At 43.4% G+C, this 72,089-nt stretch overlaps 3 protein-coding genes and 2 long non-coding RNA genes across 5 annotated transcripts; all 5 read right to left on the reverse strand.

Annotated features, from left to right (window-relative positions):
• Positions 1–25,448: 25,448 nt before the first annotated feature.
• Positions 25,449–26,315, reverse strand: LOC123407189. The gene is made up of 3 exons (XR_006612562.1): positions 26,224–26,315; positions 25,811–25,936; positions 25,449–25,687 (listed from the first exon to the last, which is right to left on the reverse strand). It is a non-coding gene; the product is annotated as an uncharacterized LOC123407189 (long non-coding RNA).
• A 1,054-nt stretch (positions 26,316–27,369) lies between these two features.
• Positions 27,370–27,746, reverse strand: LOC123412062. Its single transcript, XR_006613393.1, has 2 exons — positions 27,532–27,746; positions 27,370–27,435 (listed from the first exon to the last, which is right to left on the reverse strand). It is a non-coding gene; the product is annotated as an uncharacterized LOC123412062 (long non-coding RNA).
• A 15,232-nt stretch (positions 27,747–42,978) lies between these two features.
• Positions 42,979–43,477, reverse strand: LOC123407567. The gene has a single exon (XM_045100730.1). The coding sequence runs from the start codon at positions 43,475–43,477 to the stop codon at positions 43,166–43,168; it is 312 nt and encodes a 103-aa protein (XP_044956665.1). The 3' UTR covers positions 42,979–43,165.
• A 4,800-nt stretch (positions 43,478–48,277) lies between these two features.
• Positions 48,278–49,605, reverse strand: LOC123407820 (B3 domain-containing protein Os06g0112300-like). The gene is made up of 3 exons (XM_045101047.1): positions 49,223–49,605; positions 48,972–49,082; positions 48,278–48,882 (listed from the first exon to the last, which is right to left on the reverse strand). Exons 1-3 carry the CDS (start codon positions 49,223–49,225, stop codon positions 48,556–48,558), a joined length of 441 nt encoding a protein of 146 aa, XP_044956982.1. The 5' UTR covers positions 49,226–49,605; the 3' UTR covers positions 48,278–48,555.
• Positions 49,606–50,047: 442 nt separating this feature from the next.
• LOC123407818 (5'-methylthioadenosine/S-adenosylhomocysteine nucleosidase-like) lies at positions 50,048–54,162 on the reverse strand. Its single transcript, XM_045101046.1, has 8 exons — positions 53,968–54,162; positions 53,810–53,879; positions 53,173–53,264; positions 52,898–53,004; positions 52,746–52,820; positions 52,361–52,435; positions 52,054–52,146; positions 50,048–50,633 (listed from the first exon to the last, which is right to left on the reverse strand). Exons 1-8 carry the CDS (start codon positions 54,053–54,055, stop codon positions 50,436–50,438), a joined length of 798 nt encoding a protein of 265 aa, XP_044956981.1. The 5' UTR covers positions 54,056–54,162; the 3' UTR covers positions 50,048–50,435.
• Positions 54,163–72,089: the final 17,927 nt, after the last annotated feature.

A 72,089-nucleotide genomic window follows, 5' to 3' on the forward strand; every position in this document is an offset into this window, starting at 1 on the left:
CAAGTGTTTCCGTGCCAACATCTTATGTTCTAACGGGTAACAAATCTGCTAAGACATATATTCGAGTTAAGCACTAGCTTGCACATCCCCTAACTCAACTATACTAAAAAAATGTTAACCCCACTCCTTAAAACCAACCCCAGATGACTATATTCGGTCCAGCCGTGGCATGTAGAACGAAAGTAGGAAGGTGGCTGCACCACCTTGCGTCACACCGTTGCCACTGGAGCCCGTGCTGCAGGACATCCGCTGCCTCGATGTCCCTTGCCGTCCAGAATGACGATGGCTTCTCGCACGCGTCCACACGTCCTTCCCGTCCAAACATGGCTCTTAAACTATGGCGACATTGACGAGCAAGCCCCATGAGCGTCTTCCCCTTCCTTGCTGAGCACGGTCCAATATACAGAGGCTGGCACTCTTGGAGCTGACCTGCTCTTACACGGTCCCTGACAAAAAGTATCTGCATTTTGGACACCATCTTCTTCATCTGGTTCGAGCTCAAAGATGCAAGCGTCATTGACCCGAAACGGAAAAACCACTTGTTGACACAAAAGATTATCTACGTGGAATCATGTCCAATTGTGCACTTGATCGGCTTAGATACATTTAATTTCTGATGTCTCATATTCTCAAGCTAATCATCGTTCCCCTTTCCTTTTCCTTGTTGCTTTTGCTAACAAATAGTATGTGAGAGCATCAGAGCAAGGTGTTTAGCTTGAAGCATGGAGAGAACACTCAATTAGCAGTCTTTTATAAAATTGTTATTTTCTTGCAATGTTTTTGCGGACAATTACGGTATGGGAGATAGAGGAAGGTGGTTAAATAATAATCGACGGGGCATGGAGAGAACACACTGGACTGGTGGTTGTATATAAATTGCTCTTTTTTGCTATGTTGGGTGCCTTTCTTTGATGAAAATATATATCTACAGTGAATTTCACTAGATATTTCTGCGCAGAAAGACCGTCATAGGTAATGACGTGCCCACATGCCATCGGCAGAAATGAGGAAAGAGAACGGAAGTGGTGAAGAATAACCTCTATAACACTAAACCCCCTTCTTTTAAAGAGTCCACATTCAATTGAGGACTCCAGTTGAAATTAGGTAATCGCTATTTAGACCAGGTCAACAATTTCTCAAAGCTCACTCATTCGATACTTCTATACTCCCTCCGTCCAAGTGTATAGGGCATGCGCGTAGTTCTAGGTTGTTAATTTAACTATTTAAATATATATTATATGTAACAAATAATATATCATTAGATTCATGTAAAGATGTAGTTTCTGAATATATAATTTTTATCACATATAATACATATTTAGCTAGTTAAACTGATAACCTAGAACTACGTGCATGCCTTATACACTTGGACGGAGGTAGTACTATACATTACGCTTTCTAATTTTTAAGGCATCACAATTAATTGGGTCCAATTAGGATTCGGCCACCTAATTTTGACCCGATCAATAATTTCTTAAGAAGCTCTCCCATTTAATTCTTTTAATTTTGTATTTTCTCTAATTATGATGCCATTTCATCCTGTTGAGTAATCTTTGTCCGCATCACCCGTGCGGGCGACCTCGTAGACCCTGTGACCTTGGTGGCGATGCAATCCGGCGTCGAGCACTTCCTTGTCATGGCGTGCAGTCGTGTAGGGGGGACACTACTTGGATGGTACCCTCATCCTGAGGCATGCCCCGGGCATGTCATACGCCTGTACCTTGCGCGGAGTCTTGCATCACGTAGTCAAGGGGTAGCGCGGGTACCCTTCTTCAAGAATGATGTGCATACAAACAAGCCCTAAAACTATTTAATACACCACATACTTTTGCCAAAATATGATTAACCTTTTAATAAGTAAATAATTCATTGTTAATACATGATGAACATTTCTTAAAAACATGGTGATCTTTTTAATACTGGACAAACATTTCTTTTAGTTGTTCATTATTTTTTGGGCTGTCGGCACAGTTTGTGCCCCTAGTTCTTGCTAGGGAGGAGATATAGTGATATAGCATTTGTGTCAGAGGCAGGTATGTTGAAAATTCGGATTTGAGGACAAGCACCTTGGTGTTCGGTCACACAAACTTCGCACTCCAGTCTGGCTGGTGTTTTTTAGCAGACCACATGGCCGAACGGGATTTCACAAGCCCAGGAGGGGGGGGTCCTCCGATGCGCCTCGCCTACTGGCCTAGTGATGGGTGCCGGAGGTGCTGAAACGTCGCTCAAAATCGCATACGCCTCATATTGACGTGCTGCATGTGCTGGAGCCTATCCTAGCCCCTTCTTTGTCACATGATGCAACTAGGTACTCAGGCAAATCATCTCAAGAAATGACAACCAGGGCCATGTGCCGCGCGGTGCAAACTGGGCATGGGGTGGCCATGTCGTCTTGTGCTATGTAAAGCCTACATAGGAATTCATTGTCGCAAAAGCGGTGGTCATGCCTAACAGGTTGGAGCGCGTTGTCTTGGTACTCACACATCCATAATTGCCTGAGGCACGGTGTGGTAGCACGTTGAGGAATCACAGCGTGTGGTACCTAGCCCGTTCTTGGTCCTAACTGTTCTTTTCCCGATGTCATCTATTCACAATAGATATACAGCAGAAATATGTTGAACCTCTGTGGCTAGAACATGAATACAATGCACTCACCCCGCGGCTAACTTATTTATTTGCATTATTTGGGTTGACAATTAATGTAGGAGGTGAATGTGGCGAATAACTTCAATCATCCAGGGATTGGACTGAATTGGTTGCAATATATAATTTGGTAGTTCTGGGGCTGTGGTTACCGAGAAAATTTTCAAAGTATTAACAAAACATTTTGACCACCACAAAAGGAAGCATACAATTCTATCGAACATACCTTATGATTGAGCTCCTAAATCGATGACACACGGTATGGTGTCTTAAGAACGCGATGCAACAAAAACGCGATGCACCTCGTCTACAAACTGAACATTATCCGGCGAAATGCCACGGTTCAGACCGAAACCACCCCCGCCTACATACAACTCAACTGGAACAAATTCTCAAATTTGACCACTTTCTTAGTAGGTTTGCTATTTCCGATGAATTAACTCATCTTCCGGTCACTAAAATGGGCGAAACGCTCATTGTTTCAATAAAGCATGTAAACAAGCTCCGAAATGGTCAAAAAAATAATAGACATACATGGTGTGGTTACTCAAAATGTTTATTTCAACATTATGTCCAGAAAATATTTCCAGTGAAAGTTAATTATTTAGAAGAGATAGATAGATAGAGAGAGAGAGACGTTGGTGCACCTCTGGTTAATTTTGATATGGTTCTACCATCTATCCAGGAAGAATAAAAAATACTCATAAATACTAGATGTCTGATTCATTCATCGTGTTATGAGTACCATTTATTATTTGTCTACATTCAGTCTGACGCTGCGTGAGTATCCTTGCAAACTTATTACAGATACGACCTGTTAGCTGCGTGATGAAACATATCTTAGCTTGCATGTTCTTGACTTTTGTACGCAATTTATTTCCGACGTCTCCTATTCTCAAACTAACATCCCATCTCTTTTCAAATTTCCTTGTTGCTTTTGCTAACAATTGGTGTAGCAAATTGTTGACCTTGAAGCAGGGAGAGAACACACTCAATTAGTAGTTGTATTCAAATTGATTCTTTCTTAAGTTGTTTCGACCAAATATTTATGTACGTGAGAAAGAGGTAGGTTGTTAAATAACTATTGAGCATGGCGAGAACAGATTTTATCAGTCGTCATATATAGTGCAGTGTGGCGTGTCTGGTTGCTGAAAATATGTATATGGAATCAGTTTTACCAGCTATTTTTTGACTTCTGGACCTTGATAAATAATGGCGCGCACATGCCATCAGAAAAACGAAGAAAATACGACCTTTTCATGGAACAATCAGTCTAAGCCTTATTAAGATGACATTTTGATTGAGTGACAGGTGTGATATTTGTTAATAGCAAAATGCTTGTGATGAGTCTGAAATTTTCAAGCTTAGGCCGAGTGAGTTAATCGGATTGTCTAATTGATAATATTTCTTGATTATTTTATTATAATTATTTACAGTTTCATTTGTCTCTCTTTCTGTCATTGATCTAAAGAACGAGATGCAAGTTTATAATACGGTGGTCGATGACTTACAAGACACGCGTACACTGGCTAGGCAATAAAAGTGTAAGCCACGGCCAGACCGGCTCGGGCGGGCGTGCGTGCGCGCGCCGGTATGAGTCTGGTGCGACCGTGGTGGGGTCGTTGTGTGTGTGTGCGCGCGTGCGTGCATGTGTTGCTGCGTGTATGGGAGGTGTCCGTGCGGCTGCGTAGCGTGTGTGTGTGGGAATAGCCTAGGCGGTTGGCGAGTCCGATCTGTAGGGCACGAGCTCAACTGGCGCGGCTTCATCTCGAGAAGAGTAAGTGGACATTGTATTAGCCCATCTTTAATGGCTATCAAGCCATGAGGCCGCACGGCATCACATATCATCACCAGTTCTAGATTTAAAGGTTTCTGGTTTGGATTAAAGTCCTTCTCTTTCCTAGCCTATTCCTCGTCCCGATATCTCACGAGCTTGTTGTGGGAGGAGTTGTCGGTGAACTTCTCTAGATGATCCAGGTCAGACACAGATAACGCCTTGACCTTCTTGTAGGAGGCAGTTTGGGCCATGCCATAGAGGTCGTACAACTCTGGCACTTGCGTCTTATTATGATGCGCCTAAAAGAGATGAAGAAAATATTAGTAATGAATTGCATGAATCATGAAGCAAACCACATACCCTGTTCCGTTCCAACGGAATTAAGTTGGCGCTGCCTTGATGGTGTGGCACACTGACACGTCTCAAACGTATCTATAATTTTTGATGGTTTCATGCTGTTATATTGTCATCTTTGGATGTTTTATGTACCTTCTATATCTTTTTTGGGACTAACTTATTAATTCAGTGCCAAGTGTCAGTTCCTGTTTTTTCTATGTTTTTGGCTCTTTTCAGATCTGATTTTGGAACGGAGTCCAAACGGAATAAAATCTCCGAAATAAATTTTTCCCGAACGGAAGAAGATCAGGGGGCTTGAGGGCCAAGCCAGGAGGGCTACAGGGGGCCCACAAGCCCCCCATCCGCCACCAGGGGGGCAGCGGATGGTAGGCTTGTGGCCTCCCTGGCGTCCCCTGACCTAGATCCTTCGCCTATATATTCCCTAAAATACAGGAAAAAAAATCAAAGGATCCACGAAAATACTTTTCCGCCGCCGCAAGCTTCCGTTTCCGCGAGATCTCATCTGGAGACCCTTCCCGGTGCCCTGCCGGAGTGATTTTGCAGTTGGAGGGCTTCTACATCAACACCATCGCCCTCCAATGACTCGTGAGTAGTTCACTTCAGCTCTACGGGTCCGTAGTTAGTAGCTAGTTGGCTTCTTCTCTCTCTTGGATCTTCAATACAAAGTTATTCATGATCTTCATGGAGATCTATCCGATGTAATCCTCTTTGGCGGTATGTTTGTCGAGATCCGATGAATTGTGGATTTGTGATCAGATTATCTATGATACATATTTGAGTCTTTGCTGATTTCTTATATGCATGATTTGATATCCTTGCAAGTCTCTTCGAGTCTTGGGTTTTGTTTGGCCAACTAGATCTATGATTCTTGCAATGGGAGAATTGCTTGGTTTTGGGTCCTTACCGTGTGGTGACCTTTCCCAGTGACAGTAGGGGCAGCAAGGCACAAATCGTATAGTTGCCATCAAGGGTAACAAGGTGGGCTTTGTCGTAGATATGAGATTGTCCATCTACATCATGTCATCTTGCTTAAGGCATTACTCTGTTCTTTCGGACTTAATACACTAGATGCATGCTGGATAGTGGTCGACGTGTGGAGTAATAGTAGTAGATGCAGAAAGTATCGGTCTACTTGTTTTGGACGTGATGCCTATAGATATAATCATTGCCATAGATGACGTCACGACTTTGCGCGGCTCTATCAATTGCTCGACAGTAATTTGTTCACCCACCGTCTACTTGCTTTCATGAGAGAAGCAACTAGTAAACACTACGGCCCCCGGGTCTATTCACACCTATCGTTTCCACTTTCGCTTTTACTTTGCTTTGTTACTTTGTTGCTTTCAGTTCTCACTTGGCGAAAAATCTATAAGGGATTGACAACCCCTTCATAGCGTTGGGAGCAAGCCTTTTGTGTTTGTGCAGGCACTTGTGATACTCCTTCACTAGGTCGATACCTTGGTTCTCAAACTGAGGGAAATACTTACCACCGTTGCGCTACATCACCCTTTTCGCTTCGAGGGAACACCAACGCAAGGCTCCAAGGCCACGGGGGAAATCCTTTGCATATTTGCCTGGGAAGTCCCTTAAGGCGTAGCCGTAGCAGAAGGATTCCTGGTGCCGTTGCTGAGGAGTATCAAGACAAGAACAGTCTCCCGTCAACACGCCTATTTTTGGCACCGTTGGAAGGTCTTTTGTTGCAGTAGCAGAAGTATTTCTTGCGCCGTTGCCGGGGAAGGAGAGGTCTATCCAAGTAGGTCTCACAAACTCATCTCTTGCATTTACTTTTTTTTTGCCAGTTGCCTCTCGTTTTCCTCTCCCCCACTTCACATTTTCCGTTTTCATTTGCCTTTCTCCTTTGCCGTTTTCTTTTGCCTTTCTCCTTTGCCATTTTCTTTTGCCCGTTGCACTCTCTCTTCCTGCTCGTTTGTGTGTGAGATAGTCCATCAATGGCTAGACCCACCACTCCAAACGATACACCTGAGAATGAAGTTCTCAATTTCAGGCAGAATGAGGAAGAAAATTTAAAGGACGCTTGGTACAGGATTTGCAATGCTCAAAGTAGATCTACTCGTAAGCAATCCACTACCGTCCTCCTTCGCAGTTTCTATGTTGGGATTTCTCCTTGGAATAGGTACATCCTTGATACAATTGTAGGCGGGAATTTTTTGGGGAGCCATACTGTTGACTCCTATGGAGCTATCATGAATTTGGTAGCCTCACCCCCGCTCATGGTTAATGGAACTACCTTGACCTTGAAACACGTGATGCAAAGGCTTGACGCTATTGAAAAGAAAATTGCCACATTTGAACTTATTGAGGGTTTGGATAGAAAGATCCACAATCAAATTACTCAGTACGGATCCAAAGTGGGAAATTTTTTGAAAATTTTAAGGGAGAAGGAACTTACAGTTAATGATTCTTCTAGAATTGGCAAACTAGAAGATGTCATAACCAACTTGGGTTCCGCTTTTGCCGCTGTGCAGAATACTCCAAATCTCACTCTCAAAAAGACCGTCAAGTCTGTTTTTGTTCCTAAAGCTAGTGGTGAGTCATCCAATAAAGATGAAGATCTTAAGATGATAAATGATCACACTACTTATGGTTTGAGCACCAAAGATGACTATACGTGATTCCATCACCTTTTGCCTAGCTAAGGGCGTTAAACAATAGCGCCTGTTGGGAGGCAACCCAACGAATCTATCATTTTTCTTTCTGTTTTGTGTTTTCCACACTTTCATAATTCTGTTATGATTGTGTTTTTTTGTGTTTCGTTTTGCGTTTGTGCCAAGCAAAACCGTTATCATTAGTCTTGGGGATGATCGTTTGGTCATGCTGGAAAAGACAGAAACTTTCTGCTCACGAAAAGAATTTTAATTGCTTTTCTGTAAGATCTTTTGAGTTGATTCTTTTTGCTTCTGATTTCTACGCAAATTCTTGAGACTCCGTAATTCTTCAGAATTTTTGATGTACCAGAAGTATACGAAATATACATATTGCTACAGACTGGTCTGCTGTTAACAGATTCTGTTTTTCTTGTGTTGGTTGCTTATTTTGATGAAACTATGGATAGTATCGGGGGGTATTAGGCATGGAAGATTGAAAATACAGTAACCCAACATCAGCATAAGTAGAATTTAAGTTTTCTACAGTACCTAAGGAAGTGGTGGTTTGCTTTCTCATACTAATGTTATCACGAGTTTCTGTTTAAGTTTCGTGTTGTGAAGTTTTCATGTTTTGGGTGAAGTTCTTATGGACAAAGAGATAAATAGTGGCAAGAGCTCAAGCTTGGGGATTCCCAAGGCACCCCAAGAGAGTCAAGGATGCCATAAAAGCCTAAGCTTGGGGATGCCCCGGGAAGGCATCCCCTCTCTCGTCTTCAATCCATCGGTAACGTTACTTGGCGCTATATTTTTATTCACCACATGTTATGTGTTTTGCTTGGAGTGTCTTGTATCGTAGGAGTCTTTTATTTTATTTTTGTCACAATCATCCTTCCTGCACACCTAGAGAGAGACATGCACTCACCGTGATTTTGTCGAGCTTCACTTATATCCTTTGGTAGACAATTTAGCTCACATGTGCTTCATTTATATCTTTTGAGCTAGATACTTTTGCTCTATGTGCTTCACTTATATCTTTTAGAGCACAGCGATGCGTTGCTTGGTAGTTGATCTATGCTTTGAAAGTAGTCTCAAAAGGGGTAGTTATCCAAAGGGACACGAAAACTTCCACCTTCATGTGCATTGAATAGTTAGAGAAGATTGATTCATCTCAATTAGTTTTGAGTTGTGGTTTTGGTAATATTGAAGTCATGCTAGTAAGGTGTTGTGGATCTAGAAATACTTGTGTTGAAGTTAGTGATTCCCGTAGCATGCACGTATGGTGAACCGCTATGTGATGAAGTCTGAGCATGATTAGTCTATTGATTGTCATCCTTTGCGTGGCGGTCGGGATCGCGCGATGGTTTATACCTACCAACCCTTCCCCTAGGAGTATGCATTGAATGCTTTGTTTCGATTATTAATAAAACTTTTGCAACAAGTATATGAGTTCTTCATGACTAATGTTGAGTCCATGGTTTAGATGCACTTTCACCTTCTGCCATAACTATCTTCTTAGTTTCGTGCAACTTTCGCCGGTGCACAAAACCCACCATTAGCCTTCCTCAAAACAGCTACCATACCTACCTACTATGGCTTTTTCAAAGTCATTCCGAGATATATTGCCATGCAACTACCACCATGACATGTGCCACCACGTATACATTGCCATTGCATGATCGTAAGATAGCTAGCATGATGTTTCCATTAATGCCTATGCCATGCTAGATCGTTGTCACGGTACACTACCGAAGGCATTCCATATAGAGTCATCGTTGCTCTAAGTTTTGAGTTGAAAGTGTGATGATCATCATTGATGTAGCATTTTCCCATGTGAGAAAATAAAAGAGGCCAAATATGCCCACCAAAATAAAAAAATATATATAAAAACGAGAGGCCAAAGAGCCCACCAAAATAAAAAAAATGAGAGAAAAAGAGAGAAGGGACAATGCTACCACTTTTCCACACTTGTGCATATTAAGCACCATGATCTTCATGATTGAGAGTCTCTCGTTTTGTCACCACCATATAGCTAGTGGGAAATTTTCATTATATCACTTGGCTTGTATATTCCAATGATAGGCTTCCTCAAAATTGCCTTAGGTCTTTGTGAGCAAGCAAGTTGGATGTACACCCACTAGTTTTCTTTAAGAGCTTTCACATGCTCTTAGCTCTAGTGCATCATTTGTATGGCAATCCATACTCATTCACATTGATATTTATTGATGAGCATCTCCGCAACTCATTGATATGCCTAGTTAATGTGATCATCTTCTTCTTATTTTGTCTTGCAACCTCCACCACACTCCACACCACTTATAGTGCTAAAACCATGGCTCACGCTCATGTATTGCGTGAGAGTTGAAAATGTTTGAGAAAATGAAGGTGTGAAACAATTACTTGGCCAATACCGGGGTTGTGCATAATTTAAATTCGTTGTGCAATGATGATAGAGCATAGCCAGACTATATGCTTTTGTAGGGATAACTTTCTTTTGGCCTTGTTATTTTGAAAGTTCATGATTACTTTGCTAGTTTTCTTGAATTAGTATTGTTTCCACGTCAATAGAAAACTATTGTTTTGAATCTAATGGATCTGAACATTCACGTCACATAAGAGGAGTTACAAAGGACATCTATGCTAGGTAGCATGAAAGCATCAAAAAAATCATTCTTTATCACTTCCCTACTCGAGGACGAGCAGGAGTTCAGCTTGGGGATGCTTGATATGTCTCAAACGTATCTATAATTTTTGATGGGTTCATGCTGTTATCTTGTCATCTTTGGATGTTTTATGTACCTTTTATATCTTTTTGGACTAACTTATTAATTCAGTGCCAAGTGCCAGTTACTATTTTTTCTATGTTTTGGCTCTTTTCAGATATGATTTTGGAATAGAGTCCAAACGGAATAAAATCCCCAAAACAATATTTTCCTGAACGGAAGAAGATCAGGAGGCTTGAGGGCCAAGCCAGGAGGTCTACAGGGTGCCCACAAGCCCCCCATCCGCCACAGGGGGGCGGCGGATGGCAGGCTTGTGGCCTCCCTAGCACCCCCTGACCTAGATCCTTCGCCTATATATTCCCTAAAATACAGAAAAAAATCAAGGGATCCACGAAAATAATTTTCCGCCGCCGCAAGCTTCCGTTTTCGCGAGATCTCATCTGGAGACCCTTCCCGGTGCCCTGCTGGAGGGGACTATGGAGTTGGAGGGCTTCTACATCAACATCATCGCCCCTCCAATGACTCGTGAGTAGTTCACTTCAGACCTACGGGTCCGTAGTTAGTAGCTAGATGGCTTCTTCTCTCTCTTGGATCTTCAATACAAAGTTCTCCATGATCTTCATGGAGATCTATCCGATGTAATCCTCTTTGGCGGTGTGTTTGTCGAGATCCGATGAATTGTGGATTTGTGATCAGATTATCTATGATATATATTTGAGTCTTTGCTGATTTCTTATATGCATGATTTGATAGCCTTGTAAGTCTCTCCGAGTCTTGGGTTTTGTTTGGCCAACTAGATCTATGATTCTTGCAATGGGAGAAGTGCTTGGTTTTGGGTTCTTACCATGTGGCGACCTTTCCCAGTGACAATACGGGCAGGAAGGCACACATCATGTAGTTGCCATCAAGGGTAACAAGGTGGGCTTTGTCGTAGATATGAGATTGTCCATCTACATCATGTCATCTTGCTTAAGGCGTTACTCTGTTCTTTCAGACTTAATACACTAGATGCATGCTAGATAACGGTCGACGTGTGGAGTAATAGTAGTAGATGCAGAAAGTATCAGTCTAATTGTTTTGGATGTGATGCCTATAGATATAATCATTGCCATAGATGACGTCACGACTTTGCGCGGTTCTATCAATTGCTCGACAGTAATTTGTTCACCCACCGTATACTTGCTTTCATGAGAGAAGCCACTAGTAAACACTACGGCCCCCGGGTCTATTCACACCTATCGTTTCCACTTTCGTTTTTTACTTTGCTTTGTTACTTTGTTGCTTTCAGTTCTCACTTGGCGAACAATCTATAAGGGATTGACAACCCCTTCATAGCGTTGGGAGCAAGCTTTTTGTGTTTGTGTAGGCACTTGTGATACTCCTTCACTAGATCGATACCTTGGTTCTCAAACTGAGGGAAATACTTACCATCGCTGCGCTACATCACCCTTTCCGCTTCGAGAGAACACCAACGTAAGGCTCCAAGGACACGGGGGAAATCGTTTGCATATTTGCCTAAGAAGTCCCTTAAGGCGTAGCCGTAGCAGAAGGATTCCTGGTACCGTTGCTGAGGAGTATCAAGACAAGAACAGTCTCCCGTCAACACGCCTATTTCTGGCACCGTTGGAAGGTCTTTTGTTGCAGTAGCACACACCAACCATTTGGGCACGCCGGTCCTTCACATTGTCGTCGACGGCTCGCCAGTTGCATGTGCACCACTCATCCACCAACGCCTTCCAACAATCCATCTTATCTGCACACCATGTCGGGGGCACCTATAAGTTAGTAAAGATTATCTTGAGCGCTACGCCTACGAATCAAATCAAGAAATCTACGTACAAGGCCTTAAGAATAGATAATTACCTTCATGTAGTGCTCCTTCTTCAGATACTTTGTGCGGCAGTCCTACTTCTCCTTCTTAATACCACGCATGCCATAGTTGTCTCGAATAGCCCGTAGCCAAGCCTCGTGGTGTAAGTTCTGTAATAGCCGCCTGCACTCGGCCTCGATAACCTTGGCGGCAGCCTTGTCATATCCTTCCTCACACATGTAGAAGGTCTGTAATCAAACGAGATAACACCGGTTAGTACAATAACTAGATATATTGTTAATTTTAGATTGAGTAAAAGAAGAATTTATCCAAAAGCTGTTGATCACCATGTTGACCCTCGTGTGGCACAAGACACCATCTATAATATCCTTCGGCGGGGCCTGGGCAGTCTGGTAGTGCTCTCAGGTAAATCCTAGTGTAGGAACCTGACCATCACCGGGCAACGTGACAAACACCCGGAAATTTGTACGGAAAAGCACACCAAGGACGGTGTTCGGCTTGCGGATTTCAACAGGGTGATTCCAACCCCTGCAGTATGACAAGGTCAACACATTAGATATTTGAAGAAATTTAAAGTTAAAAGGTAAAAAAAAGAGTAAATGCACTTACCTCTCTCCTTCAGGGCTAATTACCGGCCTCTGCTCACGATTCGCCGGCACGACCGGGAGATGTGTACGACCACGCTTATACACGGTGACCTCGTCCACCACCTCGCCCTCACTATCCTGACAGTCATCCCAGCCACCATCAGAATGGCCACTCGGCCCCTCGGTCCGATCCGGCCAGACACCCAACCCAGACGTCTCCGCGTTGGTCGAAGCCTCTGGGGTGGGAGTCTCCTAGGACGTAGCCTCAGGAACCGTAGTCTCATGGGCCGAATGCCCGTCGGCCCGAGGCTCCTGAACCGGAGTCCCCATAGCCTGCACCACAAACGCGTCCACCATAGTAGTCCTATGATCGGGTGAATCAGCTGGTGGTGGCGGTGAGGATGACTTAGCAGTCCGCCTACCTATCTAGCGGCCACGTCATGTACCCTTCCCCTTCTTCCCTGCCCGACCTCCTCTCCCGGTAGGAAACGCCGACGCCAAAGAAGCAGTCGCCGGTGGTGTCACCATACTGTTCGCCAAGGCTCTACAGAGAGATAGGGGTGGAACGGAAGTACCACCCCTCGCGCGGGCCGCCGACGAAGAAGTACCCACCGAGCGATCTAGACCCGCGCTCACCATCTTTCAACACTTTCCATGATAAAGAGAAAAAGAAATTAGTAGAACATAAAAATATTAAATACATGGCATAAATAACAATATGTACATACAAACTAATAATAGTCTGGATCAATAAATGCTACATCATCGGGTCGGGCGTGCGTGCAAACAAACTAATAATAGTCTGGATCAATAAATGCATCATCATCATCGGCTCAGGCGGGCGTGCGTGCGCGTGCCAATATGAGTCTGGTGCGACCGTCATGGACGCATTGTGTGCGTGCGTGCGTGTATTGCTGCATGCAGAGGAGGTGCCCGTGGGGCCGCATAGCGTGTGCGTGGGAGTAGCCTAGGCGGTTGACGAGTCACGCGGTAATCTGCAGGGCCCGACATGGACCCAGCGTGTAATGGGCACGCGCGGTGTGGGCGGATCGCAGGGGAGCGAGTGGAGGCGTGGGTTCATGCCCAGCGCCGGCTCCGGTGTAAAGCCGGCACGGCTGTCGTTGTGATCGTGTGGGTTGAGTTCGAGCTCAAATAAAATAAAATAATTCACCGTTCGTGCGGCGGGGTGTTTGTGCTCCGGCAACCATCGTGTCCTAGAGAATTACCCACCCGTCCTGAGAGAGTTACCCACCCGTCTGTGAGAGAGTTACCCACCCGAGTCTCGTGTCTCTTCTTCCTTTCGTCAAAGGGAGAGCAAGCGCGGGCGAGGCGGCGGCGCCAACACACTGAATCTATGCACACCATCAACAAGTGAATCCTAGCTCCCACTCTCGTCTCGATCGCCAGCATCCACGGACACCAGCGCGAAGCCTTGAACAAGCACGCATCTCCGACCTGCTGCCGCTCGTCGACGGTGAAGTCCGCCCATCCCAGGTCGAGTCTCTTCAGCTTGGTGTCGCTGCAGCAGCTCAGGATCAACGATCTCCCGCGACACTACCGCAGCCGGAACTGGAAGTGAGCCGGGATAATCTGCACGGTTGGGCGCAAGAAATGGGCCATTAGCTCCCATGCGACGTCGTTGAGTTGAATTATCTCTCATGCGACGTCGTTGGTTGTAATGGCTCTCATGCAACATCTCCCAGCGCAGAAATAGCTCAAGCAACACAACCCATTTATGGGGCTGGCTGGCTGTTAGTTAGGCTGAGATTTGGTTAGGAATGTGCTTTGACTGGTGGAGTCCACCTAGGGCCACATCGTCAAGAGTCGATCGTCCACTACTCGATCGGTGACTGTGTGACCATACTCGACTCGACCGTGCACGACTGGGCGAGCAGCGCCGCCATGTGCATCTTCTCCGGCAGAGGCAGCAGTTTCCTCTCCGCGGTGGTGGAGCGCCTTTCTCGGCAGCGGCAGAGCTATTGCGAATGAGTATTTTCGAAACCCTAGTCCCATTCCCTAGAATTTTGAATAGATCTGTGGCCTCATGCTCTGTTTCTTGGCGATTTAGAATCTCGATTGGATAGGAGCGCGGGGGCTGAATTAGATGGAGCGAGGAGACAGTGCTTCAAATCGGTAATGCCGCCCCTCCCTCTTTTCTCTTTTAGCTGTTATGAAACTCGATTTGATAGTGACCGTAGCTTACACTGCCTTTGCCCGCCATTGACAAAACAGGGGAGGTTCTGGTTCTGCCATTCACATTTATAGTGAATTTTTTCCCTGTAAAGCCAAGCTCAGTGATGGCAGTGTCCAAGACATTTATAGAGATACCTCCGTGAGGTTGGATGTCGAACTTGCAGATGTTGATCCCGAGGAATTAGAGAGCATGAAGGAGAAGGCCGTGGGAAATTTGGTGGAGAGAATTGGGGAGAGTATTGTTTGGGGTCCAAAACAAGAGGTATCTCTGCAACGTTTCGACAATTATTATGGTGAATATGTTTGAATTGAAGATGGATAATCCATGGTTGCTGAAATTGATCAGCAAGAAGGGTGGGCATGCAAACAAGTAACATTTTATGCAAAGCTAATTGATCTGTAAACTAATTCCAGAGTTGGTTATGTGCCATCAAAGATGGCTGCACAACTGGAAGATGATGTGTGGGTTTCACAAAAGAATAGTATGTTGGCATTGTTGACTGAACCGACTGTACTAGATGATGATACAGGGATTGATGCAAATGGAGAGGAGGGAACCCATGGTGCTAGGAAGATTGTTGTTGACTGGAATGTAGTAGAGTTGAATGAAAAAACAGATTTGGTCATTGCATCAATATCTGACATTGATATGGCCGAAATGTTTGGCATTCAAGTTGATGACAAAGATAAGGAGAAGGATGACAGTTCTTTGCCTGCTGATGGTAACACAGGCCCTAGAAATGCAAATGAGGATGAAGAAGAGCTGATGAGAATGGCTGCAGATGATGTGGATGATACAAATGATAATGAGCTGGTTTGTTTGTATGACAAAGAGAACCCAGGTATTGAGGTGCGAAAGTTGTGGCCAAGCATGGTTGAGTTTAGGATGTCTTTCAGGACCTATGCAGTGAAAAAGGAGGTCGAGGCCAAGACTATGTGGACTGATCGAAAGAAATTTTATGCTCGGTGCAAATGTTATGATGGTGGTGGCAATGCTTGCAAATGGTACATATCTGCCAGACTACGACCTGATGGAAATACAGTAAGGGTAAATCAAATTCCACACCAGCATACATGTATGACCACTTCACAGAGAGTTTCAAAGATGACATCAAAGCTTTGGATTACAAAGAAGATTACTCCTATTTTAGCCAAGACTCCAAAAAGTACTGCAAAGAGGCTTAAACTTGACTTGGAGAAGCTGTACCCCATCCAACTGCAATATACCACAGTGTGGAAAGCAAAACAAAGGGCCATGAAATCATTGTATGGTGACTGGGCAAATACATTTAGGATGTTGTATAGTTTTAAAGCAGAGGTGGAGAAGAGGTCACCTGGAAGTGTGGTGGAGATAGATACAGAGGCAACAGAGGATGGCAAGGTTTTTTTCAGCAATTTTTTTATGTGTTTGAAGCCTTGCGTAGATGGATTCAAAGCAGGTTGTCGTCCATATTTGAGCATAGACTCATCTTTTTTTACTGGAAAGTGGAATGGTCAGTTGGCTGCATGCAATGCTCTAGATGGACACAACTGGATGTTCTGAGTTGCAATAGGAATGTTTCAATCAGAGACAGAGGCATCATGGATATGGTTCATGATGCAACTGAAACGATGCATAGGGCCAGTTTCTCCTTTGGCCATCCACACAGATGCATGTAAAGGGTTGGAAAATGCAGTAAAAAAAGTTTTCCCCCATGCTGAGCAGAGGGAGTGCTTTGGACATATGTGGATGAATCTGATAAAAAAATTCAGAGGAGATGAATTTGGGCGCATGTGGCCGGCAGCAAGATCGTACACCAGACAGACACATTCCTATCACCTTGGTAAGATATTGACATCATGTAGTGATAATGAATTTGCTTCATGGTTGAACAGCCACCATTCTCTATTGTGGTGCAGATCAGGTTTTAATACTGTCATAAAATATGATCATATCAATAACAACTTGGCAGAAAGTTTTAACAAAAAGTGAAGGAATTGAAAGACTTGCCATTGCATGACATGATGGACCAAATAAGGATCATGATCATGCGTTTGTGGGAGTTGAGATGAAAAAATTGCTAATATTTTGGAAGGGGACAAGCTTCCAGCAGTGGTACAACAGGTGGTCAACAGGAGTAGAAATCTTTCACATCTATTTGTTGAGAAATCTTCCTTGTGGGGTGCTGAAGTTAGAGATACAAAGAGTGGCAAGAGGCATGTGGTAAATACTGAGTTGCATGAGTGCACTTGCCAAGAGTGGCAACACACTAGAAAACCATGTGAACGTGCAATACTTTTTTTGTCATCTAAACCCAGGTTAAATATGCACCCATATTTGCATGAGTATTATTAAGTACAAAAATTCAAAGCTGCATATGCAAGTCCAATTCCTGCACTGATTGACCAATCTCAGTGGGCTGAAGTGGAAATAGAATTTACCTTCTGTCCCCCTGTCACTAGAAGAAAGGTTGGGAGGCCAAAACAGAGAAGATTCAAAGCTTGGTTTGAGAAAGATGGTTGTAGTAGGAAGGGGAAAAGGAAAAGGAAAAGGAAAAGAATGAAAAGCCCAAAAGGGCTCAACAAGGTAACAAAAATAGGTGCAAGTTGTGTGAGGTACTTGGGCACATAATTGGTTCATCCAAATGCATCTACACTCCTCAGAGTCCAAAGTATGTTTATGTTACTGTTTTTGCCAGTTTTTGGTTTTGCTACTTGTTCTAGTATCTAACCAAGTGAAACGCTTTATGTTTTAGAAGGAAGCGTGCAGAAAAAGGCCCACCTCTTGTTGTTGAACAATGTTGGTCAGTGAAAAAAGCAAGACTCAATGGCTTTAGAAGGAAGAGAACTATTACTGCCGAAACTGTTACTGCTGAACATGAGCTAACTGAAACTGTTACTTTTGAACATGAGCAAACTGAAACTATTACTGCTGAACATGCTAACTGAAACTGTTACTGAATCTTTTTTGCAGGCGCTAGGACAATCTGAAATTGTTGCAGATGAAGCAGTTGTTGTGCTGCCATGCCTGGATGTTGTGCCATGTTTGGAGGTTGTGCTGCCAAGTGTTGAGTTGCAAACTGAAATTGTTATTGAATCTGCTTTGACAGCTGTGTTGCCATGTTTGGAGGTTGTGCTGCCAAGTGTTGACTTGCAAACTGAAGAAGTTGAACAATGTGTGCCATCTACTCAATCTGCAGAAGTGCAAACTCAAGAAGTGGGACATGGTCAGGTGCAAAAGTTGAGGGGCCTAGTGGAGTTGTTGGCAAGAATAGCAAGAGCATCAGCAACAACAAACTGTGCGCCGTGGAACCAAACAGTGAAAAAAAGAAGAAGAAATCGAGTGGTAGAAAGAAGCAAAAGAAATAGAGTCGAAGTCATTCAAATGTGATGTGATTTGATTTGAAAACTTAAATTTGTTGTCATTTGATGTGAAAACTTATGTTCTTTGATGTAAAACTTATGTGCTGTGATGTTGATTTGACTTGAAAATAAAATTCAAATTTGAACCGACATTCAAATTTGAACCTATCTCCAATATTTTTGGAGTTCATTTGTTTGTTCTGTGATGTTGCACTGTTTTATATACTACTAAGCACTTTAGTTCATAAATCCAGCCCTTTTTGCGAAGTCCAACTCATAGTCACTGAAAATGTTGTCCAAACAGGCTCCAAAGTAAGGGAAAACTACCCCATTTCTAAGCAAGTTTTTTTTCTACCTTCTCAAAATCACCCAAAAATATTTTCTTAGCTTTCCATAATCTAATTTTAGCCGGGGTAGAGTACATTATCAGTTTTTAATAATCTCTCCATCTAGTTTTTATAATCTACACCATAATCTATCCTGTTTGGAGACAAAATAGATTATAAAAACTGAATTATATAATCTGAGTGGTTCCAAACAGGGCCTTAGTCACTCCAAAATGAAGCTAAAAGGTGAGGGTTTCTGATTTTTTGAATTTTCAAAACCTGAACCCTCTTCTCACTCTTTTGAACTCTATGCAACCTTAGTCGAGATAGTCCAATTTGTGAAGGTTTTTTCATGCAAAGATCATTACATCAAGTTTATCATTTTATATCATATTTATGTAACATAACAAGACTATATGCGCTGGTTTTTCATTTTTTAGATTTTTTTTGAATTAGTTACACATATTTGAATGTTCGGCCAAACCTTTCAAAACCCCGTTGACTGCCTCCAAACCCCATCTAACCCTAACGCCAAACGTCCACCGTCGATCTAACCCTAACACCAAACTGCAGCCGTCGGATAGGCCGCGGGTGTGGGGGAGTATCGCAGTGACCGTTGGGCCGAGCGGATGACGTTGAGCGGGGGAGCATCTCAGTGACCGTTGGGCCGAGCGGATCGGCCCGGCAGAGCCTGGCGTGCGTCACAACGAGATGGGCCACCCTGCATGCCATGCAACGGCATCGCAGCCTAGCTATTCTGCCAAATGAACACAGCCTAGCCGCCATGCAGCGACGCATTAAAACGGGCGGCAGGGGCGCAGCGGTACGTCGCATCGAAGCTATTTTTAACAATTGCATGCACGAACCTCAGAACACGGGACGGACGCGTCGGTGACACAGTTTCTCACGCCGATTAAAAACGAAGCATCTCGCCTGTGCCACCCGTGCCTCTTTGGATGCTCTGCCGTTTTTTTGCACGCCCATTAATTATGCCACCACGCGGAGGAGAGAAAATGATCAATCGTGTACATTGACTACGGCTGCAACGGGGCTATAAAAGGGCATCATATCCTCATCCCTCTCGCACTCATCTCTCAAGCCTCCTCCTCTTCTTCTTCTTTCCGAGCGAAATCCAACCCCCACTCGAGCCGCGATGCAGTTCAACGGCCGACCTACCGTCGCCCTCGCACCGTGCCGGAGAGGCAGTACCCGCCCGGCCAAGTCGTCGAGAATAGCCTGAGGATCTGGGCCATCTCAAGGTGGAGGGGCCCTAGAGAGTTGGCTAGCTTCTTCCTCCACGCCGGCTTCCGCCACCTCCCTCCGGGCACTCCGCCCATGTTCCACCTGCACGAGGAGGTCAATGGATAACCCAACGGCTTCGTCATCAGCCTCTTCGTCACCTTCACCAACCGCTACGACGCGCACCACCTCCCTGGCCAGGTGTTTTCGTGTGGATGTGAGTTCATCGCGTTCACCACCTACAACATCTTCACAAACTTCCACCACATCTTCCCCGAGCCCAATGGCATGCACGCCCTCCCCTACCAGATGCCGCCCCCGGAGAGCCCCGAGTGAGGGGCGCCGGCGAAGGAGGGGCCAAGGAGACTTCTGCTAGCCGAGGAGTATTCTGCTACCCGAGGAGTTTTTTATATTTTTATCTAGTAGTTGGCGCGTGTGTGCCCGTCTTTTTATATTTTTATCTAGTATTTTTATATGTTGTATGCTACTAGGGTACCCAATGCCCCTTATATTTTATGTTTTATGTTTATCGTAATATTTCTATCTAGTTTTATGTTTTATGCATTATATGTTTTATGTTTTCTCTCCATGTACTATCTTTGCCGGAGAACCATGAGTGAGGAGGGAAGAACATTTTTAACATAAACCTAAACCCTAACAACCTACTCGGAACATATTAATGTTTTATGCATTATGCAATATATTAATGTCTCCCGATAGAAATGGCAGAGAACTGCTCGGAAACACCGGTGCACAAACTTTGAAAATACTGATGCACAAACTTTCAAAACACTATAATAACCTACTCCGCAAATGCGTTTTTCGAGGCTAACTTTGACTTTGACATGCAAGACATATTATATGCGGACTAAAAAGAAATGGAGGGAGTATATGACATGCACGTCATATTATATGCATTAGTCATATTATTTTTGTATGCGGTCAAATGATACTCCCTCCGTTTGGGTGCATTAGTCATATTAGAAGGTGCACTGCAACCTAAGCACGTAGAGATTGGGTGCACTGCTAGTCAATGCTATTAATTAGAAGATCTCTTCAAACCCAAAAAACATGACGCATAAACTGCATGCATTGGTCCTTCAATTAATAGATGGGATCTAATTAATATGCATGCAACTACTCCGGATGAAACAAGCGGCAGTACTACTATAATGTGCTACTCCCTCCGTCATAGTTTACAGAACGCACTTTCATTCTCATGCAGTTTCATCACTGAAATGATTTTAGGCGTGTTTGGTTTAACTCCATGCAGATGTGTATGCGGGGAGTGGAATAACTGCATGCAGATGTGTATGCTGTTGGAATTATGCCCTAGAGGCAATAATAAATGTATAGTTATTATTATAATTCCTGTATCAACATAATAGTTTATTATCCATGCTATAATTGTATTGAATGAAGATTCATTTACATGTGTGGATACATAGACAAAACACCGTCCCTAGCATGCCTCTAGTTGGCTAGCCAGTTGATCAATGATAGTCAGTGTCTTCTGATTATGAACAAGGTGTTGTTGCTTGATAACTGGATCACGTCATTAGGAGAATCACGTGATGGACTAGACCCAAACTAATAGACGTAGCATGTTGATCGTGTCATTTTGTTGCTACTGTTTTCTGCGTGTCAAATATTTATTCCTATGACCATGAGATCATATAACTCACTGACACCGGAGGAATACTTTGTGTGTATCAAACGTCGCAACGTAACTGGGTGACTATAAAGATGCTCTACAGGTATCTCCGAAGGTGTTAGTTGAGTTAGTATGGATCAAGACTGGGATTTGTCACTCCGTGTGACGGAGAGGTATCTCGGGGCCCACTCGGTAATACAACATCACACACAAGCCTTACAAGCAATGTAACTTAGTGTAAGTTGCGGGATCTTGTATTACGGAACGAGTAAAGAGACTTGCCGGTAAACGAGGTTGAAATAGGTATACGGATACTGACGATCGAATCTCGGGCATGTAACATACCGAAGGACAAAGGGAATGACATACGGGATTATACGAATCCTTGGCACTGAGGTTCAAACGATAAGATCTTCGTAGAATATGTAGGATCCAATATGGGCATCCAGGTCCCGCTGTTGGATATTGACCGAGGAGTCTCTCGGGTCATGTCTACATAGTTCTCGAACCCGCAGGGTCTGCACACTTAAGGTTCGACGTTGTTTTATGCGTATTTGAGTTATATGGTTGGTTACCGAATGTTGTTCGGAGTCCCGGATGAGAACACGGACGCCACGAGGGTTTTCGGAATAGTCCGGAAACGAAGATTGATATATAGGATGACCTCATTTGATTACCGGAAGGTTTTCGGAGTTACCGGGAATGTACCGGGAATGACGAATGGGTTCCGGGAGTTCACCGGAGGGGGGCAACTCACTCCGGAGAAGCCCATAGGCATTTGGGGGGGGGTCACACCAGCCCTTAGTGGGCTGGTGGGACAGCCCACCAATCCCCTATGCGCCAAGAGAGAAAAAATCAAAGGAAAGAGAAAAAAAAAGGAAGAAGTGGGAAGGGGGAAGGACTCCCTCCCACCAAACCAAGTAGGACTCGGTTTGGGGGGGGGGGGAGAGTCCTCCCCCCTGGCTCGGCCGACCCCTTGGGGATCCCTTGGACCCCAAGGCAAGGTCCCCCTCCCTCCTCCTATATATATGGGGCTTTTAGGGCAGATTTGAGACGATTTTCTCACGGCTGCCCGACCACATACCTCCATAGTTTTTCCTCTAGATCGCGTTTCTGCGGAGCTCGGGCGGAGCCCTGCTGAGACGAGATCATCACCAACCTCCGGAGCGCCGTCACGCTGCCGGAGAACTCTTCTACCTCTCCGTCTCTCTTGCTGGATCAAGAAGGCCGAGATCATCGTCGAGCTGTACGTGTGCTGAACGCGGAGGTGCCGTCCGTTCGGTACTAGATCGTGGGACTGATCGCGGGATTGTTCGCGGGGCGGATCGAGGGACGTGAGGACGTTCCACTACATCAACCGCGTTCTCTAACGCTTCTGCTGTACGATCTACAAGGGTATGTAGATCACTCATCCCCTCTCGTAGATGGACATCACCATGATAGGTCTTCGTGCGCGTAGGAAAATTTTGTTTCCCATGCGACGTTCCCCAACAGTGGCATCATGAGCTAGGTTCATGCGTAGATGTCTTCTCGAGTAGAACACAAAAGGTTTTGTGGGCGGTGATGTGCGTTTTGCTGCCCTCCTTAGTCTTTTCTTGATTCCGCGGTATTGTTGGATTGAAGCGGCTTGGACGGACATTACTCGTACGCTTACGAGAGACTGGTTTCATCGTTACGAGTAACCCCCTTTGCTCAAAGATGACTGGCAAGTGACGGTTTCTCCAACTTTAGTTGAATCGGATTTGACCGAGGAGGTCCTTGGATGAGGTTAAATAGCAACTCATATATCTCCGTTGTGGTGTTTGCGTAAGTAAGATGCGATCCTACTAGATACCCTTGGTCACCACGTAAAACATGCAACAACTAAATTAGAGGACGTCTAACTTGTTTTTGCAGGGTATGATTGTGATGTGATATGGCCAATGATGTGATGTGATATATTGGATGTATGAGATGATCATGTTGTAATAGAAATATCGACTTGCACGTCGATGGTACGGCAACCGGCAGGAGCCATAGGGTTGTCTTTATACTAACATATGTGCTTGCAGATGCGCTTACTATTTTGCTAGGATGTAGCTTTAGTAGTGATAGCATAAGTAGCACGACAACCCCGATGGCGACACGTTGATGGAGATCATGATGATGGAGATCATGGTGTGGCGCCGGTGACAAGAAGATCGTGCCGGTGCTTTGGTGATGGAGATCAAGAAGCACGTGATGATGGCCATATCATGTCACTTATGAATTGCATGTGATGTTAATCCTTTTATGCACCTTATTTTGCTTAGAACGACGGTAGCATTATGAGGTGATCTCTCACTAAAATTTCAAGACGAAATTGTGTTCTCCCCGACTGTGCACCGTTGCTACAGTTCGTCGTTTCGAGACACCACGTGATGATCGGGTGTGATAGACTCAACGTTCACATACAACGGGTGCAAAACAGTTGCGCACGCGGAACACTCGGGTTAAGCTTGACGAGCCTAGCATCTGCAGACATGGCCTCGGAACACATGAGACCGAAAGGTCGATCATGAATCATATAGTTGATATGATTAGCATAGGGATGCTTACCATTGAAACTATACTCAACTCACGTGATGATCGGACTTGGGATAGTGTAAGTGGATCATGAACCACTCAAATGACTAGAGAGATGTACTTTTTGAGTGGGAGTTTAGCATATAATTTGATTAAGTTGAACTCTGATTATCTTGAACATAGTCTAAGTCCACTTTAAATATATTTGTGTTGTAGATCATGGCTCACGCAAGTGTCATCCTGAATTTTAATACGTTCCTAGAGAAAGCTAAGTTGAAAGATGATGGAAGCAACTTTGTAGACTGAGCTCGTAATCTTAAGCTAATCTTACAAGCTGGAAAGAAGGATTATGTCCTTAATGCTGCGCTAGAAGATGAACCACCCGCTACAGCTGATCAGGATGTTAAGAACGCTTGGTTAGCACGTAAGGAGGACTACTCAATAGTTCAATGTGCAGTCTTGTATGGCTTGGAACCGGGACTTCAACGTCGCTTTGAGCGTCATGGAGCATTTGAGATGTTCCAAGAGTTGAAGTTTATCTTTCAGAAGAACGCCCGGATCGAGAGGTATGAGACCTCCGATAAATTCTATGCTTGCAAGATGGAGGAAAACTCGTCTGTCAGTGAACATGTGCTCAAAATGTCTTTCGATTAGGCAGCAGTGTCGCACGGCAGCTATTTCTGCGCTGGGAGATGTCGCATGAGAGCCATTACAACCAACGACGTCGCATGAGAGATAACACACATCAAAAACGTCGCATGGGACATATTCGCCCGCAAGAAACTGAGGAGATGAGGGCATGACCAATTGATTATGAAGCTAGCCGCCATTGTTGCATGCTTGCAGTGCCGTATCATACCAGCACTTCAGCAGATAGGGCTTCTGGACATGGGTCTTGAACATGACCGCGGTGAAGAAGGGCTGATCGCCGGAGAGTGGGGCGGTCTCCCCGTCCTCGCCGGCGCACTGCTGCAAGACCTATTTGCCCACAGAAAAAATCACGGTCATATGCAAAAGGAGAACTCTTGAAATCAATCGGATGATTTCTGGGAAGGAATCAGCCGGGTCTGAACTAGAGAAGAAAGAGGCAAAGGGTGATCTAATTTTGACTTTGGATTTCTAATTTTCAGGAACTTCATTACTATAACTTTCCAAAGATGAAAATTTGCTTGGAATAATTCTCTAAGAGTGGATTGACGAACTGCACGTTGCGGGGTATTTTGTCAAACAGAAACTTCAAGCTTCGATGCGAGGCAGAATCGGAGAATACAAGGCAGTAGTGCCAAAAGGGAATGGAGAAGAGAGCTCACGAAGAGTGAGGCGATACATCGTGCCGCCGTCTACGCGGCGGCCGGGGATGGGGATGCCTCCGACAACGCCATCCTACGCCTCGTTTGATGCTGTTACTAGAGGATGGGGGGCCACCTGGTGGCACCACCTTAGGCAGGCCCGTGCGCTCCCAACCTATTTATGCACATGGTTTATCCATTATGTACGTGACCATTGGATGATTTTTTTATGCAATCACCAAAAAGTAAATTAGGGAAAGAAATGCCACAAGCGAATTTGGTCTTATTTTGCTTTATTAATACACAGTCAGGTTCAGAGATTTACACACCCACAATCTGAAGAACCTGGGATACGAATCATATATATCTAGAAACCCTTCTTCAGTCTCCTTCAACATCTCACCAAGCAACACAGAGGCCTCGGATAGGCTTCCACACATATGGCAACAATCAACACTTCCTTGGCTTCCCCGCAGCTTAACTTCTTTCCCGATGTGAAGAAGTACAACACTAGAAAGAGCGTGGATGAACTCACAACTCCACATTTTGTGCTCCCCTCCTACGCGTCCAACAGACTCGCTTAAAAGAGATACGGGGCAATATCAAGACGGGCATTACCACGAAGGCTAAATAGCAGCAAACTGAGGAACGTCACAAGTAGCAACCTTCCAGTTGTTGTAATTTTCATGGAAAGAAGTATACCTCATTAATCTCAAGAAGAAGGTCAACTCATTGATTTGAAGACCCGCAACCTTCACTACTACAGGAATAGCAACAGCAGGACCAACACCGATAACAACTGGATCAACTCCAACTGCACCAAAGCTCCTACAGTTGCAAATAGGACACTCTAGTTGAGTCAAAAAACATAATTTTGTAATGATTAAAAATATCATAATTCTCCCTGATTCGATGCCCAAAAAGTGTTGACCCGGAACGTTGGTAGTAAAAGTGTAAACCTAAGTGTTAACATGTTTTCCATGACTGCAAAAAAAATTCTACCAAATATGAGGATCATTCTTCCTATGTACTCCCTGTGTAAAGAAATATAAGACCGTGTAGATCACTAAAGAGTGCTATGTCGCTAAACATATAGAGAAAGTAGTGATACATACAGATTCCAAAAATTGGGAGACCCTTTTGTGTAGCAACATCTCGCCTCATTAATAGGAAAGCTCCAGCTCCATCACTTACTTGGCTAGCATTTCCTACAATTACAAGAACGTCAGTCTTTAAGAGTGATACACCTAACAGAAACTTGCACTCAGTTAATTTTCCTATTGTTTACCAGAAAGCAGTGGTTCTATCCTTGGAAAATGATGGTCGAGTTTTTATAGGACTGCGATTGTGGTATTAAATTGTATCCAATCATCTACTGAGGCCACAATCTCTTTTTCTTCACCATTTTTTGGATTCATGATCTTCCTTAGGACAACATAGGTGTTAGGGCAATAGGTCAAACCATTCTATCTTTTGAGTAAAACTTCGTAAAATGTAGACATGGTTATTTAAGAAGAGAAAACTAAGGCACTACATTACCTTACTATCTTGAGTTCTAATAAACATTCAGAAGAAACCATAAGCTGGACAACATACAGACTACAAACACCTTTTTTGAGAAAAGAGAGTCCAACAAGCAACCGTTCACGAAGGCAATATATAACCAGAAGAACTAAAACAATGTCAAATCCTGTAGACACAACTATGCCATTCCATTCTAGTCAAAAATCAACTCCCTATTTTGATGGTCATGCCTAGATGGATGTGCAGGCATAAAGTATTGCACTAACAACGGTCCTGGTTTCACTAGGGCATCCTGAATCTTAAAAGGGAAATTTCCCAAAAAACTTAATATAGATCACGAGAAGGATGCAGTGTTAGACTACCCGAAATGTATAATAGATAAATATCTTAATTTACTTTATTAGATCCAATAGACTAATATCCGATTCTTTCAGATTTTGAATTATTTTCCTCCTGAAACAGAAACATTCATGTACCTTTTGCTAGTCTTACTTTGCTAAGAAAGAATAATCGAATCCATTTGGGCTATTACTAAAGCAATGTATTTGTTTGTTTGCTTAGACTCAGAACGTAAAATTAAAATGTTATTTGCATTCTTTTTTCATAAGCTGGGTGTTTATTCACAGAAGGTTCATGTGGATTTAATTCTGAAATTGATCTAGATTTTTTTTTCTGTTGGAACCGGGGAACTCCTGCTCCATTTTATTAATCAGGGACAATCAGAATAAAAGATAGAGTACCATGCGACTATCGATCATTGAGTAACCATCAGTGCAGAGCCGAGTTGGGAAAGTATTGAAACCCTTAGATAAGAAAAGATTCAATACATGAGTTTAGTTACACCCGAGAAAAAATAGTCAACATGAGGGGCTTGTGATAGCAAGTGAGCAAGAACATACCACTGCGAGTTCTTCTGCATCACTGCTTTTCTAGCATTTTCGGCTTCCACCGCAACAGAGGAGGTGAACATTGCGGACCATGAGACAGGTCCTAAACCATTAATCCTCTATTGAATAGTGTGTTTCTTTTTGTGACCCTTTTGTGACAATAAGTAGAAGCTGCACCTTGATTGTCCTCATAGCCATTGTCGTGAGCTCACTCCAAAACCAAATATACAAGGCTAAAACATTAATAAGAGCATGAGATACATACAAATACGATAGGAAGAAATTGAGGTAGTATTGATAAATAATACATGCAGCTGATATATCATAATCGTAACTGAGTGCAATGTTACCAATTTTCTGAAGTTATTAACTCTGTTAAATATATTTCCACAAATAAAGTTTTGAAAAAGTATATCCATACGTAATGGTTAGATGCATAATTATTTTTCCCTTTTTTGTACGTAACTAATTTTGTATTGTTGGTGGATTGACGATGATAGTTGCATTTGCAACTTTTCATTTTTAGAACCAATGGACCAACACTCTAGCCTCAGACCATGTTTAAGCACAAACCAAATTTTGGCCGTGACAGAGCATACCAGTGACATGCCTCTTAGGCGTTAGTACCAGCTAATGAAGAAAAAAACAACTCTGGTGCTCTCGCCAAAACACAAAATATTTAGCAGACTAAACAACAAAGATCGTTTTTAAGAATTTAAAGCATGCATTGTTGATTGTAAGAATAATAAAGCAAGGTACTAACTTCTCATGGTTTACCTGACTTATAAACTGATTGGCGCATGAGTTTGTTTCCTTAGCAAAACTGGTGACAAAAGGGCATGAACAATGGAACTCCAGCTGTGTTGTGGCAAGTTGCAGAGCCATGGCAGGGGCTTGGACTCTTCACACATTCATTAACATCTGCAGTGAAAACCAAACAAAGCGCACGATCCCTAGTGAGTCTTTTGAAGGCAATGCAATAAGCAGATCAGTGATTGGAGTATATAAAGATAACTATAAGGTGACACTTGATTTAGACTTATTTTCCAAAGAACTGGGTTGCGATTATACTCAAGAAAGTATGGAGTACAAGTGAAAAGGTAAGAACAAGAGCATTATCTGCACTATTTTTTATCAACTCTGGAAGTTTTTTTGTTTGGAAAAGGAGGATAACCCCCAGTCTCTGCATCTGAAAGATGCATGCGACCATTTTATTGATTATTTCCGAGGACCTTACAAAGTAGTACAACAATATGCCTGAATCCGTCATCTTGACAACATCTGTCGTTACTCCTATCCATATGATGAAGGGGTGCAAGCTGAGCCAAATACCCAGACCTCTCACCTAAGCCTAACATCTAAAACCGGAGGCCCCGACCGAGCCACATACCGGGTCAGGGGCACAAACCGGTCTGACGCACTCACATGTGTCGCCGCCACCATCTTCCACCGATACATCTTCAGAGTAGATTGAGGTGCCAGCCTTGGCAGGTGCCTCCGCCATCGACGCCACCATGACGCCAGACGACGACCTCCATCTACGCTAGTCCATCTCCAAGCAACGGACGGAGATCCATGCTAGGATAGGGCCGCACCACCGCCGTCGCCCACCATCCACAAGCGCCACCCAACCCCAGGGTTCCCAAAGCGGCGCCTTCAAGAAGGGAACGACGCCGTGAGCGCCGCCGCCGCCCAATAAAGTTTGGGCTTTCGCCCAGGAGACCTAGGGAAGGGGAAGTGAGGGGATCAGTCCATACCGACGCCTCCAAGGAGGGGAACGGCGCCCTCAGGCGTCGCCGTCGACGCGGCCGGCCATGGCCGGCCAGGGATTTCGCCCGAACTAGATCCCCGCCGCCAGCAGTGCCTCCTATACAGAACCGGCGACCCAAGGAAGCGCGACCCGACCAGGCTAGCCCGCACGCCAAACATGGGAGGAGGGGATGCGCCAGATCGCGCGCACCGGCAACCGCAGAAGCCGTCGCCGGCCGCCAACGACCACCGGATCCCGCCGTCCGCGCGGTCCGGACGCCAGATCCACCGCCCGCACGGCTGCTAGCTCGCCGTGCCTCGTCCATGGAGCCTCCGCTCCAGATCCGGAGTTCCCCACGCAGACGCAGGGCAGCCAAGGCCCCGCCGCCACGATCCTTGGCGCCCCGGGCTTCCCCGGCGGCTGCCTCACGTGGCGGCGAGGAAGGGAGGGGGAGGGAGTGGGGCGGCTAGGGTTGGGAGGGGTAGGGAGGGGGAGTTTCCCCTAAAACCATCAACTCTGGAAGTGAGATGACATTTGAGATGCAAGGCATATCTAATGTAACAATCTGATCAACATAAGGTGAAAAACAAGTACAATAGATTTTTGGTGTAATGTGTTTTCCTCTGTTTTTAGGTTGTTGGTCTTCCATTAATACCCATCTACTTACATAAGTATGTGTAGAGATTTCAATACTTTCCTAGACAAAATAATTCCGATTTACCTTTCTCTATTCCGATTTACCTAGGTTGTTGGTCTTCCATTAATATCCATCTAATTATTTTCATGTCCGGAACATGCACAAAATCGAAATAGAGAAAGGTAAATCAGTAGTTAGACTGTGTGGATTGTGTATTTTGTGCATGTTTCGAACAGGAAAATAATTAGTACATAGTGCAAATCCTTTTGAGATTGATATACAGAATGCAAACTAAGAATACCATGCTGAACTGGGAGAGGAACATGTTTGTGCATCCACCAGAGATCCTGACATTAAACTCAAAGAAATCAACCAAAATCGACTCTTTACCTGACACTCCTTCAAACTCTTCAGCGAAAGATACAAAGAAAACGACCCACATCTCCACCCCGAACTCGTCCCCGTCCTCCGTGGGCTTTAAGTTTGACGCAGACGATGTCGTAGGGCGGGAGCAGCACGAGCATGAGCTGAGGTTGTATCTTCGGGGGTTCGGAAGGACGGATCGAAGCGAGGAGGGTCCTTACTGGGATATCGCGCGGTGCCGCATACCATTTAGTGGCCCTTCGAGAGGAGAAGCTTGATGAGCCACGAGGCGATGAAGCCTCCTGCGCCGGTCACGCACACGCTCTTCCTAGACGTCGTTGGTGCCGCCGCCGCCTCCATTACTCCCCACTCCCATCACCACCACCACCTGCACGAGCCTCCTATGGGGCGCCTCCCATGCAGCCACCTGTATGTGAGTCAAGGGGTAGGAATGTGAGCAGGCAACATGCGGGAAGGGGATCAGAGAAATCGAGTGGAGGAGGAGGAGACGTGCCTGCGCAGGGAGATGACAACAGCGGTGCGTGCGCGTGAGGCTCGATTGCGGGGAGGTGTTATTTGGGAAGGTTTCTCATCCAAAAAAAAAACCAAGTTTTTCGACCATACAGTAAAATCAAGGATGACGTGGACAGCGCCATCAACCGCCCCTTCCGCGTAGCTTATTGTATTTGATTGCCCGTGTGACGCCGGATGGCTTGAGGTACGCACTCTTGCACTGATGAATTTTCTTCCATCTTCCTGCCCTGGTTTGCAAAAGCACGTCCCCGCGGACCCCAGGCCCTTGTGTTGGTCCTACTCGTGAATTTGTACCCAACATTGTTTCCCTTCCAGACATCTCCCATTCTCACAACATTTGTATTTCTTTTCTCTTGCACTGTTTATCATAACAGTGAGTCTGTGAGTGTATCAGAAGACGATGAACCTTGTTCACACTCAAGCATGAACAAAACATGCGTCACACATTCAATCGATGTTGTTTTATGCACTGATCTTTTGTTGCATTTTCTAACCTACAGTTAATGATGGAGAGAGAGGTGCTAGAATGACTCGTGAGCCATATTGAGATACACACTCCTTCAGTACTCATATATAAATAGTTGTTGCACATCTGGCGGTAGCTGAGTATATTTATGTATGATAAATTTCATATGCAGCAGAAGGGACTAGAAAAATTTATTTCTGGTTTCCACTAGCAACTTTTTAGCAGATATTCATCGGGCTAAATGAACGAGATATTCGAATTGAATATTTCATGAGTGGAAGATACATTGTCTGCTTGATTTTTACAACACAATTGACAAAATAAACTTGCAGAACCGGAATCGAGCTAGTAGCCGATGGAAAATAGTATACTTACAGTTTTTGTATGGTCCATAGACATACCTAGATATACACCGTCGGCCGAAGAAAAATCGTCAGCATATTTTGGCGGTCGGCAAAGTGGTATACTAGTAGGTATGTTGAGTCGGCCGAAGAAAAACCACGCTTACTCATAATCTGGAGGTCATGACAAATGTGTTCATCCTTTGAGATGCAAACACTCTAAAAAAATTGGCCTGCCATTAGCTTTGAGATAACTGTAACTCCCTGACGTACAGTTGCAGCCACATAATATGTTGGGCATTCATATACACCCGGGCCTTTATATGAATCCATTGAGAGAAATCAATGAGATGAACAGCTTCCCGATATTTCCATACCCTACTGTATTTATCCACCTTATGTTTCAGGGTCCACATCATACATACCAAGGTTTCCTATTATGCGTCTGGTAAGAAATGCATGTGAATCAAGATATGTGATCTCCTTGTGCAAAATGTGTTATATATGGCTACACCATAAGCATAAGGTGTTTGGAGTAGTGTGAGTTACCTCCCAATCTGTGCCTCTATTTGAAGATCAAGCACAATTATGTATTTGTTCAAATATAAACATTAAGTTGACCTGTACCTAACACCTGGTCATAAGTACAAAAGGACCTTGTTACTGACTGCAATACCTCCAGCTAAAAAGTGAAAGATGATATTCAACACACATGCACACACCTTTGTGAGGAAATGAAAGACAATTGTCACTAACCTTGGCTTTTTGCAAAGCCGATCATGGTTGACATGACCATAAAAAATGGATCCTTACGAAATATACGGCTTGTTTGGTTGCTGCTCGTGGTGGCCCTGCCAACCATCGGCACACCAAAAAATTGGCGGACAATTCAGCCGCCACAGTCTCACCAATATTTTGGCTACTTAATCAACATGGAGAGCTGATGGGCTCAGGGCCATGCAAATATTTGGAGCTGATCCAAACATCCGCCAATGCGCTGGTCAAGGCCAAAAATTTGGTTGGCTAACCCTTGGCTCTTGTCCAAACAGCCCCATAATCCTCTAAAATTAGTACTGTACAGAAGCAATGCCTGTGCACTTTCAAAGGCAACAACGGATCGGCTTGGCCCATTGCCCATCACGGGAAGAAAGAGTTTCTAGATCTGCACATATCGCAGTCTTGGAATCATTAGAACCCCTTGGTAAAAATATAGACATATTCTGCATCAACTAATGTGAGAACTTTCATACAGACACAAATAGTAATATAAACTCTTGCCAAATGAGGGCGCACAAACACAACACTATATTTCATAAAAGATTGCTTTCTCAGGAATAAAATATAGTTTCCTTTGCACCCTTTCTCTGATTGCTTTGAAGAAAAGAGCCAGAGAGCAACCACGGGTTCATCCTCTATCTTAGTCGCTCCCCCATTACTTGTGTTGTAGGTTCATGTGTTGGTCTTAACCAGATACGATTGTTCTCAAGAAAATTGGTTTGGCTGGGTAACAGAAGAACAAAAAGGACGAAGAAGTGCCTGCCTCGCGGTGGATCTCGGGCTGGTCACGCAGTCCTGGCTGGAGAGGACCTCCGCGCTGTCTAGCTCTTCCTTGGCTGGTGCTTCCAGTTCGCCACGATCGGAGACCCTATCTAGAAGCCTGCAAAGTGCGTAGGCAGGACAAGTGGAGGCGTACCTAGGTCGCCGCCGCACCTCACGGAGGACCAGCGGCGAGGTCGGCGAAGGAGGCGCTACCGATGAGGATCTGATTGCGGAGCTCAACGAGGCGCGCGGCTACATTGGTGTCCTTGGTAGCAGAGAAGACCTGGCCATTGGGCTTCTCCCAGTCCCAGGACGCCTCGCGCCGCTCCTCCTCGTGCTTGATCCGGATGTAGGAAGCGCGCCCCATCTCCTTCCCTGCCGCCGCAGTCGGGATCAGGTTGAGGTGATGGACGTGTCAATATGTGCGAATACCCGATTAGTTTCCTAATAAGACGCGATCGTCATTAGTTTCCTAATAAGTCATCATCGTGATTACAGTTTCCTAATTAATCGGGTGTGGAGTTTCATTTTTTCTCCGCGGTGGAGCACGGTCAGTCAATGCAAATTGTTAAGTGCACACAGAGAATGGATTAGGTTAAGGCTAGCCGTTAGATTGAATTTAGTGGGCCTAATCATGCGGTGATAATAGATCCGTGTACGTTTTATTGGGTTTACATAAAAAGTTCTTGTTTGCTTGTTTATTAGTAGTATAGATGTATATTGTTGATTGGTATCTCCCGGTATATAGGGGTTGTTTGGTTTGTGCCCCAACTCGCCCTGCCAAATTATTGGCATAGCCAAAGCAAGGGCGTGACCTAAATTTTGGCGGTGTTGTTCGGATTGTAGCCATAGCACCTTCCATTTATTTGACAAAATGGTTGGTTCCCTCTTTGGTTGGTATCCCATTAACATGCCACATATCAGTATTTGAGGTCTTTCTACTTCTTATTTTTTGGTGAATGAGCATATGAGGTCCTAACTTGAAATTTTTCATATAAGAAGCCAATAAATCATGATGATCAAACATGAAAAAAAAACAGTAAAAAAGGTTCAGTGAAGCAGCATGCACACGCTTTTGGCCGAGTGAAACACACGCACTATGCCGAGTGAAACACACGCACTATCGGTTGGATGGATACGATTTGTGGAGGCGTAAGTATACCAGTTAGCTAATTAATTTTCTGGCTCACGTAACACCCAAGCATGATACGTGGGGATGCTGGTAGGCAAACATCCAATATTTTGGCTGATGAATTTGCCGCCCATGGCTCGCCCGCGTATTGGCAAGAATTGCATGGACGCCGGCTGTGTTAGGCAAGCCAAATATTTGCTGTCCAACCAAACAATAGGCAGAACTCATGGGCACGCCAATATTTTGGGAAGACCAGCTTTGCCTCAAAACCAAACACACCCATAGTCTTCACGTGGACACCGGGAATTTTTTGTCCTAGGTCGTGCTACTCAGCTGATGACTTACAGGCTGCGCCTTTCCATATTTGTTTTTGCCGGTTCAAAATGGATAACTTATTTCCTAATCCACCCCTTGTACACGGGAGAGTAAGACTACAAAATCTCGTCATTTGTGATCCTGCACTTGGAAAATGGTGATGTGATTTTTGGGGAGCATCTGGGAATGACTGCTTGCCTATGTTACTCTATGTCTATGCCATCTAAACTTCCTCAACTACCCCCACATCGCCATGCTTGATAGAATGATGCCACGAAGAAGGCCACTGATGTCGGTATTGGTGCCATCACATCTCTTACTTTCTCAACTACATGGTGTGATGTGTTCATCCACTTTTACTAGTTCATGTGTTTGACATACTTACGGTGATCATAGATATGATGTTCCATGATTACAGCGGTCTCACAAGTTTGGCTTTAATAATGAGGTTAGCATTGTTAGCATTGTCATCGTCATTTACTTAAGGATTAAATTAGTCTAGGAATTGCTAGTATCTTCAATAATCCAAAAACGACAATTTTCTATTCTAATACTGCTCCAAGGTTATACGGCTGCATTAATACTGAGCCCAGTTAAAGGTCTCACTTGAAAATTTGACACACTAAGACTGTCTTGTAGATCATCTTGTGGCTCACGGCCATGTACGTGTACTAGCACCCCAGATGGAATGATGCCTTTGATCAGAAGAAACGATTGAAGAGGCCACGACTGACTTTGTGGGAGCCATTCAGAGTGTGCGCCGATAAACGATAATGGACACAATTCTACATATGCATTGTAAGAATGACTTGTTGGATGCGCTCAAAGCAAAGTTATGAACACCGTGATGACGTCAAAATTGAGTGCGTACACATGATATCATCTATTGACGGCCTATACAAAGCCACACGGTTCTAAGCTAAACTGATGTGTGCTTGATGGGTTTCGCTCGATTATGAAAAAAACATTTGTTCTCATCATGAACGAGAACGAATTGTAGTTTTTTCATCTATAAATTAGTGCTACCCATTTGCGCCTCCGTCTCTATGCAGGTACATTGACTATGGTGACTATTACATGGACAAATTCTACTACGTCACCGTGATGGGCTACCTCGGCATTTACATCAAGGGTTATGATTACGGCTACTTCCTCCGTAAATTAATATAAGAGCATTTAAAGCACTACTTTAATAATCTAAACATTTTTATATTAGTTTACAGAGGGAGTATTAATTAGCAAATAGATCCCGTGAATAGCGCACGGAGTGAATAGTATAGTAAAGAGGCATGGAGGGCACTATAAGGGAACATATTCAACGCCCTAACTATTCACACATACCAGATCGGCGGTTAATGACCGCGAAGCGGCAAAGATGATAGAACCGCAAGACTTTAAATCCAGTTGGAATCGTCTGCTTCGATCTCATTATAACTGAAAGTGAATATTACAAGTATAAACACATATTGAGTATTTTATATAAACTCTGAATATATACATAGAATTAGTCTAAACATAAACCCCATGCGATCAAGATCTTGCCTTGTATTTCAAATCTCACATATGTCGTACTCCCTCCGTCTCAGTTTACAAGTCCGACACATGTACCTAGGTCGTCAATTTAACCAACTTAATGAGAGGCATATATTAAAAAAATATATATTATTAGAAACTTTGGATGTTCTATTTCCTGATGATATAATTTTTATGTTAAACAACATATTTTATATAAGTCAAATTGACGATCTAGATATACGTGCATGCCTTCTAATCTGTGACAGAGTGATTACTATACATAAACCCCATGAGGCCACGATCTATATACGTCAAAATATTTAGTTCTCCATAATTTTGTACAGGTTTTTGGGATACAAAATATTTTTTTGTTGGGGGTTTGGGAAAAAAGTTATGATTTCAAACTTTACAGAAGTAAACAAACACACGCAATTTGTGGGAAGCCGTGGAAAGTTAACTTTAGCATGATTTACACGAGGGTCCCTACCAACTAATGCAGTGATGGGGGACATAAACACGGGCACGGGGCAAAGCATGCATCAGTGTTTGTGTGAGGTCGCAGAAGGTGGCAATGCCAAGGTCATACACGAGCCCTTAACAGGTTATTGATGCATCAATGACTTCATCAACACTGCCATGACCCCTAAGACAACGCCGGAGGGGAGGCATGGTACAGTCTGCTGCGTGCGAACGTAAGACCGCCATATCACATCTCATTTCACAATATGTGTGAAAGGAAGAAGTCTCGTAATCGATCACTGGATGCCGAATCTGGCTAGCGTGCCCAACTGGTCAGAGCGAGTCTTCGTCGATCTCCCGAGCACGAGCTGTTCGCCAGCGGTATGGTTTCGCACCAGAATAGTTGAACATGTTGTACGATATCCTAATGTGCTACCGAGCTTTCCCTTCCCGACATTTCCTATTCTCATCTACTTCTCATTTTATTGTCGGGTTCTTGCATCACTTGTCCTAATCATAAATGTACGAGGGAGAAGTAGAATATGCCCATGACTGCCTCAGCAATGAAAAGAAAACATTGGGTTGGCAAGGATGCAGAGAAAATCGTGAATCTGTGGTCGCTTGTAATTATTTTTCCCTGTGTCGTTTGTATCTAAAATGTCTTCTGAAGCAGTTAGAGGGTCATGAGAGCGGCACACTTGCTTGCTGGTAGCATATATAAGTTGTTCATACATGGTGCAGTTGCTGAAACCATTTACTCTCATAAATTTCACATGAACTTATTCACAAAGTGGCTTTAGATTATTTTCGTTGTTTGACAGCTGGGCGGAAGCTTTAGATTATTTTTGTTGTTTGACAGCTGGGCGGAACACGTGTCACCTTTGAGAACCATGATTGCCCGAGGGTCACAACAATGTATAAATCATTCCTGCATATTAGGTGCACTGGCTGCTTTCATGGCCATGTCTTCGTACACCATCTCCTTGGTAGTCAAATACTGTTGGACATGATCCGGCTATATATACACCACATGTGCCATGCCAACCTTAACATTTGGGCGATCACTGCAAAGGCCCTGTAACCATGACCTCCCCCCCCCCCCCCCCCCCCCCCCCCGCCAAAACCAAAAAATGCATTAGGACCATGTCCTAACGTCAATCGAGCATGTTATCCACTCAAATGATCTTTCTTTTTTTGAAATGTTGATACACACTACCGAATGGTTCTTAGCTTTGTTTAAGGAAATACCGTGCACATAATCTATTCGGCAATTATTTGCCGGTTGCGCTACCTATCTATCTTTCAAATCTCATGAGACAAGAACGAGAATCTTGGTCAACACAATGACCACAGGCTCAATCGATGACTACAGAAATGGAAGATTCATTCTAGTTTATTATATGTGGGAAATTTCATGATACTTGAGTGACTCATTTAGATCAATTAGTGAAAAAAAATACAAAGTTCATGCATCATGTAGGCGTGTCCGTTTGGGTTTAAAAGTCCCAACAGGTAGAACACAGGACCAAGGAGCAGCCTAATTAAGTGCATTCATAAATTTAGGCTTAATTAATGCCAGCAATTGTATTAGATGCATGCATGTCCATAGCTGCTATTGGTTGCATTTAGTGGCGAATCCAGGGATGGGCCAGGCCCCAGACGAACCGGGCTGAGGCCCAGAGCCGCAGTGCTACAGTACATGATGTAGGTAGGCCTCACGCCTCAGGCTACCGCCCCTTTTGCCCGGGGCCTAAATCCGCCCATGGTTGTATACTTCCTTGGGTTCAACAAACAAAGCGTTTTTAATTTTTGAATGCAATCGGTCTAGCAAACTGGAGCATAATGGAGGAAAGTTAATTGTTGCGGCCTTGTAAATCTGAACTTGCTATGCGTTGCTCGCTCGACTGTTAATCCTGGACGGAGGTAATATAGACCACGAAAATGGAGTCATCGTCACCACTTCCAAAGGAACCAAGGACCCCCATCTTGTGAAGCTTTTGGCCAAGGACACTTAAAAGGTTCCTATCAAAGCAAATGGGGAAAGGAAGAACATGACAAAGAGCATGTCCATCCAATGAGATACTACAGATGCAAGAACTGAAATTCATCACAATCCCTTCTCCGAGGCTGACTCCGAGGAGGCGGAGGGGGACAGTGAGATCCTACTCGACCCTATAAGAGGTTGAGGAAGACTTATGCCACCCTGTGGGCCCAGTCGTCGCCACCGGTGGGCTGTAGGTCATCTAAGGACGCCCAACGTCCTCAGCGCATGGGGCATCCGACCCCGACAAGGTAATTCACTTAATTCCTTTTTTGATTTATTTTGCCAAACATTTTCTATTAATAGGATTTAGTCCCCTACTTCCTTGCTTTCACAGCCCACCACACCACTTTCCCGCCGAACAAGTCACGGATGATGGAAATTCTTCGGTCTCTCTAGCTCGGAGCTGCTTGGACATGAGCCCTAATGCCCCCGCTCAATGCAAATTGGGGGAGGTTTCATGGTGCTCTGCCCCTCTCGTGTCTAACATGGATGGGGGCATAGAAGCGCCTTAGGAAGAGGCGGATCAAGGGAGATTTCATCGTGCTCCATCCTGGGTCGCTGAGGACCAAGGGGAAAAAGATTCCCCTTGAAAAGGAAGAGCTCGTGCTCGATCGCCCGACATCTTCAGCCCCAACGGCTCCAATGTCGTAGGGCGAAAAGGAGACGACCACACACCCATCAATTTGGAACAAGGCTGAGAGAACATTGTTGCACCTGATCGGCTTTGACCAGGTCGACCTACCGGGGTAGCAACAGGTGGTGGAGGCGGCGCTGACGAGCTTCTCCATGCTTCACGAGCATCGAGCCCTGCCCGGCATGGCGTTTACACAATTGCGGTCCATCGAGGATGGAATTCCGGAGGCCTTCCTCGACCTTTCAAAAGGATTTGATGTAATAACTGATATCTACTACACATATTCATTCTTGTAGATGTTTTGGGGCCTTCAATTGCGGAGTTTTGTAGGACAATAACAAATTTTCCTCAAGTGGATGACCTAAGGTTTATCAATCTGTGGGAGGTGTAGGATAAAAATGTTTTCTCCCAAACAATTTTGCAATCAAATACAAGAAATTTCTTGTGTCCCCAACACACCCAATACATTGATAAATTGAATAGGTGAACTAGTTCGGCGAATAGATGGTGATACAAGTGCAATATTGATGATAGAAATAGGTCTTTGTAATCTGAAAATATAAAAACGGTAAGGTAACAAGTAGTAAACAACGAGTAAATTGATCAGGATTTCTTCCATCCTTCCTAGCTCCGCGAGCTTGCACCCGCTTGACATCTTTTCCATTGTTCGTTCTCAGGTGGATTTGAACCAGTCTCTGTGTTTCGATTTCGAGTCCAAAAGGCCCGGCGAAAGAGGATTTTTGTCAAGTTGAGATGAACTACGGGAATCTATATATGGGATGAACTACGGGATTTTTGTCAAGGTCAATCAACCCATATGTGACATACGTGACAAATCAAAAGTGGGAAGCGTGGCTAATAGGAAGCAAAAAATTGGTGCCATCATGCACTAGAAGCATAGAAAATGGTTTGAGGAATCTACACGCTTTGCAAGCAAGATTTGGATACACAAATTTAATGTTTGTTAAAAAATATTGTTGTGCGGCACTATATGTCTACATTAGAAGCATATACTAAAAATCAGTGAAGCATGACTAACACGAAGCACTAATTCGCTGATATTCAATCAGCTGATATTCACCGGCTGAAGCAAACTATATTGCCCCAAGAAGCATATGTATTGCAATGTAGAAGTACCATGGAACATGTGGTAAACACTGGACTCAAATGGAAGCAAGAGGATGGATCTCACCAACATACCAATTGGTCAAATTTTTATAAACTATGGAAGAAAATTGTATGAAGTTCTTCTTTTCGAAATAAATTATACAAAGTTTAGAAGCGTGTTCATTCCAATATAAATACAGAAGCGTGAACGTGGTACTTTGTGAACAGGTTTAATCATGGATGGAAGCATGAGAGTTTTAAACTATAACAAAATTGATATTACCGCAAAGTTTGGGAGGCATACTACCGTGATTTGGTGATGTGTGTTCCCAAATAACTGAAATTCATAGATGATCTAGCTAGTGATCAATTACAAATCAGATAGAACCATCGAAGGCTAACCAAAATCATAGACAATGCAATGATCAATTACAAGTATGATATAAGCATCATATGAACAGAAAAAATAATATTGGAGGACTCAATACAAAGGTGAGGCCCATATGCTACCTGCAGGGGAGTGGCACAACCTTCCTCGTGTGCTGGCTTTGCACCACAACCGAGACAACAATCCGGCGTGTTGGACCGTGGAGCTTGGGGTCCGAACCTGGCGGAGATGCCTGGGAATGGGGTTCGGCGCTCGCTCATGCTTGAGGTGGATAAGTCAGGTGCATCCATCAAACAGGACGGTGCACTGGCAATCTAAAACTGATGGATGCGGCAGGGAGGGCAAGCGCGGAGAGACCAAGAGCGGCGGGGCAATGGTGACGTCGGCGCGTGAGAAAAATCGGGAGCTGGCGATCCGGGAAAGAGTATCTAGTGGGTTTGGGATAGGTAGATTAATGTGTGATAACTGACGAGCGAGGTTATAGCTAGGACGTAAAAATCAGCGAGGTATGGAAACAAAGCTAGGATTTGGGAAGTAGCACCAACCGTGGGATGAAAAATGTATCTACGTCTCCTGACCGGTCTGAAGAATGACTTTTATAGGACGATTGATGGAAAGTGTTTCCCAAAGTGAAACACGGGACCAAGGAGCAGCCCTAATTAAGTGCACGTACACGTTTAGACTTAATTAATGCCAGGAATTGTATTTGATGCATGCATGCCCATAGCTGCTATTGGTTGCATGCAGTGGCGAACCCACGAATGAGCAATGCCCTAGGCAAACCTTTGTTGACTGTAACATTTACTATAGCCGTAGTGCTACAGTATGCGAAGTAGATGGGCCTCACGCCCCAGGCTACCGTCCCTTAGGCTGGCCCTGGCCCCAATGCAGGTAACTTCGGTGGTAACTTCATGTCCAGCTCAGCAAAATTTCCTACGTGGCAGTGAGTTAATGAGGAGAGAAGGAATTGGAGTAACCACCGTGATTACCGTAACTTCGCGCTTTGTACGAGACTTTTTTAATGCTAGAGGTTGTTTCTTTATAAAATGCTACTATAGATCCCACAAAAGCAATAAATGAACCCTCTAAGTTACCACCCCTAAGTTACCACCCACTATGAAGGTAGTAACATAGAGTAGTAACATGCTTATGTGTCATGTATGTTACTACTCAATGTTACTCCCCATTGTGACGGAGAGTAACATAAGGTAGGAACCTACACACTTTTTTAGACTATGTTCCTACCTCCACAATGGGGAGTAACATATATGTAGTGTCATGCAACAATGCATTTATTAGGCTATAGACTCATTGTTTGTTGGAGTGTGTGATGTTCCGGTAACTTAGCTAGTTACCACAAGCACCTCTCTCTTCATTAAATATGTGCCACATAAGCAAAGTTGTATTGGAGTGTGCGATGTTACTGCTAAGTTCCTCCCCATTGTGACCAGCCTTATGCCTGGGACCTGAATCCGTCCATGGTTGCACGCTTCCTTGGGTGTAATGAACAAAACGTTTTTAATTCTCGGATGCAATCAGTCTAGCAAACTGGAGCACAATGGAGGGAATTAATTGTTGCGGCCTTGTAAATCTGAACTTGCTATACGTTGCTCGCTGGACCTTTAATCCTGGACGGATGTAATATAGGTCAACAAAATGGAGTCCCCGTCACTACTACCAAAGGAACCCAGGACCCCCATCTTGTGAAGCTTTTGTCCAGGGACACTTACAAGGTCCCTATCAAAGTGAAGGGGAAAATCAAGAACAAGACAAAGAGCATGCCCATCCAATGAGATACCACGGATGCAAGAACTGAAAGTCACCACAATCCCTTCTCCGAGGCTGATTCCGAGGAGGAGGAGGGGGAGAGCGAGGTCCTGTTGGGGCTGCAGCAGCCCCTCTCTTCTTCTTTCACTCGCACGAACAAAGGTAGAAGAAGGAAACAGCACAGAATTTTGCCGGCGACGAACGCCGCCACGGACGCACCAACGCCCTAATCTTTTCTGTATTCAGCTGGCTCAAACTCATACAAGCAGTACACGTGATGGTTATATAGGCAGAGCACGCAGCGTACGCACGCCTCGTTCCACTTCTGCCCATCAGCCAACCCACGCACGCACTAACCTGCCGTCATGTTCGGCCACTGACCCGACTAATCTAGCTACATGCAGGCGCACGTACGTCACTCAAGCAATATGTCCACAACGGCCACATGACTTGGTCCGGCAGCTGCGCACGACCCGGTCACACGCGCATCTGTCAAGATTAGTGCTAACATTTTCCCCCCTAATCTTCACACGACACGCCGTCGACCCTCGCCTTGAATGTCTCCTTTCGTCTCCGGCGACACACGCCGAGCTCCTTGTCCGGCGACGCACGCCTGACGTTCTCCAGCTCCGACGACCTACGCCGGTTGTCCTCTTCAACGGGGACAAACGCCGAGCACCTCGATGACGCCACGCCCTGCACGCCCCGGCTCGCACACACGATCACGCACTGACGTGATCGACGCGGCCGTCCTGCGCTCCACTCGACGCGTTCTCCTCCGATGATCCACACACCCTCGGCTCACGCACATGCCGCGTCCTGACGCAAGCAACATGGCCGCTCGAGCTGCCTCACCCGCCGCACGAACGGCTTCTCCTCCACGCCATCGAGCCATGCCGCGCCACCGCAGCCTCTGCGCCACCACGCAGGTCCGCCGCGGCCGCCCCGCTCCCAGCACGCACGGCATGGCCATGCTCCACGGCTCACTGTGCGCCAACTCCGCGTCTGCCATGACAGCCGCCATGCCGTGCACCTCAACAGGCCGACATACAACACGGAGCTCCGCGCAGCCACCGACAACCACCGCCATCGCCGGTACGCCTCCGGTACGGCGAACATGCCCAAGACCATCAAGCCCATGATACCAAATGTTGGGACAAACCCACCGGCGACCCAAACGCCGGACGAAGGTAGATGAAGGAGACACCATGATTTTTCCGGCGACGAACGCCGCGGCGCACCAACGCCTATATCTTGGCTTTATTTCTCACGACTCGAACACATACATGAGGTACACACGCACGCACGCGGCACAACCCGGAAGAACTCTCACGCCGACCGGACACACATCACGGTACCGACGGAGACTACAGCTTCTAGGCCCCTCACACTTGGCTCGGCACACCATGTTGCTCGGCAACACACCGGAGCACCGCCACACACACCGGCCCAGCCAACCAATACACATGGGAGGTATTTATACCCGTGTGCACAGACGCACGACCCGGCCACAACTCCACACACGCACTAACTAGCCTGAACTCCCGGCCACTACTACATCGTGGTGCTTATCCTCTAATGACCGAGCCCACTCTCCCATGTGTATAGCTAGCTAACAAACTCATGCATGCATGGACACACTCAACGCAGCTACATACCGGCGTCTAGCTCGACGCACGCACACACGTGGCTTATGCCTAACAATCTCCCCCTAAGCCACGATCTCGCTGCACGATCTGCCGGCAGGAGCCCCGACTCCTGTATGCCGTCTCGCTGCACGATCTGCCGGCAGGAGCCCCGACTCCTGTATGTCGTCGGCATGCCTGTCTCTGTCCAGCGCCTCCGTGCCCGCTGCCACATGTTGTCTGCTTGCCGCGCCCGAACCACCGTTGTTGTGTCGCTTGACGTCGATGGACTCCGCATCAGACATGACAGCCGCCACGCCGCGCACCTCAACAGGCCGACATACAGCCCGGAGCTCCGCGCAGCCACCGGCAACCACCGCCATCGCCGGTACGCCTCCGATACGGCAAACATGCCCAAGACCATCAAGCTCAGATACCAAATGTTGGGGCTGCAGGAGGGGCAGCCCCTCTCTTCTTCTTTCACTCGCACGAACAAAGGTAGAAGAAGGGAGACAACACGGAATTTTGCCGGCGACGAACGCGGCCACGGACGCACCAACGCCCTAATCTTTTCTGTATTCAGCTGGCTCAAACTCATACAAGCAGTACACGTGATGGTTATATAGGCAGAGCACGCAGCGTACGCACGCCTCGTTCCACTTCTGCCCACCAGCCAGCCCACACACGCACTAACCTGCCGCCATGTTCGGCCACTGACCCGACTAATCTAGGTACATGCAGGCGCACGTACGCCACTCAAGCAATATGTCCACAACGGCCACATGACTTGGTCCAGCAGCTGCGCACGACCCGGTCACACGCGCATCTGTCAAGATTAGTGCTAACAGGTCCTACTCGGTCGTATAAGAGGTAGAGGAACCGGTGCACTCTGGCTGCTCTAAGAACGCCCAATGTCACCCTGCGTGCCCAGTTATCGCCACCGGTGGAACCGGTGCACTCTAGCTGCTCTAAGGACGCCCAAGCGCATGGGACATCCGACCCCGACAAGGTAATTCACTTAATGCCTTTTTCCATTTATTTTGCAAAGCATTTTTTTTCTAATATGATTTTATTCCCCTACTTCCTTGCTTTATCAGCCCACCACACCGCTTTGATGCCAAAAAAGACACGGTTGACGGAATTCCTTCGGTCTCTCTGGCTCGGAGCTCCTCGGACATGGGCACTAATCCCCCTGCTCAACGCTGGTTGGGGGAGGTTTCATCATGCTCTGCCCCTCTCGTGTCTAAAACGGAGGGGTACATAGAAGAGCCTTAGGAAGAGGCGGATCATGGGAGGTCTCATCCTGGGTCGCCGAGGACCAAGGGGAAAAAGATTCCCCTTGACAAGGAACAGCCAGTGCTCGATCGCCCGACATCTTTGGCCTGAAAGGCTCCAATGTTGTAGGGCGAAAAGGAGACGGACACACCCCCATCAACTGGGAAAAAGGCCGAGAGAACTTTGTTGCCCCAGATCGGCTTTGACCATGTCGACCTACCGGGGTAGCAACAGGCGGTGGAGGCGGCGTTGACGAGCTCCTCCATGCTTCCCAAGCATCGTGCCCTTCCCGGCATGACGTTTACGCAATTCTGGTCCAGAGGATGAAATTCTGGAGGCCTTCCTCGGCCTTTTCAAAAGGTTTTGATGTAATAAATGATATAAACTACACATATTTATTCTTGTAGATGTTTTTGGGCCTCCAATTGCAGAGTCTTGTAGGACAATAACAAATTTCCCTCAAATGGATGACCTAAGGTTTATCAATCCATGAGAGGTGTAGGATGAAATTGTTCTCTCCCAAACATACCTGCAATCAAATACAAGAAATTTCTTGTGTCCTCAAAATACCCAATACAATGGTAAATTGAATAAGTGCACTAGTTCGGCGAATAAATGGTGATACAAGTGCAATATTAATGAAGAAATAGGTCTTTGTAATCTGAAATTATAAAAACGTTAAGGTAACAAGTAGTAAACAACGAGCAAAACGTTATATCAGTGCTTGGCAACAAGACCTAGGGTTCATCCCTTCACTAGTGCAACCTCTCAACAATGCTAGCATAACTAAATCATATACCTATTCCTCAACATGCGATAAAGAATCACTCCAATGTTCCTATCTAACGAAGAACATATGATGTAATTGTTGTAGGTAGTAGAACCACCTTAAAGTTTTCATTTTCGATCAGTCTATTGAGTCAACCATATATATGTCACAAAGAGACCTAGAATTTCAGATTCACGCATCAAACAATTTCAGATTCGTCATGTTCTATTCAACACAAAGAACATCAAAGAGTACCCAATATTTCTACTAGAGAAAGTAGGACAAGAATGTGTATCAACCCATATGCATAGATTACCCCATTGTCACCACGGGAATCAGCAAGTTGATTACCAAAACATATATCAAGTGAATCAACAGAACACCCCATTGTCACCAGGGTATCCACATGCAAGACATACATCAAGTGTTCTCAAATCCAATCCAACATAACAAAACCTCAAAGGGAAAGACTCAATTCATCGCATCAAGATAGCAAAGAAAGAACACCATATGATCCAACTATATTAACAAAGCTCGTGATACATCAAGACCGTGCCATCTCAAGAACACGAGAGAGAGAGATTAAACACATAGCTACTGGTAGATACCCTTAGCCCCACGGGTGAACTACTCCCTTTTCATCATGGGGACCGTCGGGATGATGAAGATTGCCTCTGGTGATAATTTTCCCCTGCGACAAGGTGCCAGAACAGGGCTCCAGATGAGATAGCGTCGGACCAGAAGCTTGCGCCGGCGGAGCGAAAATTCTAGGTTAACTTTCGGGGGTTTCAGAATATATATGGTTTTTTCTGCGTTGGAATCAAGCCAAGAAGTGCCACAGGGGGGCACAAGGTATTTTGGCGCGACCACTGTGGGGCCCATGTGGGTCTTCTGGTACTCCCTTGAAGCTTCCTACGTCTGTTTCCTTTCATAAGAAATTGTAAAAAAGTTTCGGTCGATTTCGAGAACTTTTATTTTCAACACACAAACAACATCATGGTAATTCTGCTCAAAACAGCGTCAGTCCGGATTAGTTCTAATTAAATCATATATAGTAGATCAAAACCATATAAAATACTATAAACATGGTTAAATATGATATGAATACTACAAAAAAGATTGATACGTTGGAGACATATCAATTACAGTACAACAATACAACAACATATTAAGTTGGACTTCACTATGGTGCATAGTTTGAAAAAATATAGCAAAGTCCCATACAATGGCTCCAAGTAATGGTAAGTTTTTTTTTTTGCATGGGGGGCTACGAGAAAGTATAATCATGACAATAAACCCCCGGGAAACATCAACATCATACATCAAACAATAAATCTACGCTCCCCCAATTTGCACAACCCAGAACAACATGGTGTAGTGTTGGGCATTCAAAGATCAAGAAAGCATTTCCCACGGATCAAGTCGATCCTGATACACCGTCACCGATATTGCTGAGACTCCTAGGCTGTTGGCATCTCCCCATCAGAAATATCGGCCGCCACTGCTCCCTGGTACGGCAAACATAGTGCAACCACGGCTCCATGGTATGCCAAACACTTGCGGAGCTACGGCAAGGCCGATTAGGCCGTGACCAGCCGAGTGTTGGAGCAAAATAATAAACTACAACTAGCAGTAGCTTGAACTCAATGTCGTTGCAGCGGACGACTAAGAAGCAGAGCAGCCGCCATTCACACACCCCCACGACAGAGGCAAACAGCAGCCATCGGCTGCCCGAGCGGTGGCTTCCCGTCATTGTCGCGCAGCTATCCACGTGAAACCATGCAACTCTATGCATCTGAGAATTTTCATTTCCGATGTCTCCTATTCTCAAATTAACCTCTGTTCTCCTTTTGTTTTCCTTGTTGCTTGTATGCGAGAGCAAAGATGTTGAGCTTGTAGAATGCAGAGAAAACTCATTTGGCAGTCGTATATAAATTGTTTTTTTCTTGCAATGTTTCGACGGACAAATGTTGTATGGAAGCAAGAGGAAGGTGATGATTATATAACACGGAGAGAAAACACTGGCCGGTGGGCATAATAAATTGCTCCTTCTGCAATACTGTCTTGTTTGCTCAAAATGTTTATCTGCAGTCAATTGTACTCCTAGATAATTTTGCACGGAAAAACTTTCATAAATAGAGTATTGTGGTGCGCACATGCGGCCATCAGAAAGAAATGACGGAGGAGAGTGGAATTGATGAAGTGTTTATGCATGGCGCTCGCCTTGAGCTAAAAGACTATCCGCGTGTAGAAATTAGGAACGATGACTAAATTACAAGAAGACACCAGCAACGCAATCATATGCTGGCCGATGGCTTACAAGAAGACATTTAATCGACTTGCACTGCACCAGCAACAAGTGAAGCCTAGCTCTCGCTAACAATGATAGTTGGCCATGGGCTCGTCGGCACTTTCTCCTTTGGTGGTGAGATCCTCCGGCTCCGGCAGGTGACCTCGAAGCACCTGCACCTCCAGCACCACCTCCCCCTCACCGCCATCTCTAGCATCCCCGGACAACAGCTCGAACACGCACCCATCTCCGACCTGCAGCCGATTGTCGATGGCAAAGTCCGCCCAGCCCGCGGCGAGGTTCTTCAGCTTGGTGTGGCCAGAGTAGCTCATGATCCACGAGCTCCCACGGCACCGGAGCACCACCGCCGTGCGCCTTGCAGGCAGCCGGCGCTGGAAGTGAGTCGGGATGATCTGCAGGTTCCGTCGCAAGAAGAAGAGGAGTTCAGGACATGACCAACTGAGTATGAAGCTACCGCAATTGTTGCAGCATCGTATCATACCAGCAGATAGGGCTTCTGGACATGGGTCTTGCACATGACGACGGTGAAGAAGGGCCGGTCGCCGGAGAGTGGGGTGGTCTCGTCATCCTCGCCCGCACCCTGCTGCAAGACCTATTTTTTCACAGAAAAAATTATGTTCTTATACAAAAACAGGGGAATCAAAATATTATAAATCCATGTGGAGGGGAAAATAAAATTGAGCGAGGAGAATATAATTTGGGGTGCGGCAGAGTGGGGGAGAAGATGATCACCATGAGTAGAAGAGCAGAGCAGGCAAGAGAAGGAGCCACTTCACTTGGATGTTCTTCAACGAATGGCAAAGCTAGCAAGTCCACTGCTCATTGTGGAGCGCCTGTGCAGCCAACTTTAAGCCTTCTGAACTTTACCAAGTCACCGTGGTAAGAAAAAAAAGGAAGAGAACCAACCAACCAACCAGCAGACAGCAGTACTATATATAGAATTAAGACAATTAAATGATTTAGCACGCATATAGACATATAGAGCTGCCAAGGTTCATCCATCACTACTAGAATTACTTCTCCTATGCTGAATCCAGAAGAGATTCAGCTCAAATCATGTACTACCTCCGTCCGGAAATACTTGTCCTAGAGATGAATGTATCTAGACTTATTTTAATTGTAGATACATTCATTATATGCATTTTTAGGACAAGTATTTCCGGACGGAGGGAGTATATCTTAGTTTGACAATGCGACAACACATCAGAGCTTCACTAACACTACTCATTTCGGCAAAATATTCTACAAAATCACATACATTGGCTCCAGTAATTGCCTTTTTTTTTTACTTGGAAGGTTAGGACAATGTAAGAACGTGTACAAAATCCACCCCCACAAAATATTACACATCCAAAAATATATCCCATGTTACCTTCATTTGTGGAATGTCAGAGATGCAATAAAAACATCATTTGTCTCGGTATGAGGCCTACAGATTAATCAGGTAAAATAGAAAGATGCGGAACAGCAGGTACTCCCAAAGAACTGAGTCAAACAATGGACAGTACTGTAGAATTATTGCAGTTAACAGATTTGGCATACATATTGCACAGCTGCTCCCAGAAATGAATGCCTTTACTAGTCACTGATTTGGAAAGTATTCATTGCTCACTGCACATGCAAAGCTAGCTACCATGTGATAGAGCTGCCAAGGTGCATCCATCAACCATTGTGCTGAATCCATGGGAGTTCCAGTGCCCATCATTTATTCCAGTACAACAATACACCACCTTATTGAGCCAATCCTCACTAAGCTGCATAGTTTGTAAAATTGTACAAAATCCCATAGAATGGCTCGGAGTAATCGCCAAGAATTTTTTACAAGGGGGTCACGGGAATGTAAAACCTGGGTGGAATCCCCAGGGAAACATTATACATCCAACAATATATATTCAGGCTCCCTCGATTTGTGGAACCCAGAACAGCATAGCGGAAGGTTGGGCGTTCAGAGATCAGAGATACATTTGCCACTGATGAAGTCTACCACCTGCAAGACTGCCTGGTCAAGCGCCATCGTCACCGAGATCAGGTTTTGCAGAAACTCCTCGGCTGTTGGCTTCTCCCCATCAACAATGTCGGTCACAGCTTTGACAAAGATAGCGGGTGTTGAGAACAAGTCAGCAACATAAGCCACCGCTGCTCCCTGGAATGGCAAGCGAGAAAAAAAAAACAAGTTAGAGGTCTACAAATTATAGTATGTTGTTAGCAGGTACAAGAGATGGAAGTAAGGACGGCAGCTTTCTAAAACCCACCCACCGCCCCTCCCTCTCGCGGTGCTCCCCCGAGCGACCTAGGGGAACCCTAACCCACCGCCGCACAGCGGCTCCCTCGCCCGACAGACAGGGATGGTGGCTGGGCCTTCTTTTCCACTCCAGCATCGGTTCGTTTGCGGCAGACTCGGGTGGGCTTTCCCCCTCTTCTGCGGATTCAGGAACGGGCTCGACAGGCAGGGGGCGGTTCCATGGTGCGGTGCTGGTGGCTCTGCTCGTTGTGCATGTGTGGGCTTGCCGAGGTGGCAGTGGACTTTGGGACGGGGCAAGGGTGCCCCCCTCCCAACACCCGATGCATCTGGCGGCTGCAGCTAGTGGCTACAAGAGTTCCCCTTGCCCAGACCTAGCCATCGAGGCCACCAACCCTATCAAGGTGTCTGCTTTGGGGCTGGAAGGGGGATCTTCTGCCACTTTATGGTCGGCTGCGTCGGTACAGTACATCCATGGCCGAGGGTTGGGCTTGAATGCCGGGGTGGGCGGTCCTCATGGTGGAAGCCGGGGTGCTCATGGGCGGAGCACGCAGTGGTGCTAATGGTGTTGGCCGGGGTGGAAACTCTGACTTATCAGGATGGCGGCGGCGGCGTTCTGCTGTCGTCCCGTTGTTGAAGGTGTCGTCGCGGTCTCTCATTTGTTGCCATGGTGCTCCGGAGGAAACCCTGATCATTGGATTGGGCGGTGGCTGCGCTCCGCTGTCGTTGCCTTTCTGAAGGCCCTGCCTTGGAGCCCATTGTACGTCATGCACGGGTTCACCACATTGCGGTGGCTCATCCACGGTTGCAGGCCCCGACGACTTCACAGTAGTGCTTAGTGTTTGACATGATGTTTGCTTGGAGTTATTTGGGATGGTGTTGCTGTTTTCAGCATCTTTGTATGCAGCCTTGGGTGTGTGTGCTGTGGTGGCATATGTTTGTATCGGATTGTTCAGTGATGGTTGCTTTCTATATAAAAAAGGGGGGAGACCCTTTTTCGTCAAGGTACAAGAGATGGATCCAGAACTAAAATGACTTGACCGTCATAATTCAAACCAACTACCAGTACACAAAAATGGGTATCTTAATGTTGTTCTATTTAACTACAACTACAGTATAACCTAGAAAGAACTATAAAGATCATTAAAGAACTACTCTAAGGCTCTATTAAAAGTATAGCTGCCTATAGCCCAACAACTACCCTATCAAAATTTTAGATATCTTAAAGTTGTCCTGGAGAACTATTAGATGAACAAACTCCATTTGCTTCTCACTCACATGCGTTTGTAATTCATAAGTTGAACGGTGACGCAAAAGCATGTACCTCCATATCCTTGACTGTAGCTTCATTGCTCAGTATTGCTGACTCATCATGAGGAGACATATCTAGAGAATCACCAGTTGACAGCTTCCCAACCTGAAAAACAGAGGAAACAGAGCAACTTTAGAGAAGATGCCAACTCTCGAGTCTATGAAATGATATGCATTACTAAGTGAAAACTAAAAATTCGTTTCAGCAACAACACTGTTTAAAACAAACAGCAAGATATATACATGTTGTCAAGCACGGCCAAAAAAATATTCCAGAAGATTGACAAGTGGTAACAGTTTAGTGAAGCCCTATAACTTACCTTCAAATTGAGTTCTTTCACTATATTTGGGGTTTCAAATGTTTTTCGCGCTCCAATTCCATAACTGTCAAAAACCTATACAAGAAAGAGCATGTCAACATCAATGAAGTTTGAACAGAGAATTAAGAGAATGAAAGATCAAACCACAAGTATCAGGAAGTAGCATGGATCTTAGTTCTACATTTTTATCCGTGATGATACAGTCAAGCAGAAAACTCTTACCGGTAGGAACAATATGCATTGGATTATTGAATGCATTTGGTAAAACTAGCTAAGCACAGGTATGACTTCCTAATTACACTGCAGTTTATCGATGTAATCATGCTATAAGAAAATCGATGCAATTCCACTGTGTATGGACAAGAAACATAAGGCAGGAACTCACAGGAATGGGTATTCTCCTGTCATGGAATGCAACATCTGAAGCCAAGAAGACATCCCCAATACCTGCTCCTTTGGCCTAAAACGCAAGAAACCACAGATCAGCAAGTGCATAAGAGGTGTGACATCAAACATGCAGTACAATCAAAACACTACCTTGAAACCGCCTGCAGTACCAGCGTTGATGATAAGGTCTGGCTTCAACAACTGTATAGAAGCATAAGTAACCAGAGCTGCCGATACTGTACCCACACTGTCCACTCCTGAGAGGCATGAGCTCAAGGTAAGGAACAAAGTTCATATATGGACGATTAAAACAAACAAGCAACGCTGCTTCAGAGAAGGTCATCAAGAGAACTGAACTAGACTGCTCCACAGAGAACATGTCCTTGCAGCGAGTTGGAAATACCGGCACACTGACAAGAACTTACCGAGCAGAGGATCTTTTCCAGGCCATACAAGGTCAATGTGGAGGCCTTTGTATTCGCCATGGTACCGAGTCCATGGGGCACCTTTAGGAAATCTGTATGGTGCGCACGAGGAAGAAAGGCGTTAGGTTGAGAGTATCGGGCAGGTTACTAGTATCAGAGAAAGCTGAGGACCATGAACCTAATTCGTCTATATCACGGAGCCAAAACAGGAATTATAAAATAGTGTGTTGGTCTGTTTTAACCATCTCCTAGCAGGAATTTGACCGCCTCGCATACAAACACTCTACCTAAAATTCCAACCAGCCTGTCAAACGAAAGCCGTCTAGCACTATAATTTCACCCTCACAATTCAGTTTGGACGTCTATATAGGCTGTGTGAACTAACCATCCAACAGGGCCCGTCTCTCCAACAGAAACTTCCTGCCACTTAACCACAATCTGATTTACCACTTAATCTCAATCTGATTTCCGGAACAGCGGAAATCCGTGCATTCACTGGTTGCTTATTTATTCTAAATTTTGTGCGGCTGTGCTAATTCCCAAATTTGTTTGTGTTTCCCAGGTTCGTGCATCAGCCAGCATGACTCGGATTGCGAACAAAAGGGGGGGGGGGGGGGGGGGGGGGGGGCAGACTGACATGGACTCGTCGGCGGCCGCCTCGACGAGCTGGAACCGGGTGACGAGCGGGAGCGCCTCCGTCTGCATCGCTGCAACCAAACCAGACCCCGCACACAGTGAGCAAGCAAGCAAGCAAGCATAGCGCCAGGAGCGGCGGGGAGGGAAAAGCGCACGCACCTATGACGACGAGGACCTTGGAGATGGCGCCGGCCGCGGAGGCCTCGGCGGAGGCGGCGGCCGGCTCTTCGGAGGAGGGTGGCGCCATGGCCGGAGGAGCGGGGCTGCGGCGGCGCGGGATCTGGTCGGCGACGGCGGCGGCGGTGGGCGAGGAGGTGCCAAACCCGCGGTTCGCTTCCTTATACACTTCCGTCCGTGTTGGGGGGTGGCATGATTGGCGCCGCCCCTCGTCCCACCTGCCAGCCGAATTATTCGGCCCAGTAAGCGAGTCTTGGCTGCCTGACTCAGCTAAACGACGCCCATTTAGTATGATGCAACACGCTCACATGGAGTCATTATTTATACTAGTACAAATCCCCGTGCGTTGCAATGGGCTATAAATTTAATAGAAGTTGGCCCTTGTAATTTTTTTATAATTAATTAATTTCTATGACTAACAGTTTCATTTGCAATTTTATTTTGTTAATTAATGATAGCATATGTATTAGAACATTACTTTTATCTTCCTGATATATGTGTTTGCATTTGTAATCTAGGTGAGTCTTAATTTGGTTGCAAACATATTAGGCAGCTACATCGAAAACAATCAACTTGTAAGTACATGCATACCAAATGTTCCAGGTTGCGTATCAATATCGGTATTCTTAAAATAATAATTAGCAAAACAGTTTATATATACGAAAAATCAAAGCTCAGCCATTTTTTGCGTAAAGCTTGTATAAACAACATTGTATATCTTTTATACATTAGAAACATTTTTTGCGTGTGACATCACAAACATTATTGAGTTTTGATGTCTAATTTTTTTAATATGCATTTCACATATTTTGTATGCATCATGAATATTTTTTATATACATGTTTTACATTATTAAAATACACGATTAACATTTTTGAAAATTTCTATTTTCTATGTCTACTTTGTTCCATACACATTATATATTTTTGTATATATTTTCTTATACACCGGAAACATTTTCCTATGCACATTTAAAGTCTTTTAAATACACGATCAATATTTTTCAAAATAAAAGAAAAACATATTATTTATTGTCCATACGCATTGTACACTTTTTTGTCTACAAATTTGACATTTCTTTAATCCATGATTAACATGTGTGCAAAGTTTATCGAAATAAAGGCAAAAGAGAAAAAAAAAATAGAAAAAGTGTGAAATAGAAGAACAAAAAGGGTTGTACATTTTCTTATTGTCCATACGCATTGTACATTTTTTTTGTATATGTGGGATCTTTTGTGTCTACAAATTTGACATTTCTTTATTCCATAATTAACATGCGTGCAATGTTTATCAAAATAAAGGCAAAAGAAAAAAATAGAAAAAGTGCGAAATAGAAGAAAAGGGTTGCAGTCGGGATCAAACCTGGGTCTCCTGGCTGGGGCGGGGCGCACCCAACCGGTTGGCATACCCTGTTGTTGTGATAAAATATGGGAACGTCAGCCTTTAGAATGAGAAACAAAGAGCCGAATCGAAGTTCAAAAATGAATCGTTTTTGTCACTTACGGGTGGCATTGGTGAATAATTTTGGCAAACTTTAGGGACAAATTTAATGACGTACCACAGAAGCAATAGGTGCTTTATTAGTAGGTATAGATTATTATCTAGAAAGTATTCGGTCCTCCGTTTCCTTTCTTTTAGTCTGCATATAACTTTTGTCTAAAATTAAAGTATCTCTACACTGAAAAAATTGATAGAAAAAAGCATCAACATTCAAATTCCAAATCTATATCAATAGATTCTTTTATGAAATATAGTTTCATACGTACTATATATATATGGTATTGCAGATGTTGATATTTTTTTAATATAAGTTTGATCAAACTTATGAAGTTCAACTTGACACAAATCTTGTACGCGTAGTAAACAGAAACAGAGGGAGTATTAACGATGTATATGGGGCACACTCCATATATGTAAAGGGATGGCCCATTCCACCGTGTATGTGGATTTTATCTCCGGTTTTGGGAACCTTTGTACAAGATCCCATCCGGTTTTTTCGGCCAGGTTTTCACTGTTTTATCTTGTATTTTTTACTCTATTTTACACTGTTCTTTCTGGTGTTTCCTCGATTTTGTTGCTCTTCTAAAAGATCATGATCACCTTCCAGAATTGCATACATTTTAAAAAAATCATGATTTTGAAAATACTCATCTTTTTAAACTAGCAATTTGTGAAGAATTTATTCTTGATGACAGGGTGAGCCGGCCCGTTATTTGATGGCTCTTTGGGCGTGCACACTTTCTACATCTACCACTCCGTCTAGTGCCCGAAAGGCTGAATTGGACGTCCCCGAAGCTGCACTTACAATGTTCGTTTTAGTGGGCAAGCCCAACACTGCAGCCTTGGGAAGCTTTTATGAACCCAGTTTTGCGATCCTTCCAACCGTGTTTTTTATGGTCACACATAGTTTTCCTTCTTGTTGTTTCTCAGTGTTTTCATCTATTAGTTCTCGTTGATTTCCGCTCTGGTTTTCTTTCCTTTGTTCCTTTTTATCTCTTTACTCAATTTATTTTAGTTTATGTTTATTCGTTCAAATACATCACCATATTTTATAAATACATGTTAAAAAAATTCATATAGTTTTCCTTCTTGTTATTTCTTAGTGTTTTCGTCTATTAGTTCTCAAATACATGCACATAGTCTTCTTTACTCAATTTTGTTTTCATTTATGTTTATTCTTTCAAATACATGACCATATTTTATAAATACACGTTAAAAAAATTCATATACTAGTTCAACACTTCTAAATACATGTTCATCATTTACCCGGATACAAGCCGACCATTAGGTATTGAAATTTAATCATTTTCAGATATGCAATGAACATTTTTAAACCGGAATTGAACATTTGTTTAAAAATATCATCGACATTTTTTAAATGAAGCAGCATTTCTTAATTGTTTATAAAAATAATGAAATGCCTCAAAAATACATGTAATTATTTTAAAAAATACATGTACTATTTTTATATTTCATGATTAATTTTTAAAAATGTGATAAACATTTTTGGTAAATGTCATGATTTTTCCAAATAGCGTAGTTTAAAAAATAATGAAGACATATTTAAAAGTTTGAACATTTTATAACATGGTACGAATATTTCTAATATACGATGAACTTTTTTAAAATACATTATGTGAAAATAGAAACGGAAGAAAAAAAACAGAAGAGAAAAAAATGCACACTCCTGCGGCATTGGCCTAAGCGCTTTTAGATACTCCCGTAAAATTGTAAAGCCAATACTTTAGCTGGTCTGGCTAGACGAACTAGAAAATGTTGTATTTTGGTTATTACTCAAAGTAAACTTGGAACTTCATGGTCTCAAACAGAATAAAACTTCGAAACTACTAAGCTCGTGATCGTGCGAAAGCAGCTTAAGATCTTGATGCAGGACGTCACCGTTTAATTTAACATGAATTGAGTTCTGACGTATCATCATTGTATCACCTGCAACATGTTTGATTTGCACTTGGGTACACATACATGTTAGATGAAGATAGAATGGCCAAGATCAACCTAAACAAGCGAACTACCTAAGGAGATTGATAGTTGAGATACAAGATGCTTTAACATCTCTAGCAACATAGCCTACAGGGTGTGAGATGCTCTCGATTTCCGAATTTATTTCATCGCCCACACCTCCTAGTCCTATGTGTGTACTTGCACCATCTCCAAATTGCAGTAAATATCTATCATGTCTTTTATCTTTGTGATAGAAATATCTCCCATGCCTATGTGTAATGCACCTATTTGTTACCAATAGTCATAAATTAAAATATTTATTTCTATACGAAAATATTCAAACTAAAGAGTTGTGATGTGGAACAGTAAAGTGTGAATGAATGATATATGATGCTTCCTTCCATGCTCAAGTGAAGATGAGCTAGGATATATTTGGAGGGGAAATAAGGAAAGTGTGCTTCTCAGCCCGAGCTCAAATGAGCTCGGAGTGAACAGTAAAATCTAAAAAAAATCTATAAATCTGATTATTTTGTTGGTGACAAACATTGACAAAAGTTCTAACAACCTGCAAAATTACATTACGAAATCACATTTGTGGAAGCTGTGGCAAAAACAAATTGATACTCCAAAATGCTTTTGAAAGTAGCATTTTTAGAGTATCGATTTTTTTTTGCCACGCCTCACAAAAATGTAATTTTCAGATGAAATTTCGCAAGATGTTAGACATTTTGTCAATGTTTATCAACAAAAATATAATTTTTAATTTTTTTTCGAAATTATTTTGATTTTACTGTTCACCCGAGCTCAACTCCATGTCCGGGAAATAATCACTATTCAGACAAGTTTGGTGAAGGCAGGTTTCTTGTATGAACCAACGTCTTCACTTTTCATCTTACAAGGGGCTTGAGTTCTGTTTTGTCGAGGAAAAAGGATCAGGGAAATAATTTCATCATCCACGCATAATACATGGATCTGATCTTTTTTGAGGTAATTGAATGATAATTCAAATGTGCTTTTGCAAATTCTAGTCACAGTTTTAATAAATCGGTAAAAGTAAGATTACATTTAGAGAGAGATTTTGTTACACTCGTGGTACAGTAACACTCAGTTTAAATATTCTCTTGTGAATGACAACTAGCAATGATAGCTCACCTCGCCTCGTAGAACTGCAAATAAGTTCCCCGTTCATACATTTTCTACTCCAAAAGCTCCATCAAGACAATATAAATTTAAAATGTGATTTACTTTAATGATCCAGATACTTGACAGTGATATTTTTTCCTTTAGTTATACCATTTTTTGAATGGACAAACATTAATTGGCATAGATGCACGTCTACTGAGATGACCTCGGTTTTGTTTCCAAATCGATGATGTTTGTACGTGTTGAAAATTTCTTATTGATGGAAGTGTCCAAATGAAAGTGTTATGTGGATGTGGAAAGCATAGATGAATGATAGGTGATGTTTTATTTTTTGTGGTTCTCGTCTATGGGAGAGGGGGAAATCACTCTTTAGACAAGTGAAGGTAGGTGGCAAAATGTCTTTAGTGAGACTTTACCATCTTATTTCAGTCTTCATAGGACCCAAGTTATGTTGCCTAGCACATGACTCACATTTTGGTGAAGAAAAATGACAGAAATATCATTTTGGCAATTCGTGGGTTTCTAGTTGCCATTAGTAGAAACCGGCAGTGTTTTTTTATTGAAAAAAAATGTAAACAAAAAGTAGAAACGGCAATCATTGCGTTCATTGTCTCTAGTTGACAAGGAGGCTAGCCACAATTAACAAAATCGTAAGACATTACATTTGGGGACAAATTGTCTTATATCTTTATGCTACATAAACGTTTAATTATATCTCTGTACCTAAAATCTTGTGAAGATTGCTCATCTTATTCCTCTAAACTGCAGACAACCCTACAAGTGTTACTGCTTTAAAAGTTCCATCCCAGACAATGATACATTTAAAATGTAGCCATCCTTAGTTCTTGATCTGACAAAATCCTTGATTAGGACAATGCCTTCCTTTATAACCAGAGTATAGAGACCAAAGATCAACAAAATTAACTAACTGACCTCGAAGTTTATCGATTAGTATTTATAAGTTCGTTGCTTCCTCCCTCTTCCAGCGATTCCGGTAATGACTATGGACATCAAGGATTCTCATGGTGGCGGCGGCGGCTGACCTAGTTTGCCTCACGTAACATGAGCCATCACACCTGGTAGCTAGCTTGATTGGTTGTCTAGTAGTCTAGTTCGCTTCTGACCTATGGTTCTTCTGTGCTGCAATGGAGGGAGGCATTATTGGCACCACCTCTCGTCTCGCTTGCACACTGGCATTACATATGATTAGGACAAGTGATGGATTCTTGGCTGGCAACAAATCAGCTATTGTAAGACCATTAACTTTGTTGCACTCGGTCTCCAAAATTTATTTCATTCCCTATGCCACCTAGTTCCATGTGTGTACTTGGATCATCTCGAGGTTGCCGTAAACATCTCTCATGTTTCTTCCTTGTGAGAGAAATGTCTCCCATGCATGTGTACTATAACCTATTTGTTACCAATTCTCATAAAAACCATATCCATTGCTACAATAGCATATTCAAATAAAAGAGTTGTGAATGAGAAGAGTCATGAAAGCAAATGAGATATAATGTTTTTTTTCGTTCTCAAGTGAAGATGAGATGGACTATATAGAGGAAGAGAAGGGTGTCACTGTTTAGACAAGTGAAGGCTGGTGGAGGCAGCTTTGTATATGAACACGTGCCATTGAAGGTAGGTCTGCCACACTTATGACCCTTGGCGGCGTTATGGTCAAGAAAAATACTAAGCAAAATATTTTCAGCATCCATGCATAGTCCATGGTTGTTATCTATTTGAGGGAAATATTGTGTGATAATTGGGATATGCTTTTGTCATCTGTGGTGTACTAGGAAGTTATTAGTAATTAATTAAGCTGGTAAATGAATATTGTATTCTAGGAAATACACCTTACACGCACCTTGTTTTATACTATATATAAAGAAGTAAATTGATTTGTCTTATGATCTTGAAAAAGTCTTTGCCCCGCTTTATATATAACACACCGAACCAAAGTTCCTGGTCGAACGATGCAATATGGTGGGAAGGACACCTTACAAAGCAGATTAAAAGATAAAACATGAACCTAGAAGAAGCCTCACACCTCGCCGAGGACCGAATAAGGACCCCTGAGCCCAATGACAATGCCCCCAAGAGGCTGATGGCGCGAAGCATCACGGCTGCCAAGTTTGAGAACAAATAATGGTTTTCAATGAGAGCTCTCGCACATAAACAAGATCCATGATGTCGTCTTCAATGTAACAGCCTGGAATCGATCCTCTAGAAGAATCCCCTTTTATTTCGTTGTCGCCGTGTGATTTATCTGGATGTCGCATTCATCATCGCATCATGCACATCATCTGCATTGCATCGGCACTCCGTTGTCGTCAATTTTTTTAAACTTGCATCCGTTATTAGTTGTCGGTTCTATGCTTTGTCGTTGAATGTTTCGAGACCAAGCACACACACGCGCCCGCGACATTGTTAAAATATTGTTTGTAAAAAGTGTGTATAAAACTTATGTCGGATTGGGTTGAAAATTGGTGTGCGGTCTTATTTTATTGTAGGTAGGCCGCCTGCCAAATTTTGTCCCATTCAGAGTTCGTTTGATACCCGAACCATTAAATATATAGCGGCACTAGCCAGTTTATTAGCGGACGTTTTCGGTGTTTTAAAAATCCTGTCACGGCTGCCAAACCTCCCTCTCATCTCAACCTAGCCCATCTATATAGCCAAACACCACCCATGAAGACCACCTCTCCGAGAGCAGAATATTCCTCATCCATTGCCTCCTTCCATCAAGGTTCACCAAGTGCTTCTCCTAAAGTTTGCGGTTCACCTGTTGGACAAAACGAGCCCCAACGAATACAACCAACATGATATACTTTGGGTTTAATAATTCCATCATGAGATCTGGTGTGTGCACGCTCAGGTGGAGGCAGAGCAGGACGTGCAATTTGTTGTTGAAGCCTGTTCAATGAAGAAGATATCGTGGCTCCAGAATCCGCAGAAGATTCGGAGGAGGACTCCTGTAGCAACGGTGTAGAATAGTTAGCAGAGGTGCGTCCGAACTCGCCACTTGCCTCATCCTAGCCAGCGTGTGATGCAGCAATGTTGACGAGGAGCGGTTGACCACTCGACCGCTCGAGGTCAGTCGTAGGGGACCCACCCGGTCTGTACTCCGCCCTGGCCGGCGGCAACCGACCAAGCTCACGCACTGGGGGGCCGCCTGACCCTGAGCCCGAGGGCCCGCGAAGTGGATCGTAGGAGGAGCAGATACTGCCGCACCGACACCGGAACACGAGATGGATGCAACATGATTTTCTATGGAGTCTTTGACACTATCTGTAAAATCATGCATATTTTCGCCAACTACTTCATTATTTTCCTGCGGACTTGCATCCAAAAATTGATCAAAGGTAGAATTATGAGACAATGGCATGTTATCAACAGTACTCATGGAAGAAAATGTAGCAAAGGGAGAAGATGGGAAGGCAATAAAACGAGCTCCTTGTGGAGTTGTGCACCAGCATATGGATGAAGTTGTGCAAAAGGAAAGACTTGTTCATAAAACACCACATCACGCGAGACATAGACCCGTCCGGAGGCTACATCAAGACACTTGTATCCTTTGTGCATAGTGCTATACCCTAAAAAGACACATTGCTTGGACCAAAATTCAAGTTATGTTTATTGAAAGGACGCAAGTTTGGCCAAACGGCACAACCAAATATGTGAAGAAAATTGTAGTTGGGTTTGATGCCAAAGAGGCGTTCAAGAGGTGTTTGATTTTGAATCACTCTACTAGGCACATAGTTGATAAGATATACGACAGTAAGGAACACTTCATCCCAAAATTTTAAGGGCATAAAGGCATGAGCAAGGAGTGATAAGCCAACTTCCACAATGTGGTGGTGCTTTCGTTCAGCGGATCCATTTTGCTGATGAGCATGGGGACATGAAGCGTGATGACTCATCCCAATACGCTCAAAAAAGGTGTTTAATTTTTTATATTCTCCTCCCCAATTGATTTGCATAGCAAGGATTTTGCGATCAAAGAGACGCTCAACAAGTTGTTGGAAGAGATGGAATTTCTCAAATATGTCGTATTTGTTTTTGAGCAAATAGATCCAACTGAACTTACTCAAATCATCAATTAAACTCGCATAATTTTTTTTGCCTGCGTACAGAAACGGGTCCTGGGCCCCACACATCCGAAAAAACAAGTTCTAAAGGAACCTTTGACACACTACTAGAACGAGAATAGGGAAGCTGATGGATCTTGGCCTTTTGACATGAATCACACATTAGCAAGTGATCCTTTTTATGGGAAACTGGAAGACAGAAATGATGAAGAACTTTTCTGGACCACCGGTAAAGCAGGATGCCCTAAGTGTTTGTGCCACCGTGAAGTAGATTGTTTACCGTGCCAAGAGCTTGTGGCTGAGGAGCCTCTTGACGACAAGAAACTGGGAACAAGCCACCCCTACTCTTGCTTTGATGAATGGTTCTCTGAGTTTCCCCATCCTTAACAAAAAAAATTTCAGGGTAAACTTCAAGAAAAAGATTGATTATCAAGCATAAGTTGGTAGGCCAAAAGGAGGCTTTTGTCGGCTTGAGGGGCATGGAGTATATTGTTGAGATCTAATGAGCCATGAGGAGTGGACAAAACTGAATGACCACCCTGGCGTGATGACCCACCGGAATTGTCAGAGAAGCGTGCTCTCGTGTTATTGTTGTTGTAGCCACGTGAGCTGTTGTTGCCGCCACCGTTTCCACGACTGCGACCTCCACCCCCGGCGGCTAGTTTGGCGGACTAGGCGCTGGTTTCTGCAGTGATCCGAGCCTCGACAGCGAGGAGCAGCAAGTAGAGCTCCCCAAGACCGATGGGCTGATCGGTGATAGTGTGCATGGAGATAGCCGAGACAAATCCATTGAACTCAGGCTCATGCATCAGGCCCTGGAGGATATGGGAGACAATGTCGTCCTTGCCTAGGGGCTTCCCGGCTGCGACAAGCTCGTCAGCCAGGCCCTTCATCTTGGTGAAGTAGGCAACCGCGAAGCAGTGGAATCAGTGGCTCTTAGAGTCGTCAGAGTGGATCATCAAAAATCTTGAAAAAGACAATGCCGTGGTGAAGAACGAAATTGATAGTCTGCTCATAGAGGGTGCTAATGCCCTCACTAAGTCAAACAAACTGAGGGAGCTGAGGGTTCAGTTGATGGAGGAGAGGGATAAATTAAAGTTGAAGAAAAAACAACTCAGGACATAGATGATTGATCTAGAGACTACCGTTGCTCATTGCAAACAGATGGAGAGAGCAATCGGAAGAAGATGCGCCAGCTTCGGATAATCCTTGATGATGAAGAGTAGTTAGTTGATCAGTACTAATTAAGTTTAAACTATATGTTTATGGGTATGTTTCTGAGTATGTTTAAATGATTAGTACTAAGTTTTAAACTATGAAGTTTATGAGTATGTTTAAATTATCACCTTTTGTGAAGTTTAACCTCTTTGTTTTTGAAGTTGTATGTTCTTTTTATTATAAAAAAACAAATTGCCAGTGTTGGACAAATGGACACGCCATAAACATATAATATATTGTTGGCATGGGACCCAACGCCACCACTATTTTTTAATGGTGGCAGCATATTGGTGGCGTCGGGTGTCTACGCCAGCAAGGCCATTTTTGCCATGCCATAGCTAGGCTTTTTCTGCACTAGTGTTATTTGTTACATTCAATAGAATAACGTGGTTTCATGACTAAACCGTTCTGTTCATTCGAATTTCTTGCTGCAGTTATGTGTGTCTCCACATTAAGGTGATTATAATATCAGATTTCTCCTTGAATTATAATTACATTTTGTCCTAATTCTTTGACCTGTATATTAGGTGCAACGTGTCCGAGTCAACATGATACTACTAGGGAAGTGCAAACGTGGAGACACGGAACTCGAGGATATTTCCATTAGCGATATGCTTATGATATGTGTAAATGTGTGACCATTCACTTTCATTTGAATAGGTATTGTAATCTATGTTGCCTTGAATTGCTAAAATAAGTTATTGTCTAAATGTGCGGATTTTGTTTTGTCTCCTTAATTCCCAATGATTATTCGGATGAGAAAACAATATTAGGGGTTGTGTATGGAAGCACACCTTATAGCTTAAAACCATTTACATTCTCTTTAATATTTTTATGTTTGCAGCAAATCAAAGGGACCATATGGTAAATATATAGCTATTACAATTTTGTGTGTGTGTGGAATTGCAACCCATTCAAAATCATTTTATTATGTTTCACCATAGTCACATGGTGAATAAATTCCTTTTTGCATGTGAATGGGCATTAGAAACTTGGTAACATTTTGGAGTTAGAAAAACGATGGTGTACATTTTATACGTCACATTTTGCAATGATGTTATGAATTTTAAAATTTTAAATAATTTATATTAATTCACTCGAGATGAAGGAGAAAAGTAAACAAGATTATATGTTATGTAACATAAGCAATAATGATGAACATACCAATTTTTAGAAAGTTAAATATTAATTAATATCTAGTTCCATCTCCCCCATACTATCCTTTATAATTATCCACCTCATGTACAAGCTCTTCAACTGAAATTTTACGTTCAATGAGATGGCATTCAACAAACATTGTGCACTCGAGGTGCAATGAATATCGCAAGACGATTTTAATTTTATTTACTGGTCAAATGTCACGTGAAAAGATATATTTGAGGTAGTAAAAAATACCACATTTCATTTTTGATATTAATTTTTTTCCTATATGAGTTATAAATTTCAAAATTGTATAACGTAGTTACCTCTTAAATAATATGGATGAAAGAAATATAGAAATGTGCTAGAAAATGTAACAAAGACATTTTTGCCACCGATTATGTGAACAATCAATAATAAATATATATGTATACGACTTAGATTAATACAAGGCAATATGCCTAGCAATATAAACCCACATAAAAGACAACTTGCCCAACATAAAACCTAGATAGAGTTAGCATTGTTGATTCTCTTCCCCTTTTCCAGTATGCAATTTGCATGTCATGTGTCTGTTTATATTTTTCAATTGCTTAAGATGTACTTGGATGAACTATTGTGCCTAGATTTGTTCATGTGAGCCACTGGGGATATATCATGCACAAAACCACATCTCCACATGGCGAAAGATAGCTTCTCCTTCCTCAAAACATTTTCAGTCCTACTCATCCATATATTCCCCCAAGCTAGAAATTTTTGCCCACTACCAAACTTATTGGGTTGCCCACCTTATCAACCCCTATAATTGAGAACAATGGTTGCGCCCCACTAAGCAAGACATAGCTATTATGTACAGCAGCGTGACTTGCAACATCTTTCACTTATTCGGCTAACCAAGCCAATCTTCAAGGTCGACAATTAAGAAGACACTAATTATAGGTTACCCCTTTCAAAGGTCACTTCCACCTTCTTAGGGCTGGCAAGTGGCAAAATGCATGTGTGTCACATGCCGCAACCTAGAAATTTTCCTCTTTTTTCATATATTTTTTTAAGTTTTATCTCTTGAATCGTAGGTCTATATTTAGAACGATTTTCAATGTTGGATTTCTCGCATCGGTATCCTTGAAACTAGATCAAATGATAATAGAATCTCGATAAACGTTTTCCAAGAAAAAACCAGAAAAACCAGTAAAAAACCATAGCCGAAACCATATTTTCCCACCTTTTCCAGCAGAAATCTTTGCCTCCACGAGATACAAATATGTGGTTCTTGTGGAAGCACAAAAAACACGCCGGAAAAGTTGTGATGTTTTTCTTTTCCGAAGAAGCACAGTTGTATTTCTCGTGGAAGGAAATATGTGTTTCTTGCAGAAGAAAATCTATGCGTCCACGAGAAGAAAAAATGTGTTGCTTACGGAAGCACATTTTATTGCGCACAAAATTATTTACATATTGTGTGAATATCAACAGTACTTCTCACAGAAGCACATAATTGTATCTTGTGGAAGCACATTTTTTAGCGCAAAATCTATGCCTCCATGAAAAGCAAATATATGTTTCTCGTGGAAGCACATTTTTTTACCGCAAAAGGAAGTATTTGCAATTTTTGTTCCTCCACAACCTAGGGAATACCAAGCGTAAACTGAAAAGAAAAAAAGAAGAAGAAAAATCAATCAAAAACACAAAACGTGTACAAGATAAGGAAAAAATGAAAACCAAAACGAACGCCTAGCATGCGACACGTGGTGGCGGCTTGATGCACGACTCGACGCACTCACAACACACAAAAGAGATGGTTGTGGATGTGTCCCTCAAGGGGTATCCGTTTCTTTGTTACTCTCCAACAATTAAATCTCCGTTAGAATGCATTAGGCTAGTCACAGGGAGAGTAACATAGGTAATAACATGCATGCAAAATAAGAAAATAAGATGATGTGACGAATAATTAGAAAGGAGAGAGATATAGAATAACATAATATGTTACATTTACATAAATAAAGATTACCAATGCAAAATGAGCCTACAAAGAAACGAAGGAATATATGTATATTATCACACCTATGACAATACGTACTACGAAGGTACTAACGTAGACTAATAACATATACATATTACTAGTCTAAGTTACACTCCACTATGACTCATATTAACAGACATGTAACTAGTCTAACTTACTTCCCACTAAACTCACATTGAAAGACATGTTAATAGTCTAAGTTATCCTGTTTTATCATAGGCGAGTGCGCTGGGGATGAACGTGGCCAACAAAGCCACCAATATGGCTGTTGCGTGATAGTCTAAGGTGGCATGCTACAATTAGGCGCTCGTATCAGAACTCAACATCTACCAGTCAACGAGTGGCTTTCTCACTCTGTTTTTTTCTCCCCAACCTCACTCCCTCATGACTATCTAGTTACAAGAGGGGAAAAATACCATGAAGGAAAAAAACAACCTGCACCTCGTATGTCAACTGTAAAGACAATGTTCAGATTTCAAAATGTTGTCTCACCTAGGGCAATAAACCCAGAGTTACAAAAAGGGAAAAATTAGAGCAGACCCCAAGAAGGATACGATAAATGTTGTAGAGGCGGTGGTAAAAGAAATGTTCAGATGTCTCACTATTGTCTATGCTACAAAGATTTAAATCATGCTCCACGTAAATACATACCCTTGCCTAGTGGAACAAAGACAATGTGCATTAAAAAGCAGGTTTGTCACACCAGTGCCTCTCATCCCGATGCCTTCTATTCTTAACCGAGTGTTTCCTTCTTTTTTGAATTATTTTGCATAACAATTAGTGGAGTTGAGAAATGTTCTAAAATGACTCGGGAAACATGTGTGTTATTGTGGATAACCGCACACGTTAGTCAACAACGAAACATGTGTGCTTTAGGTTTCCACCCCACAAGTATTGGTTTTTGTAATCCTATGCACCGTAATGACCTTCAATACAAATGGTTTCATTCCCATAATTTACTAAAATGTTGAACTAGAAATTGCGATAATCATATACTTCATTTCTATCCTACATACCCTATTTACAAAGGTTTAACTCCCAATGCATAATTCAAAACAAAGTACAATATGTTAAAGAATTACCGAAGCAACAGATTGACAATGCTGAACAATAGATGTATTGAAGATGGTAATGAGAGACGCGAAAGTCATTCCGACAGTTGGAGAAGGTGATCAAGTTGAACGCCCATATTGTTCCTCCATGCCGAAGGCAAGCAATACTTTAGGCCAACCCCTTGTGATGAATGCCAGCCCATCCTTCTCTACCTTCATGAAGTTTTGAATATCACCATTATGGCTGTCCGAGTGATATACTTTGAGTTTCGTTGACTATGCACCAATGATGTAGATTCACAGCCTTATGAAACCATTAAAAATAAAACATTTATAAGAACATGTAAACTCGTTGGCGAATGCTGGCGCTAGACCTTTGAAAGATGGTTTCATTCTAGGAGGTCATGTTGGATGTGGAAGATAGTTATCAACTCACACGACTTTGAAATTGTTGAAGCTATGCCTAATGGAGAGTTTTCTCTGAGAGAAGCTTCAACACATATGTAGAGTGTGTATTATGTGTTATTATATTTGAATTTATCTCCTATGATCACACTGTGCGAGCGAGGGGGATATTGTGGCTAATTTGTTAGGTGCCCATGTGGAAGGGTCCCAGACTCGTCTCTGGTCGGTTTTCATTCTACAAAGCATGGTGGATGATGTAACTATCTTCAAACACTATGATGACCTTTGACACAACAAGTTTTGGTCCCATAATTTAACAAAATTTTGAACTACAAATTGAGAAAATCAGATACTTCATATCCATCCTACGTACCTTATTTACCGTGGTTCAACAACCAATGCATAATTCAAATCATAGTACAATATGTTAAAGGCTTATAGAAGCAACAAATTGACAATGATGAAGCATAAAAGTAATAAAGGCGTTATGAGAGACGCGAAAGTCATTTCGATTTGTTGGAGAACATGACCAAGTGGAATGACCATATTGTTCCTATATGCTGAAGGCGCGCAATACATTAGGCCAACCCCTTGTGGTGAACGCCATCCCATCCTTCACCGCCTTCAGAAAGTTTTCTAGATCATCATTATGGTAGTTCGAGTGATATACTTTTACTTTCATTGTCTATGCACCAATGTTGTAGTTTCATAGTCTTATGAAACCATTTAAAAAATAAGAACATTTATAAGAGCATGTAAAGTCGGCGGTGACTGTTGGCTCTAGATCGTTGAAAGATGGGTTCATGCTAGCAGGTCACATTGGATGAGGAAGACAGTTGTTAATTCACACAACTTGGAAATTGTTCTAGGTATGCCTAACGGAGATTTTCTCCAATAGAAGCTTCAGCACATATGCAAAGTGTGTGTTATTATGTTAGAATATATGTCTATGATCACACTGTCCGAGGGGGGGGGGGATATTGTAGCAAATTTGTTACCTGCCCTTGTGGAAGGGATCTAGACTCGTCTCAGGTCGGTTTTCATTCTATCAAGCATGGTCGATGATGTAACTATGTTGATGAACTAATATAGTTTCCATCACTGTCCCTAAACAAATAATCATTCTAGGTGAATGGGGAACATCTTGTCCGGTCCTGTGGACTTGTGTTTTGATGAGGGCCGATACCACATATAAGAGGATGACGGAGTGGTGCGGTGAGCAACATAGTACTCCAGCATCTGAACGTATAAACGACGATTTAACATGGAACACACATTCGGTCCAACACCCTTCGTGCATGGCGTAGATCATATGACTTGGTCCAGACGCTGGCAAACAACACAAACTAGACGTGCGGGTTTTGAGCGAGCATGAGCACAATCTACCCTTGCCCATCGCAAGGTTACCCAGACTAGATAGGCTCTTAAGTTATCCACTGCCATGAGAAGACGGTATTTACCTACAGTAGCACATGTCTCATTACTAATTCTTCACCCCATATTGTGTGCAACTTTTCTAATTTCACGTATTATTAACCTAACCTCTGTCCTTTTTTCTTTATGATTCCCAACATTTGGTTTTAGATGAGAAGGCACACTGAATGTGAATCATGGAGGGAACTGTTTGATGTCGTGGTCATGTATAAATGTTTGGCCATATGTAGGGTGTGTGCTCGCTGGGAGCATTTATCTTGGTATCAATTTCATGATTTATTTTAGTATGAAAGATCTTAATAAATAATAGAGGTCCCCAATTCTGTACAAGCAAGTGCATGTACTACCTTTATTTTACCTTAATGAGGTCAGAGCCCTTGAGCAGTCCTGTGCGAGTTCGGAGTCCCTAGGTACTGGCATGGTGATATTTGGTTGGGGAGATCCGCGAGATGAGAACTCTTGGTGAGGTCCAAGTGACGCATTCCACACATGCACACCTGAGCAGGCAAGTCCGCACGGTGAGATCCGTGTATCGACGCAGTCTGAACGGTTACGTTCGACCTGGGCTGACCCTGAAAGAAAACCCATATGTACATTGAAACTCTGCACACAACTCCTACCTGGTATGCAATCTATCGAATCATTGTACCAGCATAACACATAATAGGGTTGCCTCTGTTTGTCAAGTTGGTGGTTGTTAGGCAATTGTCACCGTGTGAGGTTGTTTCTTCCTGATGATTGGAATGGTATAGACTACAAAGATATGTCACGAGCTAAAAAGGAAAAACACAGACAATATATCAAGATTCGTTCAAATCAATTAAAAATGTACCATGACACGCAGTAAAAAAGGAATATATTGTATATGTGCCTAGACTGGAACAACAAATGGCGAAGTACATGTCATTTTCAAACTTCATGTTTCTCTCCCGTCTGAAGAAGATGTGTCGTTTATGTTTGTCATTCGCGAAGACTGTCGGGCACGTGGAAGATGATGTATTATACAGTGGAGTTTCATCGTACCAAGAGGGCACTTCCCAATGTCTCCTATTCCCATTTTGCACTCGTATTGTGGTAAGATTTTCTAGAAATGATAGAGCCGGTAAATCTCCTGAACCATGGAAAGAAGATAGACAGTCGAACGGTTCACATTTACATGTGAATTCTCAACCATATATGATGTGTTTGGTAGGAACCAATTTCACGAAAAGGCAGTCTCCAAATATAATGGTGGAATCCAATGCTATAAATAATGGTTTTAATTGCTGATTTATAGGGTCAATTACTTATCTTCGAGGTGGTGCCACAAAATCTTGTAATTTTTTTATCATTTGTGACTTGCACATAGTGTTTATATCTGGTTTACTATTTAGGAGAGCTGGCAAATATTTAACTTTCCAAAGAAATTTGCACAAAGATCTGTCATTTTAATATTTATATATTTTCATTGTTTGCAATTTAGTTTACCTTTTTTGAACAATAGGAGGCTGCCTATATTATGTAAGAGAAAGAAGTCTTTACTCGACCAAGAGTAAGAGAAACATTGAGGAAGGACACATCAACAACCCTTGTGTAGGAAATGAATTAACAATAATGAAGCATTAAAATACTATGTAATTTTTTATCCTAAAAGAAAACAACCGACACTATGCTCCAATTGCATTATTAACATTTCTAGGGTGTAGTTACCATACCATTTTCCAGTTTTTAATTTAATATATTATAATGCTCTACAAGATTTGGGGAAGATACTTAGCTATGTGAGACGCCATCAACCCTGCAGTATCAAAAACTATATAATATTGTACAATGTAAAGTTGCTTTCGTATGGCAAAACTAGGATCCGTCCCCACAAATATTTAGTTTGGGCGGGTACTGGTGGGTGAACGGTGGGATAGATCACCACATCTTGTGCGTAAGTTGATGCAGGTATACCTCTCTCTTGAGCCAGATACACCGCACTAGATGCCATCTATCTCACACATATTCTTAGTTAATTCTATGTCTATATTTGATAAACATTGGTCCGATCCCAAAGTCGGTTCATATGAAGATAATTAAGGTGCCATAAAAAATAAAGGTCTTTATGTGGTTCGTGCACAAGGAAGTGATCTTGACCAAGGACAACTTGCCAAACATAAATTGGTG

The sequence above is a fragment of the Hordeum vulgare genome, chromosome 7H (genome assembly GCF_904849725.1).
Source record: "Hordeum vulgare subsp. vulgare chromosome 7H, MorexV3_pseudomolecules_assembly, whole genome shotgun sequence".
In the NCBI taxonomy this organism is placed as follows: Eukaryota; Viridiplantae; Streptophyta; class Magnoliopsida; order Poales; family Poaceae; genus Hordeum; species Hordeum vulgare.

Excerpts from the sequence above, each read along its gene's own strand:
- LOC123407820 (XM_045101047.1), bottom strand. Across the intron at positions 48,883-48,971 it reads TCCAGAAGCCCTATCTGCTG|ATCATCCCGACTCACTTCCA; the intron begins GTATGATACGAT and ends CGGAACCTGCAG.
- LOC123407567 (XM_045100730.1), bottom strand. The coding sequence starts at position 43,477 with ATGCCGTGCGTGCTGGGAGCGGGGCGGCCGCGGCGGACCTGCGTGGTG.
- LOC123407818 (XM_045101046.1), bottom strand. The coding sequence starts at position 54,055 with ATGGCGCCACCCTCCTCCGAAGAGCCGGCCGCCGCCTCCGCCGAGGCC. Across the intron at positions 53,265-53,809 it reads GCGGCCGCCGACGAGTCCAT|ATTTCCTAAAGGTGCCCCAT; the intron begins GTCAGTCTGCCC and ends CGCACCATACAG. Across the intron at positions 52,147-52,360 it reads TGAAAGAACTCAATTTGAAG|GTTGGGAAGCTGTCAACTGG; the intron begins GTAAGTTATAGG and ends TCTGTTTTTCAG.